At 45.5% G+C, this 72,089-nt stretch overlaps 1 protein-coding gene across 7 annotated transcripts; it reads left to right on the top strand.

Moving 5' to 3' along the window:
- Positions 1-29,283: 29,283 nt before the first annotated feature.
- On the top strand, positions 29,284-46,575 carry LOC123044750 (uncharacterized). 7 transcript variants are annotated; one of them, XM_044467597.1, is made up of 6 exons: positions 29,285-29,484; positions 29,652-29,720; positions 29,808-31,046; positions 44,721-45,051; positions 45,792-45,851; positions 46,037-46,575. In XM_044467597.1, exons 3-5 carry the CDS (start codon positions 29,948-29,950, stop codon positions 45,805-45,807), a joined length of 1,446 nt encoding a protein of 481 aa, XP_044323532.1. In that variant the 5' UTR covers positions 29,285-29,484; positions 29,652-29,720; positions 29,808-29,947; the 3' UTR covers positions 45,808-45,851; positions 46,037-46,575. The 7 variants fall into 7 exon arrangements, with proteins under 7 accessions (XP_044323533.1, XP_044323532.1, XP_044323531.1 ...); XM_044467596.1 differs by having other exon boundaries at positions 45,792-45,855; XM_044467598.1 differs by lacking the exon at positions 44,721-45,051 and having other exon boundaries at positions 29,284-29,484.
- Positions 46,576-72,089: the final 25,514 nt, after the last annotated feature.

Here is a 72,089-nt window from a genome sequence, read left to right as displayed (position 1 = left end):
CCGAGTCAAAGCTGGCTTGCTGCAGTTAAACTCCACCAGCCCCTTTGTTGATAATGATGCATATGTAGTTAGTTCTGATGTAAGTCTTGCTGGGTACATTTGTACTCACATTTGCCTATTTTATGTTTTTGCAGAGAGACTTCAGTCTCACTAGTAGTTCCGTGTGGACTTCGACGTTTAGCTTGTTACCTCAGCTACGATCTTGTGCCCTCGGCAGGATCGGGTAGTTAGTCAGGCTTCTCAGCCTTTTTCATTTCTAGATGTCTGTACTCAGACATGTTAAGCTTCCGCTTGTGCTTTGACTTGTATGTTTTGAATGTTGGGTCGTGAGACCCATGTTTGTAATATCTCGCTCCTGGGAGCCTATTGAATAAAATACTTGAGTTGTAGAGTCATGTTGTGATGCCATGTTATATTTGCACATATCGAGCATATTGTGTATGTAATTGAAGTGCTTGGTATGTGTGGGATCTGACTATCTAGTTGTTTATCTAGCCTCTCTTACCGGGAAATGTCTCCTAGTGCTTCCACTGAGCCATGGTAGCTTGCTACTGCTCCAGAACACTTAGGCTGGCCGGAATGTGTCCTTCTTCGTTCCTGTGTCTGTCCCTTGGGGAAATGTCACGCGATGAATACCAGAGTCCTGTTAGCCTGCTACAGCCCGGTTTACCGGAGTCCTGCTAGCCCAGTTGCTACAGTCCGGATTCACTCGCTGATGATCGACACATTCGTTGCTGGGTCATGTATGCCTGTCCCTGTAAGTTTGTGCCACTTGGGGTTTACGACTAGCCATGTCAGCCCGGACTCCGTATCATATGGATGCTAGCGACACTATCATATACGTGTGCCAAAAGGCGCAAACGGTCCCGGGCAAAGGTAAGGCGACACCCGTGGGGATACCGTGCGTGGGGCCGCAAAGTGATATGAGGTGTTACATGCTAGATCAATGTGGCATTGAGTCGGGGTCCTTACACCCACCTGGTGGGCCCCCTCTGGTACTTATTGACTCAAAAAATTCTCATTTATCTCATAAAAATCCTTGTGAAGTTTCAGCTCATTTGGAGTTGTGCAGAATAGGTAGCCTGACGTAGCCTTTTCAGGTCCAGATTTCCAGCTGCCAGAATTCTCCCCTTTTGTGTGTACCTTGCATATTATGAGAGAAAAGGCATTAGAATTACTCCAAAAAGCATTATTATGCAATAAAACAACATAAATAACAGTAGGTAAACATGATGCAAAATGGACGTATCAACTCCCCCAAGCTTAGACCTTGCTTGTCCTCAAGCGAAAACCAAAATTGAAAAACATGTCCACATGCTTAGAGAGAGAGCTATCGATAAAAACAAAAATACGGAATAGAAGCATCATGTAACTTATTATAACAGCAACAAATTATAACATAAAAATTTCATCATAGGACTGTTATCATAGACTTCTCATGAACAAGTAACAATTCATCACAACATCGAAGTATAAAGTATAAACTCTATTTGAAACCAACAAACCATGTTCTCAGTCAACTTTGCAACTACAATTCATCATCTTTTCAGGAAGGGTCACGTATCGGAGCCTTTAGGCAAGTCCACATACTCAACCATCATTTAGTCTTCTATGATTGCTAACACTCACCGCGTACACATGAGCAAAACATTTCAACATGACACATAGAAAGATAGGGGCTTATAGTTTCACCTCCCAACATATTCACCTCAAGGCTGATGTCAACAATAAGAACTCATGCTGCCCATATTCAACTGGATATATGTGCCTAGATATTTCCTCACCACATGATGCTTACCGAAGGAGAAAATAAAAAGGAATAGAGAGAAGAACTTTGACTCTTGCGTGAAAGTAAATACATAAAAGTAAAAGATAGGCCCTTCGCAGAGGGAATCATAGGTTGTGATGTGATTTCTGTTTGTATGCTCAACCCCTTAGTGCAAGAGAACATCACGTTATATTGCCCCTTATGATGGCAACCTTTATTATGCAGTTTGTCGCTTTTATTCTTCGCCATCACAAGTTCGTACAATGCTCAATTTTATCTTACACTAAATGATCTAACACTTTTAGAAGCAATTTTTATTGCCTTATTGCACCGATGACAACTTACTTTAAGGATCTTACTCAATCCATAGGTAGGTATGGTGGACTTTCAAAACAAAATTTGGGTTTAAGGGTTTTGGATGCACAAGTAGTATCTCTACTTAGTGCGGAATTTTTGGCTAGCAAAGATGGGGAGCAAGCACCATATGTTGAAGGATCTATGACAATATAGCTTCTATGTGAATATGAACAAACATAAATCATTACGTTGTATTCCTTGTCCAACGTCAACAATTTTGGCATATAATATTTTGATGGGTGCTCGCAATCACAAAAAAATTCCAAGATAGTGTATTTGCATATGAATCTTCTCTTCCCTTATTAATTCTTTCATGAGTTGCATCATTGACCAATGCTATGTTTGTCAATCTACAATAAAATTTACAACTTATACTTTTCCTTGTGTAATGTCATCACTTACCATAAGATTAGCATATGATCTTTTTCATTTATTTCCTATCTTTTTATTGCAACAAGAAAGTAAAGAAAGCAAAACTCAAACTAAACTTTATTATATATCTCACACATGATTACAAAGATAGATCACTAAGCAAACTCTTGAAAGGAAAGGATCGAACTAAACTTTTATTCATCTGAAGCAAAATATAACTATGGATCGAACTAAGAAAAGTAAAGGAAAAAGATAGTGGAGGTGATATGATACCGGGGCACCTCCCCCAAGCTTGGCGAAAGCCAAGGGGAGTGCCCATACCCGATACTCAATTTTCTTTTGGTGATGAAGAAGGAGGTGGTGGTGATGAAGTAGCGGGTTTGTATTCTTCCTTAGCTTACGCTTGAGGAGGGAATTCTCATCTTTTAATTCACTAATCTCCCACTCGAGTTCCAATACCTTTTTGCATAAACCTTGATTCTTTTCTTGCAAAAGACGAAAGGGGATAAACTAGATCTTAGGCTTCTTTGATTTGTTGCGGAGACTCAACTTCTTAAATTCAACATGCATGTCCCCAGGTTGGGGCAATGGGACTTCATCTTCGCCTGAGCACATCTCCTCTTTCCTCTTAGGATCATAGTCTTCTTCTTCCTCCGAAGTCCAGCTATAGTGTTCCACATCTCCATAGACCTTGGGGTTTGCGATATAATCGGCAATGTAGCTCTCACCCTCCGAGTCTTGGTACGACATAAGTTCAGATCTGTCGGGAAAACACCGAGAAAATAAAACAGGAGATTTCTCCGTGATACAGAGGTTAACAGGTTCGGGGGGTATATAAAGATTTTTTATCTTAGGAAACAAGCAAAGCAGAAGAAAAATGGAGGCCGGAAGGTACCCGAGGTGGGCACGACCCACCTGGGTGCGTGTCTTGTGCCGACCAGGGTCACCTTCCTGGTAGTTTCTTATTTTCCTAACTTTTTAAATATTCCAAAACTGACAAAAAATATTTTTGCGAATTTTCGGAGTCCGTTTACTTACCGTATCACATACCTCATCTTTTTCACGATTCTGGAGTGTTCCGGAAGGTTTATTTTATGTGTTCTACCGGTGTCATAGTTTGGATAATATTGCTTTCAACATTAATGGGCGTACCTGAGATATAATGTTTTATTCGTTACCCATTAACAACCTTCGGGTTAGTGCCTTCGACATTATTTATTTTGATAGCTCCAGATCGATAAACCTCCTCGATAACATAGGGCCCTTCCCATTTGAAGAGGAGTTTTCTTGCAAAGAATTTGAATCGAGAGTTCTACAAAAGAACATATTCTCCAACATTGAACTCACGCTTTTGGATTCTTTTATGATGCCATCTTTTAACTTTTGCTTTAAATAACTTTGCATTTTCATAAGCTTGGGTTCTCCATTCATCTAATGAGCTAATATCAAATAACCTATTTTCACTAGCAAGTTTGAAATCATAGTTGAGTTCTTTAATTGCCCAATATGCTTTATGTTCTAATCAAGAGGCAAATGACAAGCATTTCCATAAACCGTTTAATAAGGAGGCATACCCATAGGATTTTTATATGTTGTTCTGTAAGATCAAAGTGCATCATCTAGTTTCTTAAAACAATTCTTCCGGGACCTATTGACAGTCTTTTGTAGGATTAGCTTTATTTGTCTATTGCTAAGTTCAACTTGACTACTCGATTGAGGATGATAGGGTGATGCAATTCTATGGTTAACATCATACTTGGCAAGCATTTTACGGAAAGCGCCATGAATAAAGTGTGAACCACCATCAGTCATTAGATATCTAGGGACTCCAAACCTTGGGAAAATAACTTCCTTAAGCATTTTAATAGAGGTGTTGTGGTCAGCACCACTTGTTGGAATAGCTTCTACCCACTTAGTAACATAATCAATAGCAACCAAAATATGAGTATACCCATTAGAGGAAGAAAAAGGTCCCATGAAATCAAATCCCCAAACATCAAATGGTTCAACAGCAAGTGAATAATTCATAGGCATTTCTTGACGCTTGCTGATATTACCTATTCTTTGACATTCATCACAAGATAAGACGAACTTACGGGCATCCTTGAATAGAGTAGGCCAATAAAAACCATATTGCAATACCTTATGATTGGTTTTGTCTCCCGCATGATGTCCTCCATAAGATTCGGAGTGGCATTTCTGTAGGATTTGTTCCTATTCATGCTCAGGTACACAATGTCTAATAATACCATCTACTCCTTTATAAAGATGTGGGTCGTCCCAAAAGTAATGTCTTAAATCATAGAAGAATTTTTTCTTTTGTTGGTATGTGAAGCTAGGTGGTATGTATTTAGCAACAATATAATTAGCATAGTCAGCATACCAAGGTGTACTATTAGATACATTTATTGCAGCTAACTGTTCATTAGGAAAGCTATCATTAATAGGTTATGGGTTGTCAAGAATATTTTCAAGCCTAGACAAGTTATCAGCTACGGGGTTCTCTGCTCCTTTTCTATTAGTGATATGCAAATCAAATTCTTGTAGTAGAAGAACCCACCTAATGACTCTAGGTTTATAATCTTTCTTTTCCATAAGATATTTTATAGCAGCATGGTCAGTGTGAATAGTCACTTTGGAATCAACAATGTAGGATCTAAATTTATCACAAGCAAACACTACTTCTAAGAATTCTTTTTCAATAGTAGCATAATTTAGTTGAGCATTATCTAGAGTTTTACTAGCATAATGGATAACATTTAATTTCTTATCAACTCTTTATCCTAGAACAGTAGCAACAACATAATCACTAGCATCACACATAATCTCAAAAGGCAAGTTCCAATCAGGTGGTTGAACAACAGGTGCAGAAATTAAGGCTTTCTTGAGTGTTTTGAAGGCTTCCAAACAATCATCATCAAAATCAAAAGGAATATCCTTTTGCAAAATATTTGTAAGAGGCCTAGAAATTTTAGAAATTCTTTGATAAATCTCCTATAGAGACCAGCATTACCAAGGAAACTACGAATACCTTTGATATCTTTAGGACAAGGCATTTTTTTAATTGCATCAACCTTGGCTTTGTCCACCTCAATACCTCTTCCGAAAATTTTATGGCCCAAAACAATACCTTCGTTAACCATAAAGTGGCACTTCTCCCAATTTAAGACAAGATTTGTTTGTTCACATCTCTGCAAAACTCTATCAAGATTGCTTAAACAATCATCAAAAGACTTCCCATAAACAGAAAGTCATCCATGAAAACCTCAACAATCTTTTCACAAAAATCAAATTATATAGCAGTCATACATGTTTGAAAGGTAGCAGGTGCATTGCATAAACAAAAAGGCATACGTCTATAAGCATAAGTTCCAAAAGGGCAAGTAAAAGTGGTCTTTTCTTGACCAGGTTGAGAAACAAGTATTTGTGAAAAGCGAGAATATCCATCAAGGAAGCAAAAATGTGTGTGCTTAGATAATCTTTCTAGCATTTGATCAATAAAAGGCATAGGGTAATGATATTTTCTAGTTGCTTTATTTAGTTTTCTAAAATCAATTACCATTCTATAGCCGGTGACAATTCTTTGTGGAATAAGTTCATTCTTATCATTATGAACAACAATTATACTTCCCTTCTTATGGACACAATGAACATGACTTACCCATCTACTATCAGCTATAGGGTAGATTATACATGCTTCTAGAAGTTTCAATATTTCTATTCTTACCACTTCTTTCATTTTCAGATTTAACCGACATTGATGATCAACAACGGGTAGCATCAGGTTCCATATTAATCTTGTGTTGGCATAGAGTGGGACTAATGCTCTTAAGATCATCAAGAGTATATCCAATAGCAGCTCGGTGCTTCCTTAGAACTTTCAATAATCTTTCTTCTTCATGTTCCGAAAGGTTAGCACTAAGAATAACAGGATATATCTTTTTCTCATCGAGATAAGCATATTTCAAAGTGTTTGGCAATTGTTTTAATTCAAACACAGGATCACCTTTAGGTGGAGGAGGACCTCCTAGAGTTTCATTAGGCAGATTGTGTTTAAGCAGAGGTTGTTGTTCGAACAAGATTCTATCAATTTCATTTCTTTCATGCATATGCAAATCATTTTCATGTTCTAGCAAATATTGTTCTAAAGGATCAGTAGGAGGTCCAACAATAGAATCAAGACCAAAAATTTCATCCTTACTAACCAAATCTTTCTTATGCGGTTTTCTACTAAACTTAGAGAAATTAAACTCATGAGATTCATCACCAAAGCTAACACCGATAGTTTGTTTCTCACAATCTATTTTAGCATTAACGGTGTTCAAGAAAGGTCTACCAAAGATAATGGGACAAAAGTCATCTTGTGGGGAACCAAGAACAAGAAAATCAGTAGGGTATTTTATTTTCCCACACAAGACTTCAACATCTCTAACAATGCCAATTGGCGATATAGTATCTCTATTGGCAAGCTTAATAGTAACATCTATGTCTTCTATTTCAGCGGGTGCTATATCATTCATAATTTCTTGATATAAGGAAAAAGGAGTAGCGCTCACACTAGCACCTAAGTCACATAAACCATGATAACAGCGATCTCCTATCTTAACTGAGACAACAGGCATGCCAACAACTGGTCTATGTTTACCTTTTTCATCGGGTTTGGCAATTCTAGCAGCTTCAGCACAGAAGTAAATAACATGCCCATAAATATTATCGACCAAGAGATCCTTAACCATAGAAACACTAGGTTCAACTTTGATTTGTTCACTTGGTTTAGGTGTTCTAATATAACTTTTGTCGACCACGGTTGAAACTTTAGCATGTTCCTTCATCCTAACAGGGAAAGGTGGTTTTTCAAATATAAGAAGTGGGAACAACTGGATCAACATTAAAATGATAGTTTCTTCTTTAGCTTTTACTGATTCTTTAATTTCTTCTTTAATTGGTGGGTGATATTTGAACCACTTTTCTTTAGGAAGATCAACATAAGTAGCAAAAGATTCACAAAAGGAAGCTACTATCTCAGAGTCAAGTCCATACTTAGTGCTAAACTTTTGAAAAGCATCGGTATTCATAAAAGATTTAACACAATCAAACTTAGGCTCAATAATAACTCTTTACCTTCGTCGAGTTCCCAATCTTTAGAGTAGCGTTTAATTCTTTCTCAAAGATCCCGCCGGAATTCAATAGTTTTCTTCATAAAAGAACCAATACAAGAAATATCGAGCATGGATTGATAATTACGAGAAAGCCGAGCATAGAAATTCTGAATAATTATTTCTTTCGAGAGCTCATGATTGGGGCATGAATATAACATTGACTTAAGCCTCCCCCAAGATAGAGCGATACTTTAGCCTTCACGAGGCCAAAAATTATATATATAATTCCGATCACGATGAACTAGATGCATAGGATAAATTTTTTCATGGAATTCCAATTTCAACCGATCCCAGTTCCAAGATCGAATATCATCGCATAGCCTATACCATGTCAATGCCTTTCCCTTAAAATATAAAGGAAAACCCTTCTTCTTAGCTTCATCTCCGGGAAAACCTACAAGCTTAAACAATCCACAAATTTCATCCACATATATCAAGTGCATATCAGGATGTTCGGTTACATCTCCTGCATAAGGATTAGCTAGCAGTTGTTCTACCATACCCGAAGGAATTTCATATTCAATATTTTTCAGTAGGTGCAGTAGGTTGAGGGGCAACTAATTGTGGTTCCAGTCAAGGTGAATATACCCCAAACAAACCCCTCAAAGGATTGTTTTCCATAGTAACAAGTGACAGTAAATTTCAGCACGTAGTAATAATTTTTCCTTAGCAATTTCCACTTATCAAGAGTGCTTCACTCCCCGGCAAAGGCACCAAAAAATAGCCTTGATGACCCACAAGTATATGGGGTCAATTGTAGCCTTTTCAATAAGTAAGTGTGTTGAACCCAACGAAAAGCAGAAGGAAATGACAAGTGGTTTTCAGCAAGGTAATGTCTGCAAGTGCTGAAATTGTAAGTAACAGAGTAGTTTGATAGCAAGATAATTCGTAACGATCAATTAACGGTAGTAGTAACAAAAGCGCAGCAAGGTAGCCCAATCCTTTTGAGGCAAAGGATAGGCCAAAATGGTCTCTTATGATAAGCAAAGTGTTCTTGAGGGTACACGGGAATTTCATCTAGTCACTTTCATCATGTTGGCTCAATTCGTGTCCGCTACTTTGATAATTTGGTATGTGGGTGGACCGGTGCTTAGGTGTTGTTCTTACTTGAACAAACCTCCTACTTATGATTAACCCCCTCGCAAGAATCCGCAACTACGAGAAAAGTGTTAAGAATAAATTCTAACCTTAGCATTAAACTTCTGGATCCAATCGGTCCCTTACGGAATAGTGCATAAACTATGGTTTAAGCTTCTATCCCTCTCACAACCCATCACTCAATAACTATTGCACAATGCATTCCCTTAGGCCCAAATATGGTGAAGTGCCATGTAGTCGAATTTTTACATGACACCACTAAGGGAATCACAACATACATATCATCAAAATATTGAACACATATCAAGTTCACATGATTACTTGCAACATGATTTCTCCAATGACCTCAAGAACAAAAGTAACTACTCACAAATGATAATCATGCTCAAGATCGAAGAGGTATTAAATAGCATAATGGATTTGAACATATAATCTTCCATCAAATAAACCATATAGTAATCAACTACAAGATGTAATCAACACTACTCGTCACCCACAAGCACCAATCTATAGTACCGGTACAAAGATTGAACACAAGATATGAACTAGGGTTTGAGAAGAGTTGGTGTTGTTGAAGATGTTGATGGAGATAATCGTCCCCAAGATGGGAGAGTTGTTGGTGATGATGATGACGATGATTTCCCCCTTCGGGAGGGAAGTTCCCCCAGCGGAATCGCTCCGCCGGAGGGCAAAAGTGCTCCTGCCCAAGTTCCGCCTCGAATCGGTGGCGCTTCATCCCGAAAGTCCTCTCCTTATTTTTTTTCTAGGTCAAAATGACTTATGTACTAGAAGAGGGGCACCGAAGGTGGGCCGAGGTGAGCATAATCCACTAGGGCGCACCTGGGCTCCCTGGCATGCCCAGGTGGGTTGTGCCCACCTGGTGGGGCCCCTCTGGTACTTATTGACTCCAAAAATTCTCATTTATTCCATAAAAAAATCCTCGTGAAGTTTCAGCTCATTTGGAGTTGTGCAGAATAGGTAGCCTGACGTAGCTTTTTCAGGTCCAAATTTCCAGCTGCCAGAATTCTCCCCTTTTGTGTGTACCTTGCATATTATGAGAGAAAAGGCATTAGAGTTACTCCAAAAAGCATTATTATGTAATAAAACAACATAAATAACAATAGGTAAATATGATGTGAAATGTACGTATCACACACACACATCCAGGAGCAAGAGAATTAAACCATATCAAAGCATCACCCTTTAATGAGAAAGGAAACAACTTAAGAATATAGAAATAGTGAATATTTTCCTCATGAGCAAATAGGGTGGCTATATCATTCGATTTAGTAAGGTGTGCCACAACAGTTTTAGATTCATAACCATGGAAAGGATCAGATTCAACCAAAGTAATTAACTCAGGGTCGACGAAGAATTCATAATCCTTATCAGTAACAAAGATAGGTGAAGTAGTAAACTTAGGATCATATTGCATTCTAGCATTCAAAGATTTTTCTCTCAACTTGCATAGTAATTTCTTAAGATCATCTCTATCCTTACAAGCAAGAATGTCCCTAGCTACCTCTCCATCCATAACATAACCCCAGGTATAACATGTAATTCATATCTAGGAGAGCTAAGTCTAATGGGTGTTTCAAAGTTTTCAGTTACAATAATTTCATCAGTTTCAGGAATATCATCAGTTTTAGCATTCTCGATATCTTTAGCTCTAGCAAGTTGTTCGTCAAAAAATTCACCCAGTGGCACAGTATTATCAAGCAAAGTAGTAGTATCATCATCAAGCATCATGCATAGGAGAAGTAGCATCATCAATTACTTGCACATATCAGAATCAATAGCATGTGTGGGTGTCGCAAGCTTAATTAAAACAGAAGGTGAATCAAGTGCAGAGCTAGATGGCTGTTCCTCAACTCCCCTCGTCCTATAGGGGAAAATCTTGGTTTTGGTATCTTTCAGATTCTTCATAGTGATAAACAAATATAAATCCCAAGTAACTCGGCAAATAGAGTTATGCTCCCCAGTAACGGTGCCAGAAAAAGGCCTTGATGACCCACAAGTATAGGAAATTGCAACAATTTTCGAGGGTAGAGTGTTCAACCCAAATTTATTGATTCAACACAAGGGGAGCCAAAGAATATTCACGAGTATTAGCAGTTGAGTTCTCAATTCAACCACACCTGAAAGACTTAATATCTGTAGCAAAGTATTTAGTAGCAAAGTAGTATGGAAGTAACGGTAATGGTGGCAAAGTAACGGTGGCAGTTTTGTAGTGATTGTAACAGCAGTAGCAACGAAACTAACTTAGCACAGATCAATATATGAAAAACTCGTAGGCATTTGATCGGTAATGATAATTGTGTTGGATAACATTCATCGTGTAGCAGTCATAACCTAGGATGACACAGAACTAGCTCCAATTCATCAATATAATGTAGGCATGTATTCCATATATAGTCATACATGCTTATGGAAAAGAACTTGCATGAAATCTTTTGTTGTACCCTCCCATGGCAGCAGTGCCCTAATGGAAACTAAGGGATATTAAGGCCTCCTTTTAAAAGAGAACCGGACCAGAGCATTAGCACTTAGTGAATACATGAACTCCTCAAACTACGGCAATCACCAGAAAGAATCCCAATTATTATCACCTTGGGGTATGCAGATCATAACTTGTAATAGGTGTCTATAACTTGCAGGATAGCATCAAGAACTCACATATATTCATGAAAACATAATAGGTTCAGATCTGAAATCATGGCACTCGGGCCCTAGTGAGAAGCACTAAGCATAGCAAAGTTATAGCAACAATAATCTTAGAACATAGTGGATACCAGGGATCAAACCCTAACAAAACTAACTCGGTTACATGATAAATCTCATCCAACCCATCATCGTCCAGCAAGCCTACAATGAAATTACTCACGCATGTCGGCTAACATCATGAAATTGGTATGGAGGAAGGGTTTTTTAGGGAAAAAATATTATCACTGTCCAGCAAGCCTACGATGGAATTACTCATGAACGCTTAGTGTCTTTTCGATGATGTACACTTGTTTGATACAATGTGAGGTGTCAATGAATATGGGCCGAGTAGTAATGCAATGCCAAACAAGTCAATTATGACTCTCATGCTAGGCGCTCAAGACAAGAAAGAAAAAGGACTCTTAGGCTGACATGTGGGCACCAGCAGTTTTTTCTTGCGCTTGCGCACCGAGAGCGTGGCGCGTGTTCGAAATTCATGCTACCTTTTCATCCCCAATCTCCTTCCCCTCCCCCGCCTCTGGAATCTTGATTCCTACTCCAATTCCCCCAAATCCCCCTCATGTACTCCCTGTACTCAAGTGCACTATCATGTCATCTGTCAACGTGGATCTCCGAGCTGGAGATCCTGAGGTCCGTCGTGCCTTCGGGCGTTGCATGCTGTCGATCAACAGTGGCATGGGAGCGCTTGATGACCAGTTTGCTGGCAAAGTGCTGATGGTAACCATCAACGGCGACTGGCCTACCGTCTCGCCGGACGACCTTGTCAAAGCTCTTGGCATTGCGCATGACATCCAAATAAGTGACTTGCTCATCGAAGTCTGTCTGCCACCTGCTATTTTCTTCGTCCGGTTCCAGAAAACTTTCGACTGCAGTCGTGTGTTTGAATCTTCCCGTCATTTGTTCTGCGATGACGCACTGGTGAGCTTTGATCAGTGGCACCCAGGATGGGGCTCGATGCCCTCTGAGCTTGAGTTTTTAACAAAGCTTACCTTCCACGGCATGCCTCAACGTGCTTGGAACAACGAGTCCATGAATGAGCTTATCAACGACCTAGGAGGTGAGATTGTAATATGTTTGTTCCTCGACACAACAGGGCTCTGAGGGTTATGGCATGGATGAAGAAGTCATACACCATACCGAAGGTGATTGGTGTTGAGATACCGGTGCAGGAACCGGGGTTGTACTATTCATTGCCACCAAGGCCGCCGTGAACCACGTTAGGGATGTACCTATATCGAGTGTTCGTGCATGTCTAAGAAGTGGTCAATCCATCAATCGAAGTCCTGCCGCCGCCACTGGTGCCAGGGTCTGTCGATGACATCCATTACAGGAGTCAATGTCAAACTTTCGTTGTGTTGCTTGGAACGATGGATGGCACAGAGCCTACTCCATCGCGCAGCAGAGGCCACTGCTTCTTTGGGAGAAGAGGCAAGGATGGCTGCTTGGATGTGCTCTAATTCGAGGTAACAACTCAATCTTCTCAAATACTAGTTAAATCCGAGCTATCAATGTGAAGCACTGATGTTCCAGTACATTTGATAGTGACCTGTTCTGTTTTTGTACCTGGAGTTTTTTAGAAAGGGGTGTACGTCAACTTAATGTGCTACGAGAACTTATTGTGTTGTCTGTCTGTTTTCTTTGCACAACATTCAAGATATTTCCCTGTCATTGATAAAGATGATGAATGGTAATGTACGGGTTTGTTGGTTTCAACATAGCCCTACCCATAGGGATCCACTGCTTCCACCCTGATTGTGCCGCCTGCATGAAATTTTTGTATGCAAGTTCAATGTGCTATGATGTTGTATATGATTGTGTTAACTATATAAGTTTTTACTGAGCATCGACAATGCACATGGCTAAAAGATGTAATCACGAGCATCGACCGATGGGTCTCTCTCTCTCACACACACACACACTCTCTCTCTCACGCACACAAGTGTGATCCGTTGAATTATTTCTTCGCCCGTAACTCAAGCTTAACTCATGACAGCTTTTAATTAGGTTCCACTGTACTCTAACTTTTTCTTAAGTTATAAATTGAGCTCATTCACTTCAAAAAGTTGTACACAAGACTTGTTTGGGCCTTTTCAGGCGTTGTTGAATGTGGACTGAGAGCTATGTAAAGTTGTATTGTATTACACAGGCCTTTTCCGTTGAACATCAGCAATGCAAGTGGGTCGACAATTGTACACAACATCCTAAAATAAGCGCAACCTAGCCTATGTTTCTTTTAATAAAATGCACAACTCAATTTATTTTTTATATAATAAGATTACCAAGCCCAGCTTAAGTTTTTTAATAATATTCCTATCTCAATATTATTCTTTATACGAAATGCTCAGTACAAACCATCATTGTTTTTTCACCCATCCCAGTAAATGGGTCCATTTCTACTATAATCAAATGGGTTGTAAATTATCAAAAATAATAAATGGGATGCATGTACGCAATATTTTTTTCACCCAACCCAGTAAATAGGTGTATTTGAATAAATAATCAAATGCGCTGTAAATTATCATAAATAGTAAATTGGCTATTATTATTTTTACCCAGCCCAAGAAATAGATTATTTTTTGAGTCAAAGCGCAGGAAATAGATGTATTGGCAACAAAACGAAATGGGTTGTAAAACCTAAATAAATGGGCTGCATTCCGCCACAGCTTTCGAAGCTGACTTTGTTGGCCACTAGGACGAAGCCTATGCAAGGTGTTGTCCATTTAGTGAACAAAATGATTTAATGGTCTAAAACAAAAATTCAACAAATTATTCTGACATCTGTAGTCATTGGATTAACATCCAACGATGATCCTGCTTCTTCAATCTCTGATCTAGTTGCTCTTGCTCCAGCCACCAAAACCATCGCCGGCTAGAGCGCCTGCATCTTCCTCCCGTGGCCGGCTGTGCTTCCGCGCAGGCCTCGCTGCCCCACCCTACTCCCAACGATGACCAGGTCATACCTGTAGTCACCCACACCTTCTGTTAGTCTCCGGCGACGGCAGCCTCACCCCACACCCGAACCAGACCCACGTACTCCCCTCCGCCAGGGACTCCAGTGCCCCTATTTCCACGACTCAAGATCGTTCTCATCTTAGGCCTTTCCGTCGTCCACCGATGTGGTCCGCTCGATGATGCATGGTCAACAACGAGAGCCAACATGGAGTACGTCGAGAGGCTGACAGCTGGGAACCACCAGCTACATCTTCGCACACCAGCTAGTGCCTCCTCATTATGCGAGAATAAACGATTCATCCCCCTGACAGGTTGGACCCACCAGCCACAATCTTCGCACGCAAGGAAGTTCCTTCTTATTATGCGAAAAAAGTTTCCTCCCCATGACAGTTGGGACCACGACCTACATCTTCGCACGGAAGGAAGTGCCTCCTTATTATGTGCAAGAAAAATGATTCCTCCCCCTACTAGCTCGGACACACCTGATTCAGATGCTGACATGTGGGCCTACTAAGTTGACACGTATGCAGGGCTTTGTTAACCTAGTCAACAAACGATTCTAGCAGCAATGATCGTTGGATTAACATCCAACGGCCACGCTGCTTCTTCAATCTCTGATCTTCTTACTCCAGCCGCTGAAACCAGTGCTGGCGGGACCGCCTGCTCCTGCCTCCTGTGGCCAGCTGTGCTGCCACCGCTAGCTATGCCATCCCTCTACTCGCCCACACCTCCTGTTATTCTCCGACGACAACAGCTCACACCGCAGCCGAACCAGTCAACCCTCATACTCCCATGCACGTGGGCATCCACTGTCGCGTCTTCCCTGGCTCCGTGTCATTCCCTTCCTAGGCCTTGCCGTCATCCAGTGCCTTGGTGCTCTCAGCGCGGCGTGGTCAACGAATGACATCCATCGAAAGACGACTGTACGCGGTGACGCTGACAGCTGGACCCACCAGCTACATCTTCGGACGCAAGGAAGTGCCTCCATATTAGGCGCGAAAAAATGATCCCTCTTCCTAACAGCTGGGACCCACCAGCTATATCTTTGCATGCAAGGAAGTGCCTCCTTGTCCTCCCTGACATCTAGGACCCACCCGGTCGAAGCATATGTAGCGTTGTATGTCTGGTCGCGAACGTGTACGTACATACTGGTCGGTCGGTCTCTCTACAATGATGAAGCGTGGCCGAGAAAACAGTCCTGTCTAAACCATGTACACACGCATACATACGGCAAGGGCTCATGTACATGGAGAGGCAACGGACGGCAACAACGCTGTCCTGTTCATCAGCAGCCAACCGGCTGGGTCATAATGGAGAAACGGCATCGTGTTCATCGGTAGGCAACCGACTGGGTTGGAATACATCCTATTCATCGGGAGCCAACTAGCTTGGACGGAACACCTAAAACAAGGTCTGGCGTACCGCAGAATGGAGGAAACAACCTTCTGTTCGAGCGTACGGTCGAAGCGGAGTCATGTTCATCAGGAAGGGTTTGGCGTACTGCAAAACGGAGGAAACGGACTTCCGTTCGAGTGCCTACGGTCGAAATGGGGTCCTATTGATTGGGAGGGGTGTGGCGTACCGCAAAATGGAGGAAACTGACTTCTCTTGGAGCACCTAAGGTCGAAATTGGGTCTTGTTCATCGGGAGGGGTGTGGCGTACCGCAAAACGGGACTCCACAGGCTACTGTTCATCCACCTCGACTTACTCCAGCCTCCACCTGCTATTGTTCATCCACAACGTCTTCCTCCCGCCTCCACCAGCTATTGTTCATCCACGAGCTATTGTTCATCCAGCCTCCATCGGCTACTGTTCATAGAGCCTCCACGGGGTCCTGTTCATCCACCCCCAACTGGCTGGGGTGTGGCGGCCTCCTCGGGGTCCTGTGCATCCAGCGGCAATGGCCTACTACCACGGGGTCATGTTGATCCAACCCCCACCGGGAACTATTCATCTACAACCAACCAACCGGCTTGACTCACCACGTCTTGACTCATTCTACGTACTGCGCGCACGGTAGCAACAGTCACTGTTCATCGAGACCCAACATCGGCTAGCTAGGTCTCGCAGGAAGGCTCGATTGGCTTCAGTAAGCAGTAGTAGTGATCGATCGCTCGGGTTCAGTTAGCAGCAGTAGCGAAGGAATCGCTCGGGTTCAGTCAGTAGGGAATGAATCACTCGGGTTCAGTTAATAGCCAAGGGATCGTTCGCTCGGGTTCAGTAATATAGCTAGTGAAGTCGCTCGGGTTTAGTTAGCCAACGCCTCGCACACACGTGTGTACACGAGAGAAACGCACAAACCATAGTGCATCGCTCGGCCCCGACCACCCACCGTAACTGGGAACTCCCTGATATTTTCCTCATCTTCGCTTCTACCATGATTTTTTCCATCATGGACGGCCCAAAGAATGTTATGCAGGTGTGTGTCCAGCCACCCAGGACGAAAAGCCCATTTTCTATCATGATTTTTTGTCATAGAAGTAGGAGCCCACCACATTGTTTTTGTCACAATTATCGTCATAGAAGTGTCATAACCATGACAGGATTTTTTTGTTCGGGCCAAAATGTCATGGATGTGTCTTTTTTTGTAGTGTGTCCTCGGAGTCATTGAGGTCCTCGGGGTTGTACTGATCCTCGTGCCCCTTTGAGTCATCGAGCTGTTGCTCGGGGGCAACGAGGTCATTGAGGTCTTCCATATTGTCTGGGGTATCGTTTTCTCCGATCCGGTTCCCGTGTTGCTTTCCCTGCCCCTACACCCCTTGGATTGTATGTGCTATCGTCAGCATTTGGGCGGCTCCTCGCCAGGCTTATCGCCATCTTTTCTGGGGGTGTCGTTGTCGTTCTTCCCATTGGTGCCATCGCCCTTATCGTTGGGGGTGTCAACCATATAGACATCATAGGTGGAGGTGTTCGTCCACCGTCTAGTGGTGGGAGGGGTAGTAGCAGTATGAGCCGTGGCGTCGACATCTTCATCTATGCCGTCAGCCTCCTTAGAAGTGTAGTTCAGCATGTCGATTAGATCTTTGATAGTGGCTACTAAGTGAGTGGTGGGTAGGACGTAAAATTCCATGTGGCCTGCTTCAAGACCGATCCGAGCATAGGTCGTGGACGGGTCATCCATAATGTTCATCGGCTGGATCCGATCTAGCATCTAGCTTAAAGGGAGAGACTAGCCGGATCGGTATCCGAGATTTCTTCGGAGTCAACCTTCGGTATGGTGGTGTGAGGGGCGAGTCTGGCCAGGATTGACTCCTGATCTTCGGACGCCGAAGTCGTATCCGGGCTTGAAGCTTAATTCGAGGTAAGAGCCAACCCAAGTATAGAGTCGGAAAGAGAGTTCAAAGTCAAAGCTTCAGGGTTTTCGGGTTCTTCAGGCAAGGCTGAGAACCTAGTGAAGATCAGATCGCCCTAAGCATCAGCAACGTACTCTAGGTTGCCGAACCTAATTTGACACTCCAGGGCAAAGTTGTCGACCTGGTCGAGGTGACCGGCCAAGTTAGCGTGCAAACGATGTCGCCGAACGCGAAGAGCTAGCCGGGAACAAAGATGTCCCCGGTGTGGATGCCATCTCCGATGACTAGGCGAGCCATCTATCCTTCGGTGATCCCACATCGGAACTCTCAATGAAAGCACCAATGTCGGTGTCAAAACCGGCGGATCTCGGGTAGGGTGTCCCGAGTTGTGGATCTTGGATCAATGGGGAACAGGAGACACACAGACAGTATTTACCCAGGTTCTGGCCCTCTCTAAGAGGTAAAACCCTACATCCTACTTGATTGTATTGATGTGTATAGGATGGTTACAGAGTCGATCTACCAGAGATCATATGAACTAAACCGTAGATAAGTAGGATGATGGTTCTTCTTCTAGCCTCTACAGATTAAACCCTCCGGTTTATATAGACACCACGGCTACTAGGGCTACACATGGTCGGTTACAATAAAGGGATAAACATGTCGATTCTCCTATCTTGACTTGGCGTACACACCAAGGCTTCGAAGGTTTCCTGTCCGGAGAGGGAGTCGCCTTATAGCTCGGCCTTCTAGTAGTTGCAGAGCAGCCCACCTGTCCGGCCCACAAGAGATAGGCCGACAACCTGAGGACCCCTTAGTACAGGACTCCCTCACACAGGGCGCGCTGGATTTCGATGAGATCCAGAGCGACGCGCCACCCCCACCTAGCCACACGTTTACGGCGAGCTCCACCTTGCCATGCCTTGTCCCGCACCATAGTCGTGGTGGCCGGAGTGGTCCTGGATACGCACGGCCGCGGTGTCACTCGCCTCATCTGCTTTCCAAGAGCACTGTTGCAGCCGCGAGATGGGGCACAGTAGGCGACAACAAGGAGCACCCAAGGTCGCCGGAGTCGTTCCCAAAATCCCAGCCATGGTCGCACTAGAGGCCGGGAGCAACGGATCTAGCTTGGGATAGGAAGCTGTGGAGCGAGCGTGACGCGCGTCATCGGCGTTCGCAGGAATCAGTCGGCGTAGGTGACAATGTAGTAGGTGTTCGTGGGAGGAGAAAGGGTCGCCATAGGTGCAATGGGGTGTGAGGCGGATTTGGCAGCCGCCTGATCTATAAGGAGATGGGTAGGAGACGAAGTGGTGGGTGTCAGTGGCGATGTGGGAACGGGAGTCGACGAGGGGAGGCCAATTTTCGTGTTTTGACCCTTTTTATGAAGTTTAGCCGGATCTGACCCTGGTTCGTAAAAATTTTGGGATCTGACCCTTTTTCCTACCGCCATAACCCTTGGCGGTAGGACTTGACTGCTCCGTCACGGTCATCCAACGTTGAAAATACCCTACCGCCATAGTCTTTGGCGATAGGGTCCAGAAGGTTTAAATTACATGTGGCGTCTAGAAGAATAGAATCAGTCTAGTGGAAAATTGGCTAGCTCATGCGAGTTTGGTTCAGTAGGACTTGAGTTGGAGCCTTCACAAGGCCAATTTTTTGTTTATTTTTATTTTGCCCATTAAAAATTAAATAATGTGTCCAACTAATATTAGGACATGAATTACTTATAGAAATATATTTTTATTTATCTGTAACTATTTTATAAAAGTCCCGCAAAGATATAAACGAATATGATGGGATAAACAATTTGTCCAATTATAATGTTAAGCTATGGATTATTTATAAAAATATTATTTTTACTTATATGTAACTGTTTCATAAAATTTCTGCAAAGATTTGTTTTTCTGCGGTCTTTTTGCGGCTTAGATCTGTAACATACATGGGAGAGAGCAGTTTTATTCTTTGCTCATCATGAAGATTAGGCGCTCTGCAATTAAGTTCTCATCATATGTTACTTTGTTTGGCTCTGTTATTGTTTGTCTCCGCCCAGCTATGTTAATGATGAGTTTTCTTCCATGTTCTTTTGCCAAAAGAGCTACTCCCTCCGTTCCAAAATAGATGACCCAACTTTGTACTAACTTTGTACTAAAGCTAGTACAAAGTTGAGTCATCTATTTTAGAACGGAGGGAGTACATATGATGCGTAATTAATAATTGTTTGCAACAAATTATCAGAATAAAAGCACTTTATGCTTGATTTTTAACTGTTAACTAAAAGAAAATGTTTATCCTGAGTAGCACTAAGGTTGGTCGGCTCCGCGCTCAAACCACTACAGACACGCACCTCTAGGTTCTCCAGTTTAGTTGCTACTATATTATCAAATCCGTGATACAAAGACGACCTCTCCAGTAAGATTAAATATGTTAGACTATGTATAGCTTCTGTATCTATGTACGTATATGGTACATATTGTAACACAACCATTATATATAATGAGATAAGCCACCCCTAGAGGGTTGTGCTGGTTCCCCAAAACTTATTGTCTTACATGGTATCACGCTAGGTTACGATCGCTTCCGCTTTTAAACCCTAATACCCGCACCGCCGCCGCAGCCGCCGCCGCCTTCACCGCCGCCGCCGCGCCACCGATCGCGCCGCCGCCATGTCGAGCGCCGCCACCACCGGTTCCACTGCTGCGGGCTTCCTCCCGGCCTCTCTTGCGGCTCTGCTCAACCTCCCGCTCGATGCCGTCTCTGTTCCGGCTCCGATCGGGACAAGGAGCATCGGCTCCGTCTTCTCCACGCCGCCGGCGCCCTCGCTTGGGCGTGACCTCGTGGTCCACACCGCGGCGCCGCCGTCCGCTGCGGACTCCGCAGGCGTCGTCCCGCCGCTCCTGCCGCAAGCGGATCACACTGCCCCGCTGGCGGGGTTGGCGGCGTCCGCCCCGGCCGCGGGCCTTGCGGCGTCCGCACCGGCCGCGAGCTTTGCGGCGCCCGCCCTGGCTGCGGTCCCGCCTCCTCCCGCATCGGCTTCGGTGCCTCCGGCTGCCTCCATGGTGTTTGCACCCCAGGCAGCCTCCTCGATGGGATTGTCTTCGCCGCCGCCGTTTCACTTCGGTCATCTCATCACCATCAAGCTCTCCGCCGACAACTACATCTTCTGGCGTGCGCAGGTTCTCCCGCTCTTGGGGAGTCACTACCTGCTAGGCTACGTCGACGGATCGCTTCCCTGCCCACCCGCGCTGGTAGACAGCGTGCACGGTCCGGTCTACAATCCGGCCCATCGCGTCTGGACGGGGCAGGACCAGGCGAACCTCTCCTCCATCCAGGGGTCGCTCTCGCCGGCAGTTGCCGGCCTTGTTGTCTTCGCGAAGACGTCTCATGAGGCCTGGACCATCCTTGAGCGCACCTTTGCAGCGCAGTCCCAGGCTCGTGTCTCTGCACTCCGTCGTCAGCTTGGAGAGTGTCAGAAGCTTGACTCCACTGCCACTGAGTTCTACAACAAGGTCAAGGGCCTCGCCGACACATTGGCCTCCATTGGACAGCCCCTCACCGACTCCGAGTTCAACTCGTTTATTGTCAATGGTCTTGATGAGGAGTATGATGCCTTAGTCGAGATCATCAACGAGCGGGGCAACTCGACACCCATGCTGGCACACGAGGTTTTCTCTCGGCTCCTTCTCACTGAGCAACGGGTCGAGACTCGCCGCACCAGGGGCACTGGCTCCCTCTCGGCCAACGCCGCCACCAAGGGTGGCCGCTCTTCTTCATCACCCCGGTCTCCCTTGGGGCTGCCACCGTCGCCCGCCTCGGCCCCCCCACCTACTGCGACCTTACCGGGGGCTGGCGGTCCACGTGTGTGTCAGCTTTGTGGCCGCGATGGGCACTGGGCCTCCAAGTGTCATAAGCGCTTCCAGCGAAGCTTCCTTGGTCTTGGCAATGACGGCAAAGATACACGCAACAATGCCCGTCAGGTCGCCATGGCTGATCGTCCCGCGCCGCAGAAGCAACAGGGACACACTCAGTCCTACTCCATCGATCCACACTGGTACATGGACTCTGGGGCGACAGAGCATCTAACCAGCGAGATGGGGAAGCTTCACACTCGTGAACCCTATCATGGCTCCGACAAGATCCACACCGCCAATGGAGCAGGTATGCACATCTCTCATATTGGTCAAGCATCTCTTCTCACTAGACATGCCAATAGGAGTCTTCAGCTTCGCAATGTTCTTCGAGTTCCATCTGTGACCCGTAATCTTCTTTCAGTTCCTAAACTCACACGTGATAATAATGTGCTTTGTGAATTTCACCCTTTTGATCTTTTTATTAAGGATCGGGGCACGAGGGACATTCTTCTTAGTGGGCGGTTGTGCCAGGGCCTCTACCGTCTGGAGCATCCTGGTGTCGCTCGTGTTTTCAGTGGAGTTCGGGTCTCTCCGTCACAGTGGCATGCTCGTCTTGGTCACCCGGCCACACCTATTGTCCGTCATATTTTGCGTCGTCATGAGCTTCCTAGTTTGTCTAGTCATAAAGATGTAGCAGTGTGTGATGCTTGTCAGCAGGGGAAGAGTCATCAACTTCCTTTTTCGGAGTCCAGTCGTGAGGTGAAACATCCTTTAGAACTTGTGTTTTCAGATGTATGGGGTCCTGCTCAGACTTCTGTCAGTGGTCATAATTACTATATCAGTTTCGTTGATGCTTATAGTCGCTTTACCTGGCTTTACCTTATTAAACGCAAATCTGATGTGTTTGATATTTTTGTTCAGTTTCAAAAACATGTTGAACGTCTTCTCAAGCACAAAATTGTTCATGTCCAGTCAGACTGGGGGGGCGAGTATCGCAACCTCAACTCTTTCTTTCAGTCGCTTGGGATAGCTCATCGTTTAGCATGTCCACATACACATCAGCAGAATGGTTCAGTCGAACGTAAGCATCGTCATATTGTTGAAGCTGGTCTTACTCTTTTGGCCCATGCATCTGTTCCGTTTCGGTTTTGGAGTGATGCTTTCACCACTGCATGCTTTCTCATCAACCGTACTCCTACTCGTGTTTTAAACATGAAGACTCCCATTGAGGTTCTCCTTAATGAACAACCTGATTATACCTTTCTCAAGGTATTTGGGTGTGCTTGCTGGCCGCATCTTCGTCCATATAACAAGCGCAAGCTTGAGTTTCGTTCTAAGAAGTGTGTTTTTCTTGGCTATAGCTCTCTTCATAAAGGTTACAAATGTCTTCATGTTCCCACTAATCGTGTCTATATATCTCGGGACGTCGTGTTTGATGAGCATGTTTTTCCCTTTGCCAACCTTCCTGTGTCCACTGTCGAACCACCATCCCTGCATTCATCCTCTGTTGCTTCTGACCAATTTGATGATGTTGCATACTCTCCTTTGCTGTTACCTAACCATGGTGCAGGAACCGGACGTGGAGCTCGTTTGGAGCTGTTGGAGGATTCACCATCATCATCGTCGTCTTCTGGTGGGCACGTCGATCGCCCTATGTTGCATGGCATCGATTCGCGTGCCCATGCATGGTCACCCGACGAGCCCGTCGCGCCGAGCATCTCCACTGCTCGGTCCGTTTCGCCAGCGGCCGCCGAGTCGCCCGCGGCTCGGCCCGTCACGCCGTCTTCGCCCGCGGCTCGGGTCCTCACGTCGCCTTCATCAGCGGATCGGCCCGCGACACCGGCCGCGCCACGGCCCACTATGCCGAGCTCGCCATCGGCCCGGTCTGTGATGCCGGAGTCGCCAGCTGCTTCGTCTGCTCTGCCGGTTTCGCCGGTGGGTCGGCCTTCTTCGCCAACCGAGTCCGAGGCTACCGTGACTGGCTCCTCGTCACCGGCTGACTCGTCAACGTCGCCGTCCTCCAGCCCGTTGCAGGCTGCTCCGTCGACCTCGGTGGTTCCTGTGTCCCGACCACATACACGCAGTCGCAGTGGCATTTTCAAACCTAAGGAACGTAAGGATGGTACGGTTGCTTGGTTGGCTGCTTGTTTGGCTGCTGCTGTTGCGGATCCATCTTCTGAGCCTCGCTCATATCAGGCTGCCCTGCGCATTCCACATTGGCGAGAGGCTATGGAGCAGGAGTTTCATGCTCTTCTTCGTAACAAGACATGGACTCTCGTTCCTCCACCACCACGGGTAAATGTTATTGACTCAAAATGGGTATTCAAAGTGAAGAAGCATTCGGATGGATCTATTGAGCGTTACAAAGCGCGACTTGTTGCTCGCGGTTTTCGGCAGCGTCATGGTCTTGACTATGAGGACACCTTCAGTCCTGTCGTCAAGCCTACCACTATTCGGCTTCTTCTCTCCATTGCTGTTTCTCGTGGTTGGTCACTTCGTCAACTTGATGTGCAGAATGCTTTTCTACATGGATTTTTGGAGGAAGAGGTTTATATGAAACAGCCGCCTGGTTTCTCTGATCCTGATCGTCCTGACTATATCTGTCGTCTTTCCAAAGCACTATATGGTTTGAAGCAAGCTCCTCGTGCCTGGCATGCCCGCCTTGCCTCTGCCCTTCGTGCTCATGGGTTTGTGCCGTCTACTGCTGACACTTCGTTATTTCTTCTACAGAAGCCAGAAGTCACTATGTATCTTTTGGTATATGTCGATGATATTATCCTTGTCAGCTCTTCTCAGTATGCTGCTGATGCTCTTGTCTGCTCTCTTGGTGCTGATTTTGCGGTCAAAGATCTTGGGAAGCTTCACTACTTTCTTGGAGTTGAGGTCACTTCTCGTGCTACTGGTCTTGTCCTTACGCAGAAGAAGTACTCCTTGGAGTTGTTACAGAGAGCTGGCATGCTGAAGTGCAAACCGACCACCACACCCATGTCGTCTACCGACAAGATAACAGCTGTTGATGGTGAGCTTTTGTCTCCTGCGGATGCCACAGAGTACAGGAGCATTGTTGGTGGACTTCAGTACTTGACGATCACGAGACCAGATATCTCTTATGCTGTTAACAGGGTTTGTCAGTATCTTCAGGCTCCCAGAGATACTCATTGGGCTGCTGTTAAACGCATTCTTCGTTATGTTCAGTTCACCCTGACATTTGGTATGCATATTCGGCCGACTTCCTCTCGGGTCCTTTCGGCCTTCTCTGATGCAGATTGGGCTGGTAGCCCAGATGACAGGCGATCCACGGGGGGTTATGCAGTATTCTTTGGCTCTAATTTGATCGCCTGGAGTGCTCGGAAACAGGCTACTGTGTCACGTAGCAGTACTGAAGCTGAGTACAAGGCTGTGGCTAATGCTACTGCAGAGATTATTTGGGTGCAGTCTTTGCTTCAGGAGTTGGGTTTGTCTCAACCACAGCCTCCTATTCTTTGGTGTGATAACATCGGTGCTACATACCTTTCTGCAAATCCAGTATTTCATGCCCGAATGAAACACATTGAAGTTGACTATCACTTTGTACGGGAACGTGTATCACAGAAGCAACTCCAGATCAAGTTTATCTCATCTAAGGATCAACTTGCAGACATCTTCACTAAGCCTTTACCGCTGCCACAGTTTGAGGCTTGTAGGCGCAATCTTACCATTCTCAGTTCTTTAGAAAGTGGCTAAGATTGAGGGAGGGTGTTAGACTATGTATAGCTTCTGTACCTATGTACGTATATGGTACATATTGTAACACAACCATTATATATAATGAGATAAGCCACCCCTAGAGGGTTGTGCTGGTTCCCCAAAACTTATTGTCTTACAAAATACATTGTAAGGTTCGTTCTCAGTATTATCATCCAAACACATATACAAATCAGGGTGTGCAAAGGCCTTCCGAACTTTAAACTAACTAAGAAATGGCAGGAAGTAGTAAAACCCTGGGTAAACAAATTAATTGTGTCTATGAAAGAGGATAAGTAAATGGTCATAGACCCGTATTTCATCCTTTCTTGGGTTCCAGTGTTAGAACACAAGTTTCAAAAGAACATATACAAACTGCAAACTAGAAGTCTGACTAATTCCAAAAGCGTTGAGCAATTTAAGATGGAGATGGAGCACTCACCTTGATAAAGTGCAAGCTAGCTGCCACTGCCGCTCCTGCTCCGGCAAGGAAGTTCCCCAGTCTAGCAGTGCTTCTGAGGGAAAACGAAGGTGCAAGGACAGGGATTAATTGAGGGCAAAAGGAGATGATGGAGCAAAGACCTGAAGGTGAATGCAACGACCTAACTATCAGGGAGGCTTCATATACGAACGATGAAGAGATATGTGGGGCCAATAATGTGTGAGACCAATTGATCTCGGTGAATAGCCTTTCAAATCTTTTTTATGCAGGTAATATGTGAGACCAATTGATCATATTCGTATACATATATATATATATATATCTTTGAGCGAATTTTTTAAAACAGTTATAGATAAATAAAAAAAATATTTTTTTATAAATGATTTATATCCTAATATTAATTGGACAAATTATTTATTTTTTATTGGGCAAAATAAAAATGAACAAAAAAACTAGCCATAGGTAGGCTCGAACCTGAGACCTGCAGCCAAAAATCTGTACGCGCTAGCCAACCTGCCAACAGAGTTCATACGGTATTCTTAGACGCCCTACGTTATTTATATATTCTAGACCCTACCGCCAAAGACTATGACGATATGGTAGTTTCAACGTCAAACGGCCGTGACGGCGCAATCAAGTCCTACCGTCATAGCCTGCGGCGGTAGGCAGTGTTACACTACCGCCAAGGATAATGCGGTAGGAAAAGGGTCAGATCACAATTTTTTTTCGAATGAGGGTCAGATCCTGAATTTGTTTGCAAAAATGGTCAAAACACGAAATTTTGCAGCGAGGGGATGGATTTTTTCCTCTTTGGCTTCGAAAGTAGGGGGCCCGGCAATAGGTGGCAGTCAACATGGGATGTTCGAGGCAAAACCGGGAGACGTCAGCCCAATACCATTCCGTTTCTGGTTTTGGACTAATTGTGTCCGGTTTTGAGACATGAGGGACGAAATGTCTCCCAAATTTTTTTAGGGATCAAATGTATAATTTGGGTGAATATAAGGGATCAAAACATACTTTTCTCTAAAGTTAAACCAATGTAAATAGAGTAATTTAGAATAATCTAAACCAAATCGATATGTTCCCAAAATCACGTCTTGCATTAACTCAATTAAATTAAAAAATCTCACCAAAATCATAACTAAATTGAAAATTTTCCTTTTCTCCCCTACAAATATTCAAATCAAATCTTATCAAAACCTTGCTTAAGCCAAAACTTTCCTTGTATTCTCTACCCATACTCAAATTAAATTAAATCTTATCAAAATATATAATATTGTAGGTGTAAGGCATGAATCAGATATAATTAGTGTTTTTTAGACGGAGATATAATTAGTGTTGAACCATCAAAATACGTAAAATTAGCTGGTTATTATTCACTTCCCGGTCTCGGTCCTTCCTCACAATTTTGTGCGCTTCGTCACCCGACAATCTCTCCGCCGGCAACGGAAGACGAGGCAACATGCTAGACCCTCTTCTGCACCCGAGCCTTCACGCAGGTGTGGAGTGAAGGGAAGCGGACCCTCTAACATAGAGAAGGAAAAGTCACGATGCTACAGTGCTAGTCTAGTGTAAAACATAGAAGAAAAGTTAGGGACTGTTAGTAGGTTGTTAGCATGTTGTTTACGGTTGGTATTTGTTGTAGACATAAACAATTTAAAATTAATTTCATTTCACTATCATCTTATTTCTATGTATACTATAAATGTACCAAGTAGATCATCAATTTGTGTGAACCAACCTGTGGTTGGATGGTTAGAGGGACTGTGGTATCCCAGCCCAACAGGGTTCAAATCCTGGTGCTCGCATTTATTCCTGGATTTATTTCAGGATTTTCGGCGATGCACATTCAGTGAAAGGAGACGTTTTCGTCGATGATGAGGTGGCTACGGTTGTTGGAATCAAAACCCTCTAACTACCTCTCCTCTCACTCGAATGGAGGTGAAAAAAGAAGAACAATGGACACAAGATTCTCTGGCCAGCGACGAACGCCACCACGGGCGCTCAAACGTCTCAATCTTTTTTTCTTTACAGTGCTACATGGCTTACACTTGGTCTGCCCCTAACATGATGTTTACAGTGCCTTATATAGGCTCACACACGCACACCACTAGGAGCCACTAACTCCACGCACACACACATAACCTGCCGCTGCTCTCGGCCACTAACAGCATGAACTGTCTTAGACCTCTTCCTATGCATGCATGTCCATATCCAGCTGATGCATGCACTAACCACTAAGCCACATGCATGGAATGCTACGCCTCCACTCTCGCTTGCGCGCCCGATCAGCATGCCCTAACCGGCTCGCACGACGCGCTCACACGCGCGTGCTGTGGCTTGGACTTCCAACAGACCGCAACGGCCACAGCTCTACCCGGTGAACTCAGGTGCACACATACCATTGCGACACACGCGCGCACACACACACCCGACGCACCCGACGCCGGTCACCAGCGCATGGACATGGCTTATTGCCAACACTCATCCTCTAAGCCATGACATCGCCGCGCAGCCTGCCGACAAGAGCCCTGACTCGTCGTCGTCATCTCGTTCGCCCGATGATATAGCGCACCTCCGCGCTCGCTTGGATGTGTCGTGTGCCCGCCGTTGCCGAAGTTGATGCAGCTCGCGTCATTGTCGTCGTTACGGCCGTGACCCAGCCCGTGTACCCGACCTGGCGCACCGATGCCGGTCGCACCGTGCTCCGTCATGACTTCAGCGACACACGCCGAGCTCCTTCTCCACCGGCGACACACGCCTGGCGTCCCTCTGCGCCCAGCACGTTCGGCGCGCACCCAATGCGTCCAACAAGCCCGACTGCATCAGTGCGTCCCGCATGTCCCGCGCGCATCCGACGCGCCCGACGAGCCCGACTGCACTAGACGCCATGGACTCACCGCGTGCCGCCTCCGCGTCCGCCATGGCAGCCGCATCTCCGCGCACCTCCACAAGCTGACACACGGCCCGGAGCTTCACCGCGCAGCCGACGGCGAACGCCGCCACCGCCGGCACGCCTCTGACAAGGGGACGACATCCCAGATGAACCAGCTCATGATACCAAATTGTTGGAACCGAAACCCTCTAGCTACTTCTCCTCTCACTCGAACGGAGGTGAAAGCAGAAGAACAGTGGATACAAAATTCTCTGGCCGGCGACGAATGCCACCACGGGCGCTCGAACGCCTCAATTTTTTCTTCTTTACAGTGCTACATAGCTTACACTCAGTCTGCCCCTAACATGATGTTGACAGTGCCTTATATAGGCTCACACACGCACACCACCAGGAGCCACTAACTCCACGCACGCACACATAACCGGCCGCTGCTCTCGGCCACTAACAACACGAACTGTCTTGACCTCTTCCTATGCATGCACGTCCATATCCACCTGATGCATGCACTAACCACTAAGCCACATGCATGGAATGCTACGCCTCCACTCTCGCTTGCGTGCCTGATCAGCACGCCCTGGCTGGCTCGCACGACGCGCTCACACGCGCGTGCTGTGGCTTGGACTTCCAACAAATCTCAACGGCCACAGCCACAGCTCTACCCGATGAACTCAGGTGCACACATATCATCGCGACACACTCGCACACACCGCACCCGGCGCACCCGACGCTGGTCGCCAGCGCATGGACATGGCTTATTGCCAACGATGACTTCGTAAATTTCAAGATGATATGCTGGCTCAGTCTTTCCATGATACCCATAGGGGTAGGACGTGCGTGTGTTTGTTTATAGGGTGAGTGTATGCGCATGTATATGAGCGCTTGCATCAGTACTGTGTTAAGAAAAATCATCAGTTTGCAAATTAATTTAAATCATTTTAGCCTTAATCATATGGATAGAGATAAGGAAAGTTAGGGTTGTGTAGTTTCTCTAACTTCACTTCTCAAATGTTAATGTTAGAGGATCCGCCGGAGCGAAGAAGCGAATCGTCCCGACTTGGATATGTTTTTTCTTTTACTGGTGATGATGGTGAGGAGCCCTATCTTTGATCCGATGGATTGCTGTAATGACATTCTTTGTTCTTGGGTATGAGTTCTGTTTTTATTTTGCTTGCAGCAATCAAATCCAAATCTAATCGAGCTCTCCACCGATTACGCTAGTGTTCTTCAGCGCGCAAGACCGATTTCAGTTGACCCCACAAGAGTCGCCGCAGTTTATATTCCAAGAATCTTTTAGGGGGATTCAGTTGAACCTCCATGCCCGCGCTGAGACTTCCCCTGGAAATCAAGATTCAAGAACCATCTCCATCAATGGATGACGCGGGAGGGGACATTCTCCCGTCTCTCGGCCGCGTGCGCCTCGGCGATCTCGCGGCCGTCGAGGGCCTCGCTTCTGACAGCTACAAGATATGCGTATCGACACTGATGCAGTCGCTGGCTCAGTACTCGGCAGTCATCATCCAGCTGCCCCCGGCCGATGCTGCCCTCTTAAGGTCTGGTCTGGACTCCGCTCGCCTCTTCTTCCACCAGCGAGTGTATGATTCGGTGGGCGACGTTGTCCATTCAGATGACGCCCGCGAGTGGAAGACATCTGGTTACTATGCAGATCCTCAAATGTGGCTGGAAATGTATGATTATAGGCCTGGTGTTACTGTCAGAGAGCATGGTGGCGCAATGGAATTGTCCCCGTCTGGGCTGCCCGACATATTTTCAATGCTTGGGAAAGTTTGCCGAGATATCTTGGATGCGGTTAGCTTCTCACTGAATCTCCGTAGTTGTGTGTTTACTGAGATACTCGACAACATGCCATTGAGAAGCCAGGAAGTGTCGTCCTCTGTTCTTTCAGCATGTTGCCATTCGAGGCCATCATTTGAAGAAGCACAGCAGCATGGCATTGCTTCTCCTGATGACAGTCAATTGCTCATGTTTTCTGAGCAGGAGCAACAGATCGACAAGACTTTGCTTACACTAGTTAAGTCTGATAGGTCAGGCTTATATATCAAGGACTTGCATGGACGCTGGATTCTTGTTGATGGGGACCTTGGTCCACATGATATTGTTGTATATCCTGGCCTTGCGCTTTATCAGGAAACCTCTGGCTATGTAAATCCAGCTGTGCACAAGACAGAGGTTGGAAACTTGCAGGGATGTATGTTCGGGCGTTGTTCTTTGGCGTTTAAGCTCACACCGAGATTTGTTGCTAGGCCTGGTGGTTCAGAGATGGGAGCTGCTGGTCATGGTGTTGATACTCAGTTTCAGGTCCCCGTAACAGTTACTGAGTTCATGCAAACAGATCATTCCGCTGATCAACTTTTTCCCAAGAACAATGAATCATCATCCCAGGCAGAGCAGGATGGTAAGTTATTACCTCCCAGTCTTTGCTATGTGAATTATGCTTGAAGCTATTGTTGTGCCCCCATGTTGTTGTTATTTCCTCCAGGACGAGCACATTCCTTATTCCTTCTGTCCTAATTTACGAGCCATAGTCTGACTGCCAAAAGTCATGCTTTGTTCTAGATAATATATCTGATGCATAATGCGGTGCAGTCTCACAGAAGTGTAATTTGTCATATATGAGTTCTGGGTGGTGGAGTGCAAGGGTACACGAGCGAAACAAAATTAAAGAGGGGCCAAGATTGATTGCTAGATGAATTAGGCCCTAATTTTGATGGTAAATCAGATCAGCATAGGAGCTTCACATAGGGCTATTAATCAAGGGGATTTCAAGCTTGAGGGTAGGCCATGTATCACCCCGGACCGGCACTATGCAGATCTAGCAACCTCGGCTAGCCTCTACGTAATATCGATCCTAAGGCGCCACCTTCACACGATGTACATGTGGAACGTGCATGCCATCTGGGTGGAACGGTCGGTATCACAACACAAGTCACGAAAGAATCTGCAACAACAACATAGATAAATACAACACTCCGGAGAGTCAAATTTAACGAATGAATACAACAAGGGCCTTTCGACCAAAATACAACTCATACAACGGAAGCAAATATACCTTAGACATGTAAATAATACAAATGCCTTAAGAAGGCTTTAAAGAAAAGCAAAGGGTGCCCATATCCCTGCCAAGACCATTATCTGTGGGATAACCACCTGACATTGTCCATCAACACACGTGCTTCCTGAAATGCTACCGTCTGGATTGCAATAATCCATGGGAAAAAGTATAATTAACAAGGTGAGTACTCAACTGCACTTGCAAGACTTACATCAGATTTGCACTACATATGCATCATTCTCAAGGAATGGGTATGTATGTGGTTTCAGCGGCTTCAAGCGCTAAGCATTCTATAGAGACACGCTGCAACTTGCGTCTATTAGAGATAAGGAATGAGAGCGCATAAGTAAGGCTCGCATATGAACCAACTATGCCTACTGTAAAAGATAACACTACCTTGCATTCTTCCCCGCATCTCCCTGTTAGGAAGTATTAGTATAGGTCTAGGAGTCCTTATTAGACTATGTTTCCTTTCCTTGTACCCCATGGGCTATGCAATAGAGATAAGTTGCTTTCATAACATGGTATTAGAGCTTAGGTTTTTTTAGCACGCGCAACTCGTGCTATTGATCCACTATCGCGTCGCAACCAAACTTTTTGGTCCCATTGTTTTCTTTTCTCTCTCCCGTAGCCTCCGGATTTCTCACGGCTGCTGCTGCTTCCCTCGTCCCATCCGCCCCGTGGTGTGCCGCCTGCCACTCCTGATCGAGCCGTCTGCTTCTGGATTGAACACAGGATCGAGCCGCTAGCTGCCGATCTCCGATGAATCCCGCCGCCAGCCAGCCTCTGGATCGAACACAGGATTGAGCCGGCTGCCTCTGGATCCGATCTCTGCAGCCGGCCGCCGAATTCTGCCCCCGTTGCATCGTCGGTTCCTCTTCTTGCCTGGCTGTGCTCTGCTTTCGTTCACCAGGAGCTTCTGCTAGCCGCGCTAGCTGCCACCTGCCGCTGTTCTCGCTGGGTATGCATCGCCCTCGCCGCCCGCTGGCTCTTGACGGTGTTTCCTATATTGGTCCCGTCTCGCACATGCATCGTCTTTCGTTGTTGTGTGCTCTTCCGCTGCCATTGCATCTGGTCTAGTATGTGCTTTCTAGTTTTCTTTGTTTTCTGTCCATCAAATCCGTTGATATTTTGTGTTTCTCATGCCATGTGAGTCCACAATACCTTTGTCCGTCAACCTTTTCTGGTCCTGGTCCTTTCTATACAACTTTTGTGGCCTACTTGCCCTTGTTGTTTTCTATAGGATTTCATGGACTTCTTTTGCATTGTCGATCTATGCCCATTGTCCTTAGCCGCAGAGCTTCTTTCGCCGTCAGTTGTTGTGGGCTATGATTTTCTGCGCAATGCTTCATTCTCTTGATGTGCCATCTTCTTTTGACAACCCATCTTCTCTTGATACTTCTCTTGTATCTTCTATTGATGCGGTGTCTTCCTCTGATGTGCCATTCTTTATTCCTTTTGGCTTAACTTGATAGGTTTTGAAGACCCTTCATGGTACGACGACAGTCTCAAGATGCGGACTTTGGATTATCATTTTTTTCCTGGTGTTACACTTCAAATGCAATGTTATTGCATTCACTTTGCATTTGGGGGGGGGGGTGTTAGGAAGTACTAGTATAGATCTAGGAGTCCTTATTAGACCATGTTTCCTTTCCTTGTACCCAAATCATGTGTAATATATATATATATATATATATATATATATATACATGGGCTATGCAATAGAGATAAGTTGCTTTCATAACATTCCCACGAGGAAGAATCCCCAAGGCACTCACACTAGTAGCCAGGTGTTATTTAATTAGTTTAAGTGGTAATACGGCCTATTAGCTAACAGGATTAAGGGTGGGCAAGTTTTAGAGATTAACAGTCAAAGTTCTGCTGTGAACCTGGATCAATCACCAAGTCGTCCATATCCACGGACACAACAATTCAAATAGAGTTAACCCTGCAGGGATGCGCCAATGGACCCACACATTTGATCGTCCTTAAAAGGCCAGCTAAGCACATTATGTCATGTACCAGCGGGGTTTTGATCAACTACGACACTCCCCTACGCTACATCCAAGTCCAGGGAGGCACCCGGTTGAGTTTAACCAGAATCGATAGTCCGGCCGTAGCTCCGAGTTAGACTCATCTAAATGTGGTACACGACAGAGATCGGCTAGCGCCCGAACCCGGGAATAACCGCCTTCCACTCCACAAAGTTTGCGAGCCACCAGGGAATCCCCCTAATGGTTCAAAGTACGAAAGGCAAATGAAAAAACAGCTTGCGACCCCTGGACTAGGTCTGTAGTTTCAGGTACTCGGTCGAGGGAGGCCTCATAAACCACCACGTATGGTTAGTGCGCTCGTTTTGGATCAAGACAACAAGAACTTGGGTCCTAGGTCAGCTAGAGTGGAACAAAACACCGATGCATAAACCATGCATGGCCTCCCACCGTTACCTTCCTACTTATTACCACATTTCATATAATTGCATAAATAACTTAATGGCATAAAGGAGTGTAACAGAGCTAGGTTAATAACTACCCATAAGCAAGATAAAGCAGCAAGACAATCTGCTAAAGCATAAATCCTAAGCATGCATACTAACATGGCAAGGTTGAAATGAAGCAGGTCATCCTAGGACAAGTATAACCAAGGCAATATGCTAGAGGATCAAAATCAGGCCATACAAGGAATAGGTATCCACCGTAACCCTAGCGCAATAAGGAGGGAGAGAGCATTGGTAAGGCGTGATCAAGGAGGGGGTTGTAAGTCTTGCTTGGAATCCATGCTTGGTACATTCGCAAACCTTGCTAGTAGCTCACATCATATCCGGATCCTATCCGTGAAGAAGCGAAACAATACTGGAAAGGGAACAACACATTCAAGTCTTGCTGTTACGTCAAAGGTTCCAACATGTTCATGATATGTGATGCATGACATGGCAAGGATGATATGCAAATGCCACATGAATCAAGTTAATGGGTTAACATGTAATATGACATGTTCATTAACCACGGCAATTAAGGATGAAGGTTGTCAAGGGTTCTTAACATGGATGAACACGATAAGGATGGGAGATGCATAAACTAGGACTATCTGCACACATTTTAAATGAAATGTGGAAATATATGTAAAGCATTCCCCAAATACTCTATAACAAAAGAAAGGTTAATTGTGGAATAAGCCTAATCCCAATTTTACTTGATGCAAACATGCATGAATATGACATATTAATGGTCTATCTATCATGCTAATCAAAATAGCATGTTTAATCATAAATATGTGATAGGAACCGGGTCCCTACCAGGACGAGTTCTCAGATTATAGGGGTGGAAGGAGAGTTGGCGCGGCGGACGGCGCGACCGACGGCGCTAGGTCGCCGTGATCGCGCGCGCGAGAGAGAGGGGGCGCAGGGTGCGACTAGGGTTAGGTCTGCCGGCTCCTTAAGGAAGCCGAGCACATATGATTGCTTCTGCTTCCTCAAAACGAGTCTTTACATGAGTTTATATAATCCTTGAAATACGATAATTGGGCTAAGCCCCTAAAACGATAAGATAACTTGGGCCAGGCCCCTAACTGCCTGCACCAGTGGGCCTCTTCCGGCTATACTGCAGGCCGGTCATAACATCTCTCCCCGCCGGCGGGACAGCGCGTCTGCCACGGTGTTGAGGCGACCCGGGCGGTACTCGACGGGGAAGTCGAAGCCGAACAGCTTGCTGATCCACTGATGCTGCGGCACGGTGGAAAGGCGCTGGTCCAACAAGAACTTGAGGCTGTAGTGATCCGTGCGAACACGGAACGGTCGCCCCTACAGATATGGCCGCCAGTGGCGCACAACCTGTACCAAGCTGACGAGCTCTCTCTCATAGGCCGCGAGCTTGTGATGACGCGTGGCGAAAGGCTTACTGAAGAAGGCGAGCAGCCCGTTGCCCTGATGAAGGACGGCGCCAAACCCCACGCCTGAGGCGTCACAGTCCACCATGAACAACTTGTCGAAGTTAAGCATCTGGAGGACCGGCCCCGTAGTGAGAGCCTGCTTGAGGGTCTGAAACGCCTCGGTCGCCTCAGTATCCCAGGAGAAGGCGTCGCGGCGCAACAGGCGAGTGAGCGTAGCCGCGATGAGGCCGAACTCTCGGATGAACTTCTGGTAGTAGCCTGCAAGGCCCAGGAAATCGCGGAGGGCCCGCGACGAGTGCGGCGTCGGCCAAGCCGCGACAGCCGCCACCTTGTCGTCATCCATCGCGACACCGTCCGCCGAGATGACGTGGCCGAGGTAGGCAACCGATGTCGTGCCGAACGAGCACTTCGAGCGCTTGAGGTGCAGATGGTGCGCTTGAAGCTCGTTGAAGACGATGGCCATGTGTTGTAGGTGCTCCGCCCACGATGAGATGTAGATAAGAATATCATCAAAGAAAACGAGCACAAACCGGCGCAAGTAGGGGCGGAGGACATCGTTCATCAAAGCTTGAAATGTCGCCGGGACATTGGAGAGGCCAAAAGGCATCACCAAAAACTCGAAGTGGCCGTGGTGAGTGCGAAAGGCCGTCTTCTCGACATCATCCAGATGCATCCGCACCTGGTGATATCTCGAACGGAGGTCGAGCTTGGTGAGGAAACGCGCCCCGTGTAGCTCGTCCAGGGGCTCATCGACGATCGAAATGGGAAATTTGTCCTTGAGCGACTTGGCGTGAAGAGCACGGCAGTCGATGCAGAAGCGCCATGTGCCGTCCGCCTTGCGAACGAGGAGAACCGGCACCGAAAACGGCGAGGTCGAGATCCGGATGATGCCTAGGGCAAGCATGACCGCGCACTGCCGCTCCAGCTCGTCCTTCTGCAGCTGGGGGTAGCGGTATGGACGGACCGCCACGGGAGCTGTGCTAGGGAGTAGGTGAATGCGGTGGTCGTAGACTCGGGCTGGCGGAAGGCCCTGGTGCTCGTCGAAGAGGTCACTGTGCTGCTGCAAGAGACGAGCCAACAGGAGCTGCTCGGGCTCGGCGGCGGCCGCCGTCAGCTGTGGATGGGGCGTCGCTGATGAAGGGCCACCCACGCCCTCCCACCGGACGCGGCGATCCAGGCGCCAGAAGACCATCATCATAGCGTCGAAGTCCTAGAGGATGGGACCCAGGGTCCGCAAAAAGTCGACGCCGAGGATGAAGTCGAAGCAGCCCAAGTCGATGCCGACACACGTGATGGTGAAGTGCTTGTCGCCGACGATGATGGGAACCTGCCGCACAGTCCCGTGGGAGTGGAGGCGATCACCGTTAGCCACGGTAAGCTTATGTTGCTCCCCGCCCGTCGGCTGGAGCGCCAAGCGACGCATGGTCGATGCTGGTAGGAAGTTATGGGCGGAGCTCGTATCCAGCAGTGCCAGGAGGCGCTCGCCGTGGATCATCGCCGGCAGCAGCATAGTCTTCTCCGCTCGTATACCCGCTAGGCATGGAGGGAGACCACGAGGGCGGTCGCCGGAGCGGGTGCCGGTGCTACCTCCGCGGCGTCTGGGGCGGGCAGATCACCGAGCCCGTCGGCGGCTGTGTCCTCCTCGATGTAATCCGCAACCTCCAAGTAAAAGAGCCGCAGACAGACATGGCCCGACACGTAGGGCTCGTTGCAGTTGTAGCACAGACCCTGGCGACGGCGCTGGAGCTGCTCGGCTGGGGTGAGCCGACGGAAAGGGTGTGTCGCCGCCGGGGGGTTGGGCGCCGCGGCAGCCTGGGCAGGAAGCCCCGGCGCTAGTGGTGTCTGTGGCGGCCGGGCGGCCGGGCGGGCGCCTCGGGATGGTGACGCCTGCTGGATGGCCATCGCGCGGCGCTCGAAGGCTCGAGCATAGTACATGGCCGTCTTGAGGTCCTGTGGGCCCCACATCTCCACGTCCACGTGGATATGATCTGGCAGACCGCCAACGAAGAGCTTGGCCCGATGGCGAGCTGTCATGCCGTGCGCGTGGCACGACAGGGCCTGGAAGCGGTCGGCGAAGTCCTGCACCGTCGAGGTGAAGGGTAGGCGCCCAAGCTCCGCCAACCGACTCCCGCGTATCGCCGATCCGAAGCGCAAGAGGCGAAGCTTGCAGAAGCGCTCGCATGGGGGCATGCCGCCCTCGTCTTGCTTGAGGGCGCAATACCACGTCTGGGCGGTTCCTTGGAGATGATAGGAGGCGATCCAGGTGCGGTCGGACGTGAGCATGCGTTGCCCCCTGAAAAATTGGTCGCACTGATTGAGCCAGTTCAGGTCCACGGTGCCGTCGTAGGTGGCGAACTCAAGGTTGGAGAGGCGCGGCGATGTCTGGCTGTGGACGACGGAGGGGTACACCTCATCGGCGCGGAGCGAGGACGACGGCGCCGAGTAGGTGGGCATGAGGGGGCCACCCTAGAAGAGGGGCCCGTCGACACCGGCGTAGGGGTCGGCGGAGCCCGAGCTCCCGCCGAACGGGATGGTTGGGGACGGCGCCGGCGAGGACAACACGTGCGGCTGGCCCGGAGCCATGGTGTAGACCGGAGCGGAGGACCCGGCTGCCAGGCCGGCAGCGGAGACGGCGACAGGGGAAACCGAACCTGGTGGATGGGTACCCCGGCCCCCTTCATCGGAAGGCTCGGCCCCGAGGTTGCTGGCGGCGGCGGCGGCAGCCGCAGTTGCTGCGGCAGCGGTAGGCTGGGGGCGACCTAGGGCGCCGGAGATGGCGGCTGCAACAGCAGCTGCGGCGGCCTAGTGATGGCGGCGACGGAAGCGGTCGGCTGCGGCCCATAGGGCCCCACGAGGAAGAGGCGGATGCCCTGGACCGCCTGAGTGAGCTCACGGAGCTCCGCCGACATCTCCTCTGGTGTGAGGACAGGGAGGAGGGGGGGGGGCACGTGCAATGTCCCGGCGGCGGAGGAGACCGGCCCGGTCGGGGACGGCGTACCGGCCGCGGAGGTCATTGGCGAAGAAGAGGCGATCGGCAACGGGAGGGAAGGAGTGGGCGGCGGTGCAGACATGATCGAGCCTGAGACACCTGATACTAGATTGATAGGAACCGGGTCCCTACCAGGACGAGTTCTCAGATTATAGGGGTGGAAGGAGGGTTGGCGCGGCGGACGGCGTGACCGACGGCGCTGGGGCGCTGTGATCGCGCGCGCGAGAGAGGGCGCAGGGTACGGCTAGGGTTAGGTCTCCCGGCTCCTTAAGGAAGCTGAGCAAATATGATTGCTTCTGCTTCCTCAAGACGAGTCTTTACATGAGTTTATATAATCCTCGAAATACGATAATTGGGCTAAGCCCCTAAAACGATAAGATAACTTGGGCCAGACCCTTAACTGCCTGCACCAGTGGGCCTCCTCCGGCTATACTGTAGGCCGGTCATAACAATATGACCTAGGATGATTTAGTTATTAATTAGGCATGTAATTAATGCAATTTAAACGAAAACAACATGTTAAACAGTTCAAACATGGATGCAAATGGCATATGCATGATCTACGCAATTTTTTGGAGCAAGTTTCATATATAACTTGTCAAATTTGGAGCTATAGACTAAAAGATATGAATAATACAAGATTAAATGATTTTCTAGAAATTATAATTCAAATTATAATCCCTAGAATATTTTGCATCGAGGCAGAGCTAGCCTATGTGACTGACAGCAGGACTGGGGAAGGCTGACAGAAGGCTGACTGTGCGGTGATGCGGTCGTGGGTGAGTTGTGGGTTTCACATCGAAGCCAACCCTAGCCAGGGAGGCTGACGGGCGGGCCATGGGCTCATCTGGCTTGGTCAATAGCTAACTTGGTCGGACAGATCCACATGCCTGCGGCCTAGGGTCTAACTGAATCGAACTAAGCCATACTGCATCGAGACGGACCGGCTAATGAGAACCAGCCAGCCAAAATAAACCGGCTCGGTTGGACAAAACCGGACTGGGCCCACATGTCATGGACTCGGACAGGAAAATAAATCGCGGCGGCACCCTCTCGCAACCAACGGGCGTGGTGATGATGCATGGGAAGGGTGCTCTCGACCACTCTTTGGCCTGGAAGGAGGAGCTATGGGGTGCGGTCGACGTGGTGCGTCTAGCGGCAGCACAAGCATGAGCTATGGAAGCCGGAGATGCTGGCGGCGACAAGGCCGAGCGATGGTGAGTGGCGACGCGCAGGGGAACTACGCCTAGAGGATCCGCGCGAGGACGAAACGAGGGGAATGACTAGGGTATCACCTAGAGGGTGCCGGTGCAGACAGGGAGGTTGTGGAGGACCAGAGCTACGACAGAGGTAGCCGCTGGAGCGTGGTTTTGCGGAGGAGCTAGGGAAAGTGGTGCTTGCTGGGAACGCGCCAGGAGGTGTGCATGGATGTCGTGGAGTTGATCGAGTTGGAGAGGGCGCAACGGCAGAGAGCATTTTGACGACAACGGACGGTGAACGGTGGGGAAGAACTGTTAAGCTTCATGCACTAGCCAACGCAACCAAAAGGCCGAACTGATGGAAACGGCTAGGCAATCCACATATACACAAGGTCCAAACAAGTTGGGGTAGACTAGAGGTGAAACCCATAAGATCTCGCGACCTACTCATGGTTCTGGCACATGGATAGCAAGCTTCCACGCACCCCTGTCCATAGCTAGTTCTTTGGTGATACTCCAATCCTTCAGATCTCTCTTTACGGACTCCTCCCATGTCAAATTCGGTCTACCCCGACCTCTCTTGACATTATCCGCACGCTTTATCCGTCCGCTATGCATTGGAGTTTCTGTAGGCCTGTGCTGAATATGCACAAACCATCTCAGACGATGTTGGACAAGCTTCTCTTCAATTGGTGCTACCCCAACTCTATGCCGTATATCATCATTCCGGACTCGATCCTTCCTTGTGTGGCCACACATCCATCTCAACGTCTGCATCTCCGCCGCACTTAACTGTTGAACATGTCGCTTTTTAGTCAGCGAGCACTCAGCGTTGCGGGTCGAATCGCCGTCCTGTAGAATTTGCCTTTTAGCTTTTGTGGCACTCTCTTGTCACGGAGAATGCAAAAGCTTGGCGCCACTTCATCCATCCGCCTTTGATGCAATGGTTCACATCTTCATCAATACCCCCATCCTTCTGCAACATTGACCCCAAATATCGAGGTGTCCTTCTGAGGCACCACCTGCCCATCAAGGCTAACCTCCTCCTCGCGCCTAGTAGTATTGAAACCGCACCTCATGTACTCGGTTTTAGTTCTACTAAGCCTAAAACCTTCCGATTCCAAGGTTTGTCTCCATAACTCTTAACTTCCTATTGACCCCCGTCTGACTATCGTCAACTAGCACCACATCATCCGCAACGAGCATACACCATGGGATATTTCCTTGTATATCCCTTGTGACCTCATCCATCACCAAGGCAAAAAAATAAGGGCTTAAAGCTGACCCCTGATGCAGTCGTATCTTAGTTGGGAAGTCATCAGTGTCGACATTACTTGTTCGAACACTTGTCACAACATTATCATACATATCCTTGATGAGGGTAATGTACTTTGCTGGGACTGTGTGTTTCTCCAAGGTCCACCACATGACATTTCGCGGTATCTTATCATAGGCCTTCTCCAAGTCAATGAACAACATATGCAAGTCCTTTTGCTCCTTGTATCTCTTCATGAGTTGTCGTACCAAAAAAATGGCTCCATGGTCGACCTCCCAGGCATGAAACCAAACTGATTTTTGGTCATGCTTGTCGTTCTTCTTAAGTGGTACTCAATGACTCTCTCCCATAGCTTCATTGTATGGCTGATCAGCTTAATTCCACGGTAATTAGAACAACTGTGAACGTCCCCCTTGTTCTTGAAGATTGGTACTAATATACTCCGTCTCCGTTCTTCTGGCATCTTGTTTGCTCGAAAAATGAGGTTGGAAAGTTTGGTTAGCCATACTATCGCTATGTCCCCGAGGCCTTTCCATACCTCAATGGGGATACAATCAGGGCCCTTGCCTTGCCTCCTTTCATCCTTTTTAAAGCCTCCTTGACCTCAGACTCCTGGATTCGCCACACAAAACGCCTGGTGGTCTCATCAAAGGAGTCGTCCAGTTCAATGGTAGAACTCGTCGAAGTACTCCCACTATCTATGCTTAATCTCCTCGTTCTTCACTAGGAGTTGGTCTGCTCCGTCCTTGATGCATTTGACCTGGCCAACATCCCTCGTCTTCCTTTCTCGGATTTTGGCCATCTTATAGATGTCCCTTTCGCCTTCCTTCGTACCTAACTGCTGGTAGAGGTCCTCATACGCCTGACCCCCTGCTTCGCTGACAGCTCACTTTGCGGCCTTCTTCGCCATCTTGTACTTCTCTATGTTGCTTGCACTCCTATCCAGGTATAGGCGTCTGGAACAATCTTTCTTCTCCTTAATTGCCTTCTAGACATCATCATTCCACCACCAGGTATCCTTAGTTTCGCCTCTCCTTCCCCTGTACACTCCAAACTCCTCTGATTTTAAAGAGGGTGTTAGCTATGATTATGTCGTAGGCTTGGGCAAAGCTTAAGACATCTTCTCCTTCTTGATTCCTGATGCCATAGCCAAAGCCCCCATGCACCCCTTCAAAACATGTGCTAGATGTACCCACGTGGCCGTTGAGGTCTCCTCCTACGAAGAGCTTCTCGCCAATCGGTACACTCCTCACCATGTCCTCCAGGCCTTCCTAGAACTCTCTCTTGGTGTTCACATTGTGGCCTACTTGCGGGGCATACGCGTTGATAACATTGAGAACTAAGTCCCCAATTACCAGCTTGACCAGGATAATCCGGTCCCCACGTCTCTTGACGTCTACCACTCCATACTTGAGGCTCTTGTTGATCAAGATGCCTACGCCATTTCTGTTTGCAGCCGTTCCCGTGTAACACAGCTTGAAGCAGGTATCCTTCGGCTTCTGTCTCCATTTGGTTTCTTGGACGCAAAGGATATCAACACCGCTGCATCAACTAGCTTCGGAAGCTTCCCTGTCAGAGACCCTACGTTGCAGCTACCTAAGCGGATCCTCCTTGGCTCGGCTAGCTTCCTTATCCTTTGCACTCGTCGAGTCAAATGCGAAGACCCTTGTTCATTTTCCACTACATCCGGGCGCCGATGTAGCGCGCCTCTAAGGATGCGACGACCTGATCCTCGCTCACTTGCCACCGTATCCAGATCAAGATACAGCACGCCACCCGCGGGGAGGGGGGGGGGGGGGTGACGGCCCGGCCCTTGCCCATTTGACACCACACCCGGGTTTCGGTGAGGTGCGCCGCTGAGAGGGTTACGCCCCAACGAAAATCTTTTGGGTTTCATCTCCATAAGAGTGGCTGACTTTTTACGTTGGCTCGCCAAGCCTATCACAACCCTCCTCCTTTACCCGGGCTTGAGACCGGCTATGTTGAGACAACATAGGCGGAGTTAGTTGGGTCCTCCGCACAGAAAAGAAATGGGCCGACTGTACTGTGCACTGCAAAGATTTTTTCCTATTTAATTAAAAACAGAAAATAAAAGGAGGGAAAATAATTATTTGGGAGTCCAAATAATTTCCAAATTGAAAGAAAACTTTATGGTGTCCTCTCTGAATGATTCCCAAGCTCCACTAAAATTTCCAAAAGGTTTGAGCAATGTTTGACGATTTTGAATATAAGAGAGAGGAAAGGGCATGCAGGAGATTTGAACTAGAGGTTGGAGTTAGGGGCTTGTACAATTAAACAGTTTGTGTGGCTCACAAATGTCACAAGAAAAACTTGTGCAAAGTGTGGAGAGAGTCTTGGGCTGAAAGATCAGAAGGGAGAAGGGTTTACTTATTTACCATTTAACAAATAGCAAATAAAATATCCAAATTATTTAATTTAATTAATGCAATATGATGCTTATGCAACACTTATGATGCAAAAATAAAATAAGAATCAATTTCTATTTGGGGTGCTACCCCGGGCTGTTACAGGCTACTGGTCACCACTCAGAACTACTCTCCTCTGCTGGCTGGGGCAATAACATGCTTGTTCCAAAAATAAGGCAAACAACAAATAATAATCGTGTGCCTGCTTGACATGAATATTATTACATATGATTTTTTTATGCCTTTCAGTATCACTAAGTAACATCATGGGACTCTAGGAGGTTCGATTTCTGAGTGCCTGTCAATGGTAATAATAGTGTGTTTTGAAATGAAGACATGGCTTTCCTAATTGTCCTTCAGAGTTCATACCATCCTAATTGATTACCATGTTAAATGTTGGTGTGGTGTATCAAACTTCTACGACTTCATGGATTACAAACTGGGAGTCCCACTGCACAGGGTCGTCGACGAGAGCGTGCTAGGTGAGCGACCGCACAGGGCCCCCGAAAAAGTGGGGCCCCCAAATCGCACCGATCATGCACTAATTACGCACAGGATGTCATGCACGATCGATCAAACCGGCTAGCGATTTATTTCCTTCTTTACGCACGGCCCCGCAGTCTCCTTATTATCTCTCTGCATGCATGGGATTCCTTTGATTCATGGAGTAGAAAGATTTTTCTCTCGCAGAAGGCAGAACTCCCTACTGCATGCTTTCTTTATTTTTGGATCTGCCCGTTATGCATGAGAATTGGAGAGGAGCTGAAATCACAAAGCAACATTCGTGGGCCTTTTTAGGGAATCCATTTGTGGGGCCTTTTTTTTTACCGTAGACCAACCAGGGGCAAATTAGGGAATCAAACAGGTAGAAATCAAATATACCTAGTATTTAATAATTCCTAATGCACCTAATAATATGAAATGGAGGGGGTATCAATTTTTAAAATTTTAGAACCCTATTTTATACTTGGTGTTCATATCACGTGAATGTGCAACTTCTAGTACTCCAAGGCAATGGAATTCAGGTAGTGCGATTGGATGCTCAGCAACCACACATGCAAAGATCATGGAGTGATAATGTCTCAAATGATATATGTGGCGACGAGCGCGCGTCGTGCTAAATTATTACCACACTGTAACACAATCCTTTTGTATTTCGTACCGGGGCCCCAAATTCCTGGAGATGGCCCTGTCACTGCAATACCATGTATCCATGACTTGTTTAATTGTTTTATGTAGCATCACCTAACTCCGCGACAAAGGAAAAAAAGGGAATTACAAGAACAAAGTCACTCCCTCCTTCCAAAAGACTTCGCCTAGAGGCACAGAGAGTGCTCAAGCAGCGTGTCCAGGATATTGCAGACAGGAGAGGCATCAAACTGAGATTTTGCAATCTCAAAGAATGTGAAAGTCACATACGATCATTGGACAGTCCTTGTGATAATATCCGAACTGAAATCGGATGGCCGCAAGGGGTTCCATTTGTCCATCCACATGACCTCCCAAACAAAGCAAAGCTTGGGTTTCTGGAAGCTTATGAACCGGGATGGACTGCTTCCCAGCAAGACGAGTTAAGTTTTACTGAAGCATGATAGAATTAAGTTATAACAGTAATTTTGAGGTTGTGGAACCATTTCCACTTTTAGGGCACAATCGCTTTACTTTATTGATTGGGAAAGAAATATAAGGGATTACAATTTTACTCTTTACATATATATACTCGGGAGTAGGGACAGTAGATTGCTGTTCTGCAAAAGATTGTGACCTACCATATTAGCTACGCTTAGTTACATCTTCCAAGAGCAGCCAGAGAAGAGCTGTTTCTTTCCAGTCCTCGTGCCTGAATGATTTGCACTCAGTTGGTCCTATCATGCCAGGTAAAATCAGCAATCTGTACCGACTTCACCACTGGTGCCCAAAACCTAGCCTGTAGTACCTACCACGAAAACATGTACTTGGACAGCACCCAAGTCTTGTGAGATATGCATTTTGGATGAAGTCATAGGAACATGTGCATACTGCTGCATAAGATATGATAATTTTGCAGATTGTTGACTGTAGATTGTTCAAACCCAAGTAGTTTTGTTACGTACCTGTTTCACTGTTATCAGCACCATAGTGCGTTGTTCCCTAGATTTCAGCATACCCAAATAGGAGTTTGTTTTGTTGAACGACACTTCCTTTCTTTCTTGCGGGGGTTGAACAACTTTAAAGGGGCACTTCTTTCACACTCGACCTACCAATATGAATTTACTAGTAATTTCTATGCCATATACTAACATAGCCGCATCTGGATTCTTTGTTCTGCAGGAGCCAGTCTCTGTAAATCTGTATGTGCTACCAACCCTGGATACTTTTTGACTTGCCAAGGTTGGTAAGTAGTCTGATGATCTCGCCACATGTTTGAGGAGGAAGGATCATGTACTGACACCCAGACACCGTTGACATATATACCCGTAGTGTTCAGCTTGTGTAGTTAGAAACTACCTTGTGAACTGTAGATGGTAAATGGTTGCTGCTTCATGGCCCTACTTCACCGTGCGGTCGTGTTGCAGATATGGCGGCAAACTTGGAGATCTTGGGCTTCTAGCTGTGTGGTGAAACTCTTCATTTGGTTGGCCATCTAGGAGCCTGGACCTTGTAGCGAGGAGACCATGCAGCACCTTCGGAGCGGCCGAATCTGGTACGAGGGTTCGACAAGTTTTATTCCGTCGGCTGACAATGCCTTCAATCGTAGACTGGTGCCTTGGTGATGCTTGTCACGGTTTGGGGGATTCAGAAGCAGCAGTACCGTTGAATCTTTACCAGCGATCGCCGCCTGGATGTACGAGAGTTGATGATGCTTGCAATTAAGTTCGTTCTAACCGTGCATATATAAGCTTTTGGGGGATTCAGAAGCAGCAGTACCGTTGAATCTTTACCAGCGATCGCCGCCTGGATGCAGCGATCAAGTGCATAAGCTTTTGCCATTTCTTGCGAAAGAAACGAAAGTATAGTACTTGTCATTGGCTGCCAACTTGTCATGATTTCTTGTTCACTTTTTACTTGAATGACTGCTGGCTGCTGCGCCTGCATATATAAGCCGTTAGGCCAACCGAACAGATGTCTGTTTGATCTGGATTTCATCCGTTTGATGGTAGCAATGGGGCGTCGTCCGGCCGTTTCTCTGGATGCCCGGGCCGTGCGCCCAACGTCCGGCTGCATCTCGTCCAGCGGCTGAAAGCCCGTATGCATTCTTTGAATGAAATCAAACATACCAAATAGTTTAAAATCAAATAGTTCCATATCTGAAATTGTCTTGTAACCCAATCAAAATAAAAACATATTCAAATAGTCTTACAACCCAATCGAAAATGGTCTTGCATGAAAATAAATTCAACCGACAGATGTATTGGTTGCCAATGTGAGTCCACATGTGCTCAACCAAGTCCTAGAGTATCACAGCCCTAGCTTAGTCTTGATTTACATTGCATAATCATGATGCATCATAATCAAATTCAAATAAAATTTGAACTGGGGAAAATTTGAGGCCTCCAAAATTAAATAAAAAGGGGAAAGAACCTTGAAAATGCATTCAGTGAATCCAAAATGTCCCAAAAATAGTTTTGAGAATTTTAGCAAGAATTATATATTAAACCAAAATTTTGGAACATTTTTAAGGAGTTATTTGGGCTCTGAATTTAAATCAATATTCTATTTGAATTTGGAATTATATTCATAATATATAATGAATATATTTTCAAATGCTCTGAGATATTTTATGTATATTTGGAGAATTCCATTGAGTGACATAAAAATATCCAGGGGAGCTTTTGGCATTGTTTGATTTTCAAATAGTGACAAAATAATTAAATGTAAACAGAAAAACAGAAAATAGAAAACACCTAGTAACTTACCTGCTTACCCGGCCCAGTACTGTGCAGCCGGCTCAGCTGCACTGGCCTAGCCCACCACCGCAGCCCTCTGTCGTCTTCCTCCTTGTGCCAGTACGCAGGGCGCATGGTCGCTGTGCGCGCGCCAGCTCTTGCTTCCACCGTGACGCCTCAACCCTTCTAGCCTCGCCAGCCGGACGCCCACGGGCTCCTCGTCCCTCTCCTCACTCTCTTCTCCCTCTACCCTCCTCTGTCTCTCTCGCGCACGGCTGCCCGAGCGCCACCCTCGCCACCCGCCGCCGTAGACCTGGCCACCGCCTTCCCCTCGCCTCGCCTTCGTGCCCAAAAGAACTGCCACCTCGCGCTTATCATACCCGCCGACGGATTCGAGTTGAGGAGCCCTCAAGGCGACGCCCGCCTCTTCTTCCCTGCCCATGGCCATCGGACGCCGCTCGTCGATTTGCTGGCTCCCGGCAATCCCCGACCTCGCCTTCGACGCCTATGAAATCGATGTGAGCCCCGCCTTATTTACCCCCTGTTTCCCCCTCACGCACGAGCTCTAAATGGCCTCCCCGCCATAGCCTTGAGCTCACCCCCGCTGATCTTGTCGCCGTCGTCGTTGTAGTCCACCATTGACACGTACGAGCTCAAAATCGAGCTCCTGGAGTTTCGTAGAGGTGGCATATCCCCTGCCCTAGCTCGCCTGCGCCCCTCAACCCCGTAGCTGTGCAAACCCGAGCCACTGCCGCATACCTCATCGCTGTGCTCGTCTTCGGCGACCACGTGACCTCCTGGCGCATCCCCTGGATGCAGGCGAGGGTAGGCTACCCTCTGGTGGTTTGTGCTCTTCGACTGGCCGCTGGTAGCGCAAGTCCGACGAGCTTCTACCGATGCTTTGGTCGCCGCCGGCCAAATTCCGGCGAAGCCGACATGGCAATATCATTAACCACTAATGATGCCACTAAGTAACACCCTAGTCACTGACACTGGGCCTCACCTGCTAATTATCCTCTGGCTAATTTAGTTTAGGTTCAATTAACTCTTTTTAGTAACTATGTCACTGACCAGTGGGTCCTAGTACTAGTTAGGTTTGACCTGCTTGACCTCTCTTGACTTGCTGACGTTGTGCTGATATCATAAAACATTTCTGGATTTTAAGTAAGTCTAAATGATTTATTAATTCCGCAAAATAGTTAAAAACTTCTAATTTTTTTAGAAATTCAACCATAACTTAGATTAAAATAAATTATATATGAAAAATTATTAGAAAAATATGAAGAATCTATTTATGCCATGATCATGCATGTTTGAACAACTTAACTTCACTGTTTAGGACAAATCATGTTTAGGTCAATTTTGATAATTAGTTTTGTAGTTGGAATTTTCTATATGTTTGAATTCCACTTCAATTAATATGACTAACCATTACATTAGGTGAATTCAGTACCTTATTATGTCATACACTGCATATGGGCGTGCATCATTGCATTGTATGTTGTTCCTTCTCTATTTGCTGGTGTTTGTTCCTTCTCGGTAGAAGACGATTCCGATGTTGTGATCGTTGACACCGATGAAGAGCTATATTATCTTCAGAAGTGTTAGGAAAGCAACCCCTTTGATCACTCCGTACAATCCCACTCTCTCGCTCTTGCTCTCTTTTACTGCATTAGTACAACAACGATTCAATTGTTACATGTTGCAGTGTTGAACCAATTCCTTTGCATGACCTGTCTTTGCCACAGTAGACAGTTAAAACCTTCTAGCATGAGTAGGAATTGCTTGAGCCATTTTGTGACTACTCATCCATGCTTGCTTTTTGTGCCTTCTATGCTTAGAGTTGTGTCGGGTATGATCCATCTGGGTGATGAATTGGAATGGTTGTGTTCATGTCCTATTGTGTGAGAGCTAAGTGTGTGAACACGATTTGGTAAAGGTAGCGATGAGAGGCCATGTAGGAGTACATGGTGGGTTGTCTCATTGGGACCGCCCTCAGGAACCGAGTTTCATGTTTGTGATCCAAGACAGTTACTACCACACATTGGGCCCTGAAATATGATCCCGCTCGACTTATTAACCGTCTTGATATCTGTATAGGAGTTGCAACTAGTTTCTGGTGTTTGTAGGACATGTGTTGGAGGCCGTGCATAGCGCTGACCTTAGGGGTGGGCTATGATGCGGTAGAGACACTGTGGCCTGGTGTACCAAGCGTAGTACCATCCATCGAGGTGGACTGGGGAACCCTGCACACATCATTTGGGATGTGATGGAAACTTCAGACGGACTTCCCTTGTGGGTAGGCGATAAACCTGGACTAGAGTCTTGTGTGGTTAGTTAGGTCGTGGTCTGCACCCACGCCGGGCTTCCGCTTGAAGGTTGCGGAGACACATGACGGGTATATGGCGCTAAGTGGTGGAAACATGTGTGAAGAAGCACACCCCTGTGAGGTTATGAATGATCTTTGAATAGCCGCGTCCTTGGATATGGACTACTTGGAAGCTTACATTGCTCATGGACAACTTTAAATGGATACTGGAAAATGCGCAAGATAAGTGTGAGTGCTATGGATGGCCTTCTCGTAGGGAGATGGGAGTAGATCCATGGTGGTGTATTTATGTGTTGACTATGTGGACTCGTGTGCGCTCTCTCACGCAAAGAAAAATACTAGTAGTCGTAGTACACGATAGCCACCGAGTCAAAGCTGGCTTGCTGCAGTTAAACCCCACAATACCCTTGTTGATACTGATGCATATGTAGATAGTTCTGATGTAAGTCTTGCTGAGTACCTTTGTACTCATGGTTGCTTAATCTATATTTTTGCAGAGAGACTTTAGTCTCACTAGTAGTTCCACATGGGCTTTGATGAGTAGCTTGGGAATCCCAGACAGAGGTCTGGTTCATATGGAGGGTCTTGTAGATAGTCAGGCTTCTCAGCCTTTTTCTTTTGTAGTTATCTGTACTCAAACATGTTTATGCTTCAGTTGCTTGTATGACTTTGTATGTTGGGTCATAAGACCCATGTTTGTAATATCATGCTATGTAAGGCTCCTCAGAGCCTCTTAAATAAATACTTCATAGAGTTATGTTGTGATGCCATGTTGTATCTACACATATCGTGCATATTGTGTGTATGTTTTGAAACACATTGGTATGTGTGGGATTCAACACCTAGTTATCTGCCTTTGGTAGCCTTTCCTACAGGGAAATGCCTCCTAGTGCTTCCACTGAGCCTTGGTAGTTTGCTACTGCTCCGGAACACATGGATTGACCGGCATGTATCCTTCTCTGCTCCTGTGTCTGCCCCCTACGAGTAAATATCACGCGTTGTTCCTTTAAGTCCTTGTAACTTGCTACGACTTGGGTTCATACGTTGATGACCGACACGTGCATTGCTGGGTTACATATGCCCATCCCTGTACGTTTGTGCCACCTTAGTTTATGACTAGTCATGTCGACCCCGGTTCTCTGTCATATGGATGCTAGCATCACAATCATATACGTGAGCCAAAAGAAGCAAACGGTCCCAGCCAAGGTAAAGGCGGCAGCCATGGGTTACCATGCGTGAGGCCGCAAAGTGATATGATGTGTCTTATGCTAGATCGATGTGACTTAGGATCAGGGTCCCGACATGGAGCTCCGTAGGAGTATTCCAATCACGCATGTCACGATGGAATTGGGTGAATTGTTCAAACGTTGCCGGTTCTTGGTGCTATGGCACAATATTTTCACCCCGAAATCAAACCCTTCGTCGTAGATGGTGTTAGCACACTCATCCTCCATGTTCATGTTGTGCATGATCACAAAGCAGTCATCACTTTTCAAAGCTTCTCGGTGCTCCATGTCAGTGCGGGGTGTCGAACGGTATCCCATCGATATTGAAGCACACCAAAAGCACGCTCCAAATCCTTCCTAGCACTCTCTTTCTCTTCTCTCCTTGCGAATTGGGTATTGTCTTCATAAGAGTTGACCACTGAGGATAGATACCTTCGGCTAGGTAGTACCCCTTGTTGTAGTGGTGGCCATTGGTCTCAAAATTGACCTCTGGGGAGTGGCCTTCTGAAACCCTTGCAAACACCGGAGAACACTGAAGCACGTTGATATCATTGTGAGAACCAGCCATGCCGAAGAAAGGATGCCATATTCAAAGATCTTGTGAAGCCATCGCTTTTAGTGTGATAGTGGCACCTTTCGCATGGCCCTTGTACTGCCCTTGCTAAGAAAATGGACATCTCTTCCACTTCCAGTGTATACAATCTATGCTACCAAGCATGCCTACAAAGCACATGTGGGCATTGATCGCCAACAACTTCTCTATATCAGCAACAGTAGGCTCTCTCAGGTACTCAGGGCCAAACACTGCCAAAACACGGCCTTGCAGAAACTGTACATTGATAGCAGACACGTGGACTCACTCATACCCACGTACTCATCCACAAGATCACCCGATATTACATATGCAAGCATACGAATAGCCGTAGTGCATTTCTGGTAAGACGAAAAGCCAAGCTTGTCAAGGGCATCCTCTTTGCACTCAAAGTATGAGTTATATGCTACCACACCCTCCCGAATATGATTGAACACATGTCTCACCTTCCAGAACCGGTGACAAAATTGATGTGGTTTGAAGAGCGTGACATTCTCAAAGTAGTCGGCATACAACATAGCCTGGCTGCTCTCCCTATTGCGGTTCAAGGCCGGAGCATGGCCCGAGATTGACCCCCTGTACTAAGGCCGCTAGCTAGCAATATGGTCGTTCACGACCAATGCAGCCACCATAAGGTTTTCATCATCCGAGGATGAATCGTCCGATGAACAAATGAAGTTGTGGGAAAAAACTCATCCCCACTTTCCATAGTACCTTGTGACCAAAGTGTCGAACACCTTGTGGTCGTGGTGGAGATATTGCTGGGAAGACCACCTAGTACTGCCCAAGCAGGCAGCAGGCAAGGGTGGCGTCGATGGCTGGGCGTCCGGCGACCGTTGTAGCACCTGCCAGAAGGTGTTGGGGTCGATGGGCATGGACGACAGTCGTAGCTCCCCTGGAATCGTATGCGGTGAGAACCCCTCCGAAAATGCCGGCAGGAACTACTCTAAAACACAGACGTGTGCCGACTATGGCGAGCGATGGTCGAGGATTGGGCTGTCGGGCAAGGCAGCGAGGAGGCGGTCTGAAAATGGACAGCGACAATGGCGATGGCGGGCGGGAGGGGGGGAGGGGCAAGCCTCATAGGGGAGAGAAAATAAGCGTCTATGGCCCCGACGCGGGGGGGGGGGGGGGGGGGGCAGGGGAGGACAAGGGCGCGTATCCCGTCCGTCCGCGCGACGTTCACTTTGATGGAACTGAGGCCCAAATTTGGGCCGAGAATGGGTCAAAAGCGGACTGAAAACGGACATTTGTCCATTTGCTCCCACGCGTTGGGCCGCATTTTCTGTCGATTTACCCCCTAAACAGACACGGCCGGACCATTTGGGATCGTGAGTTGGAGTTGGCCTTAGTTGTGCCGGTTCTACTCTTGTGTAGTGTCCTTAATGCTGACAAGTGCAATGCAATTTTGGCATTTCACCGATGTGGACATTCATATGTAATCAGTTGTGTCAAATCGGGTGTTTAGTGTTGGGGAACACGGTAATTCCAAAAAATTTCCTACATCACGCAAGATCTATCTAGGTGATACATAGCAATGAGAGGGGAGAGTGTGTCCACGTACCCTCGTAGACCGAAAGCGGAAGGGTTTCAATAACGCGGTTGATGTAGTCGAACTTCTTCGCGATCCAACCGATCAAGTACCGAACGTACGACACCTCCGCGTTCAGCACACGTTCAGCTTGATGACGTCCCTCATGCTCTTGATCCAGTGGAGGACGAGGGTGAGTTCCGTCAGCATGACGGTGTGGCGACGGTGATGATGATGTTACCAGCGCAGGGCTTCGCCTAAGCACTACGATGGAATGATTGAGGTGTGTTACTGTGGAGGGGGCACCACACACGGTTAAGAGAAACTCGTGTGTTCTAGGGTGCCCCCCCGACCACGTATATAAAGGAGAAAGGGGGAGGCCTGCCGGCCCCTAGGGGCACGCCCAAGGAGAGGGAGTCCTACTAGGACTACTAGTCCTAGTAGGATTCCATCACAAGGAAGAGAGGGGGAAGTAAGGAGAGGGAGAGGGAGTAGGAAAGGGGGGCGCTGCCCCCCTTGTCCTATTCGGACTCGGGGGGGGGGGGGGACCTGCCCTGGCTGCGCTCCTCTCTCTCCACTAAGGCCCATAGTGGCACATTAGTTCCCCCGGGGCGTTCCGATAACCCCTCCGGGACTCCGGTTTTACCCGAAACTTCCCGGAACACTTCCGGTGTCCGAATATCATGGTCCAATATATCAATCTTTATGTCTCGACCATTTCGAGACTCATCGTCATGTCCGTGCTCTCATCCGGGACTCCGAACAAACTTCGGTCATCAAAACACATAACTCATAATACATATCGTCATCGAATATTAAGCGTGCGGACCCTACGCGTTCGAGAACTATGTAGACATGACCGAGACACATCTCCGGTCAATAACCAATAGCGGAACCTGGATGCTCATATTGGTTCCTACATATTCTACAAAGATCTTTATCGGTCAAACTGCATAACAACATACGTTGTTCCCTTTGTCATCGGTATGTTACTTGCCCGAGATTCGATCATCGGTATCATCATACCTAGTTCAATCTCGTTATCGGCAAGTCTCTTTACTCAATCCGTAATACTTCATCCCGCAACTAACTCATTAGTCACATTGCTTGCAAGGCTTATAGTTATGAGCATTACCGAGAGGGCCCAGAGATACCTCTCCGAAACACGGAGTGACAAATCCTAATCTCGATCTATGCCAACCCAACAAACACCTTCGGAGACACCTGTAGAGCACCTTTATAATCACCCATTTACATTGTGACGTCTGGTAGCACACAAAGTGTTCCTCTGGTATTCGGGAGTTGCATAACCTCATATTCTGTGGAACATGTATAAGTCATGAAGAAAGCAGTAGCAATGAAACTACAACGATCATAATGCTAAGCTAACGGATGGGTCATGTCCATCACATCATTCTCCTAATGATGTGATCCCATTTATCAAATGACAACACATGTCTATGGTTAGGAAACATAACCATCTTTGATTAACGAGCTAGTCAAGTAGAGGCATATTAGGGACACTATGTTTTGCCTATGTATTCACACATGTACTAAGTTTCCGGTTAATACAATTATAGCATGAATAATAAACATTTATCATGAAATAAGGAAATATAATAACTTTATTATTGCCTCTAGTGCATATTTCCTTCAGTCTCCCACTTGCACTAGAGTCAATAATCTAGATTACAAAGTAATGATTCTAACACCCATGGAGTTTTGGTGCTGATCATGTTTTGCTCATGGAAGAGGCTTAGTCAACGGGTCTGCAATATTCAGATCCGTATGTATCTTGCAAATCTCTGTGTCCCCCTCCGACACTTGATGATAGATGTAATTGAAGCGTCTCTTGATGTGCTTGGTTCTCTTCTGAAATCTGGATTCCTTTGCCAAGGCAATTGCACCAGTATTGTCACAAAAGATTTTCACTGGACCCAATGCACTAGGTATGACACCTAGATCGGATATGAAATCCTTCATCCAGACTCCTTCATTTGCTGCTTCCAAAGCAGCAATGTACTCCGCTTCACACGTAGATCTTGCCACGATGCTCTGCTTGGAACTGCACCAACTGACATCTCATCCATTCAATAAAAATATGTATCCGGTTTGTGACTTAGATTCATCCGGATCAGTGTCAAATCTTGCATCGACGTAACCATTTACGACGAGCTCTTTGTCACCTCCATAAACGAGAAACATATCCTTAGTCCTTTTTAGGTATTTCAGGATGTTCTTGACCGCTGTCTAGTGCTCCACTCCGGGATTACTTTGGTACCTCCCTGCTATGCTTATAGCAAGGCACACATCAGGTCTGGTACACAACATTGCATACATGATAGAACCTATGGCTGAAGCATAGGGAATGACTTTCATTTTCTCTCTATCTTCTGTAGTGGTCGGGCATTGAGTCTGACTCAACTTCACACCTTGTAACACAGGCAAGAACCCTTTCTTTGACTGATCCATTTTGAACTTCTTCAAAACTTTATCAAGGTATGTGCTTTGTGAAAGTCTAATTAAGCGTCTTGAACTATCTCTATAGATCTTGATGCCCAATATGTAAGCAGCTTCACCGAGGTCTTTCATCAAAAAACTCTTATTCAAGTATCCTTTTATGCTATCCAGAAATTCTATATCATTTCCAATCAACAATATGTCATCCACATATAATATTAGAAATGCTACAGAGCTCCCACTCACTTTCTTGTAAATACAGGCTTCTCCAAAAGTCTGTATAAAACCATATGCTTTGATCACACTATCAAAGCATTGATTCCAACTCTAAGAGGCTTGCACCAGTCCATAAATGGATCACTAGAGCTTGCATACTTTGTTAGCACCCTTTGGATCGACAAAACCTTCGGGTTGCATCATATACAACTCTTCTTCCAGAAATCCATTCAGGAATGCAGTTTTGACATCCATATGCCAAATTTCATAATCATGAAATGCGACAATTGCTAACATGATTCGGACAGACTTAAGCATCGCTACAGGTGAGAAAGTCTCATCGTAGTCAACTCCTTGAACTTGTCGAAAACCTTTCGCAACAAGTCGAGCTTTGTAAACAGTAACATTACCGTCAACGTCAGTCTTCTTCTTGTAGATCCATTTATTTTTGATGTCTTGCTGATCATCGGGCAAGTCCACCAAAGTCCACACTTTGTTCTCATACATGGATCCCATCTCAGATTTCATGGCCTCAAGCCATTTCGCGGAATCTGGGCTCATCATCGCTTCCTCATAGTTCGTAGGTTCACCATGGTCTAGTAACATGACTTCCAGAACAGGATTACCGTACCACTCTGGTGCGGATCTCACTCTGGAAGACCTACGAGGTTCGGTAGTAACTTGATCTGAAGTTTCATGATCATCATCATTAGATTCCTCACTAATTGGTGTAGGAATCACTGGAACTGATTTCTGTGATGAACTACTTTCCAATAAGGGAGAAGGTACAATTACCTCATCAAGTTCTACTTTCCTCCCACTCACTTCTTTCGAGAAAAACTCCTTCTCTAGAAAGGATCCATTCTTAGCAACAAATATTTTGCCTTCGGATCTGTGATAGAAGGTGTACCCAACAGTTTCCTTTGGGTATCCTATGAAGACGCACGTCTCCGATTTGGGTTCGAGCTTATCAGGTTGAAGCTTTTTCACATAAGCATCGCAATCCCAAACTTTAAGAAATGACAACTTTGGTTTCTTGCCAAACCACAGTTCATAAGGCGTCGTCTCAACAGATTTTGATGGTGCCCTATTTAAGGTGAATGTAGCCGTCTCTAAAGTATAACCCCAAAACGATAGCGGTAAATCAGTAAGAGACATCATAGGGTGCACCATATCCAATAAAGTATGGTTACGATGTTCGAACACACCATTTTGTTGTGGTGTTCCAGGTGGCGTAAGTTGTGAAACTATCACATGTTGTTTCAAATGAAGACCAAACTCGTAACTCAAATATTCTCCTCCACGTTCAGATCATAGAAACTTTATTTTCTTGTTGCGATGATTTTCCACTTCACTCTGAAATTCTTTGAACTTTTCAAATGTTTCAGACTTATGTTTCATTAAGTAGATATAACCATATCTGCTCAAATCATCTATGAAGGTAAGAAGATAATGATACCCGCCACGAGCCTCAACACTCGTTGGACCGCATACATATGTATATATTATTTTCAATAAGTCAGTAGCTCGTTCCATTGTTCCGGAGAACGAAGTTTTAGTCATCTTGCCCATGAGGCACGACTTCACAAGCACCAAGTGATTCATAATCAAGTGATTCCAAAAGTCCATCAGCATGGAGTTTCTTCATGTGCTTTACACCGATATGACCAAAACGGCAGTGCGACAAATAAGTTGCACTATCATTATCAACTTTGCATCTTTTGGCTTCAATATTACGAATATGTGTATCATCACGATCGAGATTCAATAAAAATAGACCACTCAACAAGGGTCCATGACCATAAAAGATATTACTCATATAAATAGAACAACCATTATTCCCTGATTTAAATGAATAACCATCTCGCATCAAACAAGATCCAGATATAATGTTCAAGCTCAACGCTGGCACAAAATAACAATTATTAGGTCTAAAACTAATCCCGAAGGTAGATGTAGAGGTAGCGTGCCGACGGCGATCACATCGACCTTGGAACCATTTCCCATGCGCATCGTCACCTCTTCCTCAGCCAATCTTCGTTTAATTCGTAGCCCCTGTTTCGAGTTGCAAATATGAGCAACAGAACCAGTATCAAATACCCAGGCGCTACTACGAGCATTAGTAAGGTACACATCAATAACATGTATATCAAATATACCTTTCACTTTGCCATCCTTCTTATCCGCCAAATACTTGGGGCAGTTCCGCTTCCAGTGACTAGTCCCTTTGCAGCAAAAGCACTCAGTTTCAGGCTTAGGTCCAGACTTGGGTTTCTTCTCCTGAGCAACAACTTTCTTGCCATTCTTCTTGAAGTTCCCCTTCTTCCCTTTGCCCTTTTTCTTGAAACTAGTGGTCTTGTTGACCATCAACACTTGATGGTCCTTCTTGATTTCTACCTCCGCAACTTTTAGCATTGCGAAGAGCTCGGGAATAGTCTTGTTCATCCCTTGCATATTATAGTTCATCATGAAGCCTTTATAGCTTGGTGGCAGTGATTGAAGAACACTGTCAATGACAGTATCATCAGGAAGATTAACCCCTAGCTGAGTCAAGTCGTTATGGTACCCAGACATTTTGAGTATGTGTTCACTGACAGAACTATTCTCCTCCATTTTACAGCTGTAGAACTTGTTGGAGACTTCATATCTCTCAACTTAGGCATTTGCTTGAAATATTAACTCCAACTCTTGAAACATCTCATATGCTCCGTGATGTTCAATACGTCTTTGAAGTCCCGATTCTAAGCTGTGAAGCATGGCACACTGAACTATCAAGTAGTCATAAGCTTTGCTCTGCCAGACGTTCTTAACGTCATCAGTAGCATCTGCAGTAGGCCTGGCACCCAACGGTGCTTCCAGGACGTAATTCTTCTGTGTAGCAATGAGGATAATCCTCAAGTTACGGACCCAGTCTGTGTAATTTCTGCCATCATCTTTCAACTTGGCTTTCTCTAGGAACGCATTAAAATTCAAAGGAACGGTAGCACGGGCCATTGATCTACAATAACATAGACATGCAAAATAACTATCAGGACTAAGTTCATGATAAATTAAAATTCAATTAATCATATTACTTAAGAACTCCCACTTAGATAGACATCCCTCTAGTCATCTAAATGATCATGTGATCCAAATCAACTAAACCATGTCCGATCATCACGTGAGATGGAGTAGCTTTCAATGGTGAACATCACTATGTTGATCATATCTACTATATGATTCACGTTCGACCTTTCGGTCTCAGTGTTCCGAGGCCATATCTGCATATGCTAGGCTTGTCAAGTTTAACCCGAGTATTTTGCGTGTGCAAAATTGGCTTGCACCCATTATATGTGAACGTAGAGCTTATCACACCCGATCATCACGTGGTGTCTCGGCACGACGAACTGTAGCAACAGTGCATACTCAGGGAGAACACTTATACCTTGAAATTTAGTAAGGGATCATCTTATAATGCTACCGCCGTACTAAGCAAAATAAGATGCATAAAGATAAACATCACATGCAATCAAAAAATGTGACATGATATGGCCATCATCATCTTGTGCTCATGATCTCCATCACCGAAGCATCGTCATGATCTCCATCGTCACCGGCGTGACACCCTGATCTCCATCGTAGCATCGTTGTCGTCTCGCAAACTATTGCTTCTACTACTATCGCTACCGCTTAGTGATAAAGTAAAACAATTACATGGTGATTGTATTGCATATAATAAAGCAACAACCATGTGGCTCCTGCCAGTTGCCGATAACTCTGTTACAAAACATGATCATCTCATACAACAATTTATATCACATCATGTCTTGACCATATCACATCACAGCAAGCCTTGCAAAAACAAGTTAGACGTCATCTACTTTGTTGTTGCAAATTTTACGTGGCTGCTACGGGCTTCTAGCAAGAACCGTTCTTACCTATGCATCAAAACCACAATGATTTTTTGTCAAGTGTGCTGTTTTAACCTTCAACAAGGACCGGCCATAGTCAAACTCGATTCAACTAAAGTTGGAGAAATAGACACCTGCCAGCCACCTATGTGCAAAAGCACGTCGGTAGAACCAGTCTCATGAACGCGGTCATGTAATGTCGCTCCGGGCCGCTTCATCCAACAATACCGCTGAATCAAAGTAAGACGTTCATGGTAAGCAGTATGACTATTATCGCCCACAACTCTTTGTGTTCTACTCGTGCGTATAACACCTACGCATAGACCTGGCTCGGATGCCGCTGTTGAGGAACGCGGTAATTTCAAAAAAAATTCCTATGATCACGCAAGATCTATCTAGGTGATGCATAGCAACGAGACGGAAGAGTGTGTCCACGTACCCTCGTAGAAGTAAAGCAGAAGCGTTTCAATAACGCGGTTGATGTAGTCGAACTTCTTCATGATCCAACCGATCAAGTACTGAACGTACGACACCTCCGCATTTAGTACACGTTTAGCTCGATGATGTCCCTCGTGCTCTTGATCCAGTTGAGGACGAGGGTGAGTTCCGTCAGCACGACGGCGTGGCGATGGTGATGATGATGTTACCGACGTAGGGCTTCACCTAAGCACTACGATGGTATGATCGAGGTGTGTAACTATGGAGGGGGGCACCGCACACGGTTAAGAGAAACTTGTGTGTTCTAGGGTGCCCCCTGCCCCCGTATATAAAGGAGCATGGGGGAGGCTGGCCGGCCCCTAAGGGCGCGCCCAAGGAGAGGGAATCCTACTAGGACTACTAGTCCTAGTAGGATTCCATCACAAGGAAGAGAGGGGGAAGGAAGGACAGGGAGAGGGAGTAGGAAAGGGGGGCGCCGCCCCGCCTTCCCTTGTCTTATTCGGACTCCAAGGGGGGGGGGCTGCCCTGGCTGCTCTCCTCTCTCTCAACTAAGGCCCATGGTGGCCCATTAGTTCCCCTGGGGGGGGGGGGGGTTCATGTAACCCCTCCAGCACTCCGGTTTTACCCAAAACTTCCCCGAACACTTCCGGTGTCTGAATAACATGGTCCAATATATCAATCTTTATGTATCGACCATTTCGAGACTCCTCATCACATCCGTGATCTCATCCGGGACCCGGAACAAACTTCGGTCATCAAAACACATAACTCATAATACATATCGTCATCGAACGTTAGGCGTGCGGACCCTACGGGTTCGAGAACTATGTAGACATGACCGAGACACATCTCCAGCCAATAACCAATAGCGGAACCTGGATGCTCATATTGGTTCCTACATATTCTACGAAGATCTTTATCGGTCAAATCGCATAACAACATATGTTGTTCCCTTTGTCATCGGTATGTTACTTGCCCGAGATTCAATCATCGGTATCATCATACCTAGTTCAATCTCGTTACCAGCAAGTCTCTTTACTCGTTCCATAATACTTCATCCCACAACTAACTCATTAGTCACATTGCTTGCAAGGCTTATAGTGATGAGCATTACCGAGAGGGCCCAGAGATACCTCTTCGAAACACAGAGTGACAAATCCTAATCTCGATCTATGCCAACCCAACAAACACCTTCAGAGACACCTACAGAGCACCTTTATAATCACCCATTTATGTTGTGAAGTTTGGTAGCACACAAAGTGTTCCTCCGGTATTCGGGAGTTGCATAAGCTCATAGTCTGAGGAACATGTATAAGTCATGAAGAAAGCAGTAGCAATGAAACTGCAACAATCATAATGCTAAGCTAACATATGGGTCATGTCCATCACACCATTCTCCTAATGATGTGATCCCGTTTATCAAATGACAACACATGTCTATGGTTAGGAAACATAACCATCTTTGATTAACGAGCTAGTCAAGTAGAGGCATACTAGGGACATTATGATTTGTCTATGTATTCACACATGTACTAAGTTTCTGGTAAATACAATTCTAGCATGAATAATAAACATTTATCATGAAATAAGGGAATAAATAATAACTTTATTTTTGGAGGACTTTTTACAGGAATGGAATCCTGTTGGAGTAATTTCTGTGGCACCGTTTGGAACGCAGGAAACCGGCTAGGAATAACAAATTGAAGTTTCTTATAGGGCCGTTTTCATTGGACGAGTGATATGTCTCCAACGTATCTATAATTTTTGATTGTTCCATGCTATTATATTATCCATCTTAGATATTTTATATGCATTTATATGCTATTTTATATGATTTTTGGGACTAACCTATTAACCTAGAGCCCAGTGCCAGTTTCAGTTTTTTCGTTGTTTTGGAGTTTTACAGAAAAGGAATACCAAACGAAGTCCAATTGACGTGCCAATTTTTGATGATTTTTTATGGACCAAAAGAAGCCCCCGGAGTAAGAGAGTTGGGACAGAAGAGTCCCGGGCCATCCACGAGGGTGGAGGGCGCGCCCTACCCCCTGGGTGCGCCCCCTATCTCGTGGACGACTCGGAGACCCCCATGACTTGGGACCGATGCCAAAAATTCCTATAAAGACAGAAACCCCCAGAAAATAACCTAGATCGGGAGTTCCGCCGCCGCAAGCCTCTGTAGCCACCAAAAACCTCTCAGGAGCCTGTTCCGGCACCCTGCCGGAGGGGGAATCCATCACCAGTGGCCATCTTCATCATCCCGGCGCTCTCCATGACGAGTAGGGAGTAGTTCACCCTCGGGGCTAAGGGTATGTACAAGTAGCTATGTGTTTGATTTCTCTCTCTCTCTCTCTCTCTCTCTCTCTCTCGTGTTCTTGATGTGGCACGACCTTGATGTACCGTGAGCTTTGCTATTATAGTTGGATCTTATGATGTTTCTCCCCCTCTATCTCCTTGTGATGAATTGAGTTTTCCCTTTGAAGTTATCTTATTGGATTGAGTCTTTAAGGATTTGAGAACACTTGATGTATGTCTTGCGTGGGATACCCATGGTGACAATGGGGTATTCTAGTGATATACTTGATGTATGTTTTGGTGATCAACTTGCGGGTTCCGTGACCTTGTGAACTTATGCATAGGGGTTGGCACATGTTTTCATCTTGACTCTCCGGTAGAAACTCTGGGTCACTCTTTGAAGTTCTTTGTGTTGGTTGAATAGATGAATCTGAGATTGTGTGATTCATATCGTATAATCATACCCACGGATACTTGAGGTGGCATTGGATTATCTAGGTGACATTAGGGTTTTGGTTGATATGTGTCTTAAGGTGTTATTTTACTACGAACTCTAGGGTTAGCCCAATGGATTGATCGGAAAGAATAACTTTGAGGTGGTTTCATACCCTACAATAATCTCTTTGTTTGTTCGCTGTTATTAGAGACTTTGCAGTGGTCTTTGTTGCATGTTGAGGGATAGTTATATGATCCAATTATGTTATTATTGTTGAGAGAACTTGCACTAGTGAAAGTATGAACCCTAGGCCTTGTTTTCTACAATTGCAATACCATCTATGCTCACTTTTATCGCTTGCTACCTTGCTGTTTTTACAATTTCAGATTACAAACACCTATATCTACCACCCATATTGCACTTGTATCACCATCTCTTCGCTGAACTAGTGCACCTATACAATTTACCATTGTATTGGGTGTGTTGGGGACACAAGAGACTCTTTGTTATTTGGTTGCAGGGTTGCTTGAGAGAGACCATCTTCATCGTACGCCTCCCACGGATTGATAAACCTTAGGTTATCCACTTGAGGGAAATTTGCTACTGTCCTACAAACCTCCGCACTTGGAGGCCGAACAACGTCTACAAGAAGAAGGTTACGTAGTAGACATCAAGCTCTTTTCTGGCGCCGTTGCCGGGGAGGCTAGGTAAGCGGCACTAACACCCCATCAATCAAGATCTTTTCTAGCGCCATTGCCGGGGAGGTTAGTGCTTGAAGGTATATCTTTAGATCTTGCAATCGAATCTTTTTGTTTCTTGTTTTATCACTAGTTTAGTTTATAAAAGAAAACTACAGAAGAAATGGAATTGAGGGTGCCTCATATGCTTCATCTTTTTAATGTCTTTTGTGAAAATGATGGAAAGGAAAATTGTGCCAAAGTGTTAGAATAAGAATGCATTAAAATGTTTGGCACTAAATCTTTGAATGATGAGCATGATTGCAATGTTGTTAGTATGAATTCTTTGAATATCCATGATGCTAATGATATGCAAAGCCACAAGCTTGGGGATGCTATGTTTGATGAAGATGATATTTTTTGGCCCCCAAGTTTTGATGAGAATAAAAGCATTCCTCCTATTTATGATGATTATATTTATGAAAGTGGATTTGGAGAGGTAATGACTTTATTTAGCGATGAATCCACTATTTCGGAAGAAGTTCCAATTGATTATGATAACAAAGTTGCTATCTATGATGATTATTGTGATGGAATGTATGCTATAAAGAATAATGATAACCATGAAGCTTGTAATCAAGATTTTAATTTTCAATTGGATTATGCCTCAAATGATAGTTATTTTGTTGAGTTTTCTCCCACCACTATTCATGAGAAGAAATTTGCTTGTGGAGAGTAATAAAAATTCTATGCTTGTGCATCATGAAAATAGTGCTTTATGTGATAGATATATTGTTGAATTCATTCATGATGATACTGAAGTTTATTACGAGGGAGGAATATATGCTTGTAGGAATTGCAATAATATCAAGTTTCCTCTCTATGTGTTGAAAATCTTGAAGTTTTGCTTGTTTTGCTTTCCTATGCTAGTTGATTCTTGTTCCCATAAGTTGTTTGCTCACAAAATCCCTATGCATAGGAAGTGGGTTAGACTTAAATGTGCTAGTCATATGCTTCATTATTCTCCTATTATGTTTCAATTCTTATCTTATATGTGAGTATCATTGTCATCATCATGCCTAGCTAAAAATGCATTAAAGAAAAGCACTTGTTGGGATACAACCCAACATTTAGCCCTAATGTTTTTGTGTGTTCACATGATTAAGATACTGTAGTAATCATGTTTTATAGCTTTTGTTTCAATAAAGTGCCAAGTAGAACCTTTGGGAAGACTTAGGTGAAAGTTAATGTGATCTTGCTATAAAAAACAGAAACTTTGCGCTCACAAGAATAACTGTCATTTTTTACAGAAGAGTTATTTTGAGTTGATTGTTTTTGCATAGGATTAATAGACAAATTCCTCACGTCCACAAATTTATGTAGGAATTTTTGGAGTTAGATAAGTATTCGAGAGTTACATATTACTACAGACTGTTCTGTTTTTGACAGATTCTGTTTTCTATGTGTTGTTTGCTTATTTTGATGAATCTATGAGTAGTATCGGAGGGTATGAACCATGGATAAGTTGGAATACAGTATATATTACACCAATATGAATTTAGAATGAGTTCACAACAGTACCAAAAGTGGTGATTTATTTTCTTATACTAACGGAGCTTATGAGATTTTCTGTTGAGTTTTGTGTTGTGAAGTTTTCAAGTTTTGGGTAAAGATTCGATGGACTATGGAATAAAGAGTGGCAAGAGCCTAAGCTTGGGGATGACCCGGAAGGCATCCCCTCTTTCCTCTTCGTTCATCGGTAACTTTACTTGGAGCTATATTTTTATTCACCACATGATATGCGTTTTGCTTGGAGCGTCATTTTATTTTATTTTGTTTTGCTTGCTGTTTGAATAATATTCCAAGATCTGAAATTCTTAAATGTTCTAGAGTCTTCACATAGTTGCACAATTATTCGACTACTCATTGATCTTCACTTATATTATTTAGAGCACAATAGTAGTTTTATTTTGAAGAAATAGATGAACTCTCATGCTTCACTTATATTATTTTGAGAGTCTTTTAGAACAGCATGGTAATTTGCTTAGGTTATGAATTTAGTCCTAATATGATATGCATCTAGGATGGATATGATAAAAATTTCATATAAAGTGCATTGAATACTATGAGAAGTTTGATTCCTTATGATTGTTTTGAGATATGAGGATGGTGATATTAGAGTCATGCTAGTGAGTAATTGTGGATTTGAGAGATACTTGTGTTGAAGTTTGTCATTCCCGTAGCATGCACGTATGGTGAACCGTTATGTGATGAAGTTGGATCATGATTTATTTTTTGATTGTCTTCCTTTGTGTGGAGGTCGGGATCGCGCGATGGTTAACTTCTACAAACCATTCCCCTAGAAGCATGCGCGTAGTGCTTGGTTTTGATGACTTGTAGATTTTTGCAATAAGTATGTGAATTCTTTATGACTAATGTTGAGTACATGGATTATACACACTCTCACCCTTCCACCATTGCTAGCCTCTCTAGTATCGTGCAACTTTCACCGGTACCATACACCCACCATTACCTTCCTCAAAACAGCCACCATACCTACCTATTATGGCGTTTCCATAGCCATTCCGAGATATATTGCGATGCAACTTTCCACCGCCCCGTTTATTATGACACACTTCATCATTGTCATATTTCTTTGCATGATCATGTAGTTGACATCGTATTTGTGGCAAAGCCACCTTTCATGATTCTTTCATACATGTCACACTTGATTCATTGACCATCCTGGTACACCACCGGAGGCATTCATATAGAGTCATATTTTGTTCTAAGTATCGAGTTGTAATTCTCAAGTCGTAAGTAAATAAAAGTGTGATGATCTTCATTATTAGAGCATTGTCCCATTGAGGAAAGGATGATGGAGACTATGATTCCCCCGCAAGTCTGGATGAGACTCCGGACGAAAAATAAAAAATAAAAAACAGGAGGCCAAAAAAAGAGAAGGCCAAAAAAAAAACAATGAGAGAAAAAGAGAGAAGGGGCAATGCTACTATCCTTTTACACACTTGTGCTTCAAAGTAGCACCATTACCTTCATGATAGAGAGTCTCCTATGTTGTCACTTTCATATACTAGTGGGAATTTTTCATTATAGAGCTTGGCTTGTATATTCCAATGATAGGCTTCCTCAAAATGCCCTAGGTCTTCATGAGCAAGCGAGCTGGATGCACACCCACTTAGGGCTCCTTTGATTCAAAGGAATTCTATAGGATTTCTGGAGGATTGAAATCCTTAAGAATTTTTCCTATGTTGGTCCTTTGATTCATAGGATTGGATCCCATAGGATTTTTTCCTATGGAATCTTTTGTACTACATTTCATAGGAAATCTAACATCCACTCCAATCTCTTTTTACAATTCCTTTGCTTTTCCTGTGCCATCAAACACTCCATGCTAATTCTGTAGGATTCATGTGTGCATGCCACTCTAACCCTATACTTTTCCTATTCCTACGATTTGAAAATCCTGCGAATCAAAGAGGGCCTTAGTTTCTTTTTGAGCTTTCATACACTTATAGATCTAGTGCATCCGTTGCATGGCAATCCCTACTCACTCACATTGATATCTATTGATGAGCATCTCCATAGCCCGTTGATATGCCTAGTTGATGTGAGACTATCTTATCCTTTTTGTCTTCTCCACAACCACCATTATATTCCACCTACAGTGCTATATCCATGGCTCACGCTCATGTATTGCGTGAAAGTTGAAGAAGTTTGAGAATACTAAAGTATGAAAGAATTGCTCGGCTGAAACCGGGGTTGTGCATGATTTAAATATTTTGTGTGATGAAGATAGAGCATAGCCAGACTATATGATTTTGTAGGGATAGCTTTCTTTGGCCATGCTATTTTGAGAAGATATAATTGCTTTGTTAGTATGCTTGAAGTATTATCGTTTTTATGTCAATATTAAACTTTTGTTTTGAATCTTATGGATCTGAATATTCTTGCCACAATGAAAAATATTACATTCATAAATATGTTAGGTAGCATTCCACATCAAATATTCTGTTTTTATCATTTACCTACTCCAGGACGAGCAAGAATTAAGCTTGGGGATGCTTGATACGTCACCAACGTATCTATAATTTTTGATTGTTCCATGCTATTATATTATCCATCTTAGATGTTCTACATGCATTTATATACTATTTTATATGAATTTTGGGACTAACCTATTAATCTAGAGCCGAGTGCCAGTTTCTGTTTTTCATTGTTTTTACAGAAAAGGAATATCAAACGGAGTCCAATTGACGTGCCAATTTTTGATGATTTTTTATGGACCAAAAGAAGCCCCCGTAGTAAGAGAGTTGGGCCAGAAGAGTCCCGGGCAATCCACGAGGGTGGAGGGCGCGCCCTACCCCCTGGGAGCGCCCCCCTATCTCGTGGACGACTCGGAGACCACCCCTGACTTGGGACCGATGCCAAAAATTCCTATAAATACAGAAACACCCAGAAAGTAACCTATATCGAGAGTTCCGCCGCCGCAAGCCTCTGAAGCCACCAAAAACCTCTCGGGAGCCCATTCTGGCACCCTGCCGGAGGGGGAATCCATCACCGGTGGCCATCTTCATCATCCTGGCGCTCTCCATGATGAGTAGCGAGTAGTTCACCCTCGGGGCTGAGGGTATGTACCAGTAGCTATGTGTTTGCTCTCTCTCTCTCTCTCTCTCTCTCGTGTTCTTGATGTGGCACGATCTTGATGTACCATGAGCTATGCCATTATAGTTGGATCTTATGATGTTTCTCCCCCTCTATCTCCTTGTGATGAATTGAGTTTTCCCTTTGAAGTTATCTTATCGGATTGAGTCTTTAAGGATTTGAGAACACTTGATGTATGTCTTGCGTGGGATACCCATGGTGACATTGGGGTATTCTATTGATCTACATGATGTATGTTTTGGTGATCAACTTGCGGGTTCCATGACCTTGTGAACTTATGCATAGGGGTTGGCACACGTTTTCATCTTGACTCTCTGGTAGAAACTTTGGGGCACTCTTTGAAGTTCTTTGTGTTGGTTGAATAGATGAATCTGAGATTGTGTGATGCATATCGTATAATCATACCCACGGATACTTGAGGTGACATTGGAGTATCTAGGTTACATTAGGGTTTTGGTTGATATGTGTGTTAAGGTGTTATTTTAGTACAAACTCTAGGGCTATCCCAATGGATTGATTAAAAAGAATAACTTTGAGGTGGTTTCGTACCCTACAATAATCTCTTCGTTTGTTCGCCGCTATTAGTGACTTTGGAGTGACTCTTTGTTGCATGTTGAGGGATAGTTATGTGATCCAATTATGTTATTATTTTTGAGAGAACTTGCACTAGTGAAAGTATGAACCCTAGGCCTTGTTTCCTACCATTGCAATACCGTTTACGCTCACTTTTATCGCTTGCTACCTTGCTGTTTTTATAATTTCAGACTACATACACCTATATCTACCATCCATATTGCATTTTATCACCATCTCTTCGCCGAACTAGTGCACCTATACAATTTACCATTGTATTGGGTGTGTTGGGGACACAAGAGACTCTTTGTTATTTGGTTGCAGGGTTGCTTGAGAGAGACCATCTTCATCCTACGCCTCCCACAGATTGATAAACCTTAGGTCATCCACTTGAGGGAAATTTGCTACTGGCCTACAAACCTTTGCACTTGGAGGCCCAACAACGTCTACAAGAAGAAGGTTGCGTAGTAGACATCAACGAGAAACACTTGAAGTTTTAAGATGGTCCCAACTATTATGTATCGTCTATTATTTGGGATCCAAGGGCCTAGATTGAATGAAATAATAGGTCCCTCGTGAGAAGATTACTCATGAGAGGTGACAAGTGTTAGAAAAGAAAGAAACACCCAAAAAAATTAATTGAGCACAGTACAGTTGAAGTCGCTCACATATACAAGTATGTACCCTTCAATATTTCTGTTGTCGGTCACTTATATGAAAGGGGTTGTTCAAGTATCCTTCTTGCTGAGCATTGAATTCATAGCATGTTCTGACTGGCTTCCGGGTATAGCACGTTTCAACATTGTACTCATAATAGAATCAATCTTTGTCTATGAACCATACCTTTGACTGATAATATACCATTGGTCTTACGCACCACTGGTCTTTCGGATGATTTCATCATTATTAATGTGAAATTTTTGCACACTGAGGTAGAGGTGAAGCCGATAATCCAGTCAGGATATCATTTGTATTCAGACCGGATGTTCTCAATATGATGCAGTTGGCTGATAATTCCATAAAGTTTAGCTGAGCTTCCAAATATTTGAACTCCTTTTGGGTCCAGCATTGGTTGATGAGCAACTTTAATAGGGGGAAAATAAGGTAACACCGAGGGCCTAAAGAAAGAAGCAAAAGAAACGACTAAAACAAAGGCACACAAAGCATACAAATAATGTCATATTCAAGCAACATCACACCTTACTGCTACTCACAACAATAATATGCATGCATATCTAAGCACACAAATCTCGTGGTAACTCCGGTATTGCAATCTATTATGCTGTGGTGGTGTGCATGAAAGTGAATCCAAATGTGGAGGGAGTTGGTGTAAACAAGGCTACACCAAGCGCTGGCTTAACCCCGGTCGCATCTAGGCAGACACAGAGGTGAGGACAGACTTGGTAATCATGTGGCAAAATGCGGAGGTCACGACCACACCACCATCAAGCGTACGAAAAGGAACCATACACGTCCAAAGAATGGGGTGACAGGGTAGGATAGAGGTGGAAAACTGGGATTGCTGGCATTGCCCTTTTCTGATAACAAAGATCAGTAAGGGTTGCCAAAGCAGCGAGTTAAAAGGCACGATTTGGGATAGAAACATGGCTATCACCAAAACGTCAGGGGTGACTCGTGGAAGGATAAGGATGTGATATCCACAAATGGTGTCTGGAACACTTGGTACCTCGGCATCACTCTGCTAGGACAAAGATAGAAGCCAAACACCGAAGAGCAGGTATGCAAAACTGGTGGGTGCAGGTAGTGGATCGAAACCGATAGTGCCTACACTCATAAGATCAACCGTTAGTGACCCAAGAATAAGTCTATATGCATGCTATGCAGCAACCAAATGTAACAACCAAATGCAGCAAACCGACAAGACTCTATACTACCACTTTCTAATGTTCGCGTGGACTATGGCGTCCTACAGCCAGACCTGCTCTGATACCAGGCCTTGTGACACCCCGATTCAGAGAGACCGGAACACCTCGTATTTCAGCTCAGAGATCGAGGAGAAGTCTTCTGGAATATGACGCTGCTTGGCATAGAACAAATCAGCTCTTTATTACAATCTATATGGATACAAGGGTTCCGACATAACAGAGAATTACATCGGCACAGTGACACTACGCCTGCCACGATTGCTCTATGCAAGCAGCAGGACAACTCGAAGCAGCGTAGTGACTACTAGCAGCGGAACAACGACGACGATGATGGACTCCACTCCGTAGGGACTCTGGCTGGGACACGATCTAGCTAGCACGAATGGTAACCTTGACAAGCAATCAATGATGACATCACCTGCAATCTGGCATGACACGCTAGGTCAGTGCATTGAATGTACTTGCAAGCTCACAACAACCAAAGCAATCAAGACAAACAACATCATGGCATTTACAGGTTAAAGCAATGATACTACTAGAACCTTATAATCATTGCATGAACATGTTGAACATAACACATCTAACATCACATGAAATGAGCATGGCAATGTTACTCATGATACGCACAAGATGATACTAGCATGCAGCATACTTAGCATGATCCACTTACTCTGTTCGGGGTTACCTTGTAACCACCACATGTATCAACTTACCCAATTGGGCATAACACGATCATCTCAGGACCAACCAAGCTTGGTATTAACAATACAATAGTGATCATATGAACACAAGGAGCTTGATATTTACCCGAGATTACCACATGACACCAGAAATATCAACCAACTTCGGTATCCATGATACCACCGTGATCCTCTCATGATCACATGAAGATCAACCAACTTATTTCCTCATCGAGCCAGGGTTGTTCACTTAATCAGGTTACTATTACTGTTCATCCATATGTGACCTACTACGAACTGGGCCCATATCCGCGGGTGTGGCTATCGATAGATTATACACTCTATAGAGGTTAGCACACTGTACCCACACCACGGAACCCAAGGCCTCGTGCTCCCATTTGGGTGGACAACGACATTCCGACAAAACCGATCTATTGCCATGACACTCCCCCGGCCACTCCGACAAACTCCCCTTTGGGCTAAGTCATGGGTGGCCCCGATGTCACCGCGTGACATCCAACAACCACCGTCGTGGCAAAACAAAATGGTCCCAAATGGGGACATGAGCTCAATACCAACACGGGCAAACAAGGCTTATGTCCGCCTACCTGATCAGGGTATCGCACGCCCATAACCTTCCCTAGTTATAGGCACCGACAAGAGGCATGACAATAGACCCAGTTAGGACCCCCCCATAAAGGCAAGTGTGGCTGCACTAGTCAACTCAATTTCGGTGGCACTATGCCTCAGCCAACAGGTGTTCAAGTTCAATTAATGTCCGGTTAAACTTGAATGCAGAACATGTTGAGTCATAATAACATGATGAAATAATA

The sequence above is a fragment of the Triticum aestivum genome, chromosome 2B (genome assembly GCF_018294505.1).
Source record: "Triticum aestivum cultivar Chinese Spring chromosome 2B, IWGSC CS RefSeq v2.1, whole genome shotgun sequence".
NCBI lineage: Eukaryota > Viridiplantae > Streptophyta > Magnoliopsida > Poales > Poaceae > Triticum > Triticum aestivum.
Note: the sequence above shows the minus strand (reverse complement) of the source record. Positions and strands in the feature narration are given on the sequence as shown.

Excerpts from the sequence above, each read along its gene's own strand:
- LOC123044750 (XM_044467594.1), top strand. The coding sequence starts at position 29,948 with ATGCCCGCGCTGAGACTTCCCCTGGAAATCAAGATTCAAGAACCATCT. Across the intron at positions 31,047-44,720 it reads ATCCCAGGCAGAGCAGGATG|CATCACCTAACTCCGCGACA; the intron begins GTAAGTTATTAC and ends TGTTTTATGTAG. Across the intron at positions 45,053-45,791 it reads CTGCTTCCCAGCAAGACGAG|GAGCCAGTCTCTGTAAATCT; the intron begins TTAAGTTTTACT and ends TTTGTTCTGCAG.